At 38.7% G+C, this 72,089-nt stretch overlaps 1 protein-coding gene across 4 annotated transcripts; it reads left to right on the forward strand.

Annotated features, from left to right (window-relative positions):
- Positions 1–1,269: 1,269 nt before the first annotated feature.
- On the forward strand, positions 1,270–33,530 carry POSTN (periostin). Of its 4 annotated transcripts, XM_023588614.3 has the most exons (23): positions 1,392–1,776; positions 3,007–3,105; positions 5,943–6,007; positions 7,610–7,767; positions 9,626–9,790; positions 10,636–10,782; positions 11,275–11,416; positions 12,478–12,690; positions 13,230–13,364; positions 14,496–14,644; positions 15,862–15,998; positions 16,569–16,699; positions 17,196–17,326; positions 17,428–17,530; positions 17,640–17,707; positions 18,401–18,446; positions 21,098–21,178; positions 24,130–24,213; positions 24,924–25,013; positions 27,102–27,179; positions 27,555–27,638; positions 31,292–31,333; positions 32,755–33,530. In XM_023588614.3, exons 1-23 carry the CDS (start codon positions 1,433–1,435, stop codon positions 32,790–32,792), a joined length of 2,730 nt encoding a protein of 909 aa, XP_023444382.2. In that variant the 5' UTR covers positions 1,392–1,432; the 3' UTR covers positions 32,793–33,530. The 4 variants fall into 4 exon arrangements, with proteins under 4 accessions (XP_004458076.2, XP_023444382.2, XP_023444383.2 ...); XM_023588615.3 differs by lacking the exon at positions 27,555–27,638 and having other exon boundaries at positions 1,394–1,776; XM_004458018.5 differs by lacking the exon at positions 21,098–21,178 and having other exon boundaries at positions 1,395–1,776.
- The last annotated feature ends 38,559 nt before the right edge of the window (positions 33,531–72,089 follow it).

Consider the following 72,089-nt stretch of genomic DNA (forward strand, 5'->3'; position numbering starts at 1 on the left):
ATATTATGTTTTAGAGGGTAATTAATCTCTGTTATGATGTCTAACTGGTCAGGACTGAAGACGTTTATTTATATAGCTGCGATATCAAGTATGTTCTAACAACTGGTTACTGACATGAAATAGTTCCTCAGTCATACTCAATTAGCAGTTACTGGCCGCATACCATTTGCCTAACATAAAAGTAATAGGAACCTTCTAGATACAGCAAATCAGAGACATATGGGCAAAGCTAGAATAAGTCCGTGCAGAGCAGACGTGGCAGATGACTGCTTATTCTCCCGGGGGCCGATGGAAGGCATGTAATTCATTCACCTTCAAGGTATCTTCCCCCGCTCCCCTCTGAGCATGTTCATTTTCTGTAACTTGATACCAAGATTTACAAGCTGAATAACTGACCATCTTGGAATCAGATTTCAGACTTTGTTTTGTTGTACGCTTTCTTCATAAACCAGCGGCAAGCTGCAGGCTTATTTTCCTGCTCCAAGGCAAAACCCCGCAGCACCTGCCAGGTGGACTCCGTTCTGACGCCATCCAGCTACCCTAAAAGCCCTTCCCAGCACACAGCACGGAGCATCCACACAGTGTCTCCCCACCAGCGGCCGGGAGGCAACCATCGCCCAGGGAGCTTCTTGCCACGAGACAGGGGCGCGGCAGGCTTCCCCAGGACGGCTCTTGATGACTCGAGAAGTCTGACTGTAGCTCTCCTTTCTGCTGGTTGCTTACTCCTGGCATTCAGAGCTGGCTTACCCAAAGCATTCTGGACATTGTGACGTGTGATGTGTGGGGTGGTGAGGGTACATGTCCCTTAAGTCTGGGATTGCGGAGGGTGACATCTGGGATGGCATCAGAACCAGCCTGGCACTGCCCAGCTCTCAGTCACCTGTCCTCTGGGAGCAGCGACGCTGCTTTCCAACAGGGGCTGCCCTCGCTGGCGGCTCACAGAAACGTGTTGCCTGGAGATTTCCATTATGGAAAGATGCAACGACAAAACAATAAAGCACAAATGTTTCTCTTTTCTGCTTCATTTCAAATGTTAGGGAAGCTTGCCAGGAGTGACTTGTTAACTCTATTTCTTGATATCTGGAAAGAGAAGTGAAATGGGAGGTGTGTCCCTAGTTCAGGAGGATTCCAAGCAAAATATATGAGTTTTGTCAGCGAGTCAGAATTTATAGTTTCATATTCAGTGCACATTTAAAATGCACTGAAATTTATTTTGAATCAAGAGCCACTCCTTCCTTGTGATTTCTAGTGTAAACTAAAAGCATTTCCGTTCTGATGTGAACCGAGTGTGCTGAGAAGGGATGGGGTCAAATAACGACAGTCTCTTCAGCACAGGGACGTGGACTCCGAGAGGACTAGATTGCAAAATACTCCTTAACCTACTTGCAAACTTACTTTCCAGCAAAGAAAACCAACTGTAAATCACAAAAGAATGCAACCAACTGCCATATGGACATGCAAAGAGCCAGTTACTCATGGGATTAAAAGTCAGTATCGGCCTGATGAGAAGAGCCTCCGGAGGCTCCCGGGCCGCTGGCTGGGGCGCTGCGCCGCCCCCGAGGGGCTCAGCCCCGCGCGCCCGGCCCGCCCACAGCCCCGCGGATATAAGGCCGCGCGCCCCGGCCCGCGCTCCGCGGCTGCAGCGAGGGAGCTCGCCATGGCCCAGCTCCTGCCCGGCGTCTCGCTGCTCCTGCTGTTTGCTTTTAACCCTGCGGATGCCAACGGGTACTACGACAAGATCTTGGCTCACAGCCGCATCAGGGGCCGGGAGCAGGGGTAAGTCAGCGCTCTCGTCTCCCTTCTCGTGCGCAGAAGCGCACGGGGCGCCCCTGTGCGCACCTGCCGGGGTGCACCCAGGTGTACCTCAGCGCCTTTCTCCTTACAAAGGATGACGGAAAAGCCTTTTCTGACTTATAAAAAATAAGGAGGAAAAGGAAAAAGGGAGCTGTCTGTGGTTTATATAAACACTTGGCACTTTAAGAATTACTGTCAGGATAAGTTATGATTGCCTTTTACGAAATATTTTATCATTTTGCTCTGATTAACAAAATGCAAAGGACATTCCTTTTGAGTCAGCTTCTTGGTGTTTTTCAAAATTTAAGAATCTAGGGTTAGAGGTTGTGATTAGGTAAGTGGTTTGTGAATATCTCACATTGTGCTGCAGCAGATTTGCATATAGTCTCATTTAAATTACTATGAAAAGTACGTTCTGCATTCTTTAGACACTTGTCCTAGTTTTCAATTCTGCCTCTGGAATTTGCAAAAAAAATTCATATTTTGTTGAATAAATTCAGCGACAACCTAGCATTTTTTAAGTTAACAAACGACATTTGGTGGCTTCACCTGCGCTCCACGTGTATTTTTGGAGTGCACCTTGGCATGTCTACCTCAGGCTCGGAGGGATTTCCTTAACGCTCAAAAGATGATCAGGACTTGGGGTCCTGATCGACAACTTCAGTTCAACAAATTCAGCGCTCCTGCGCGCGCTCCGGGCTTGCCAGCCCACCTGAGCACGCAGGTACTTCTGGGATCCGTGCTGGCCTCCCAGGGCAGCTGCAGAGGAGAGGGTCTTTGGACCTAGGAAAACCCTGGCTTCTTTTGCCCTGTGACCTCTCATGGTCCCAGGAAGCCCCAAAGCCACCCCCACCCCCTAAATAAGAATGTGTTTGGTTTAAAAAGCAAGGTCTGTGGATTAGTGCCTATTAGCTATCATAAAAAGCCTGATAAAAATTCCACTTGGATGCTGTTTGGGAATTCTTATCAGGCTAATTCTTTAAAACATTGGAGTTTGACTCTCAGGAATATAAACTTTCTCTCTCTCTCTTTCCCATCGACTTTAGTTTTTGCAGGGAGTCAGTACAATGGGGCTGTCTGTGGAAGGCTCAAATCGCAGCTCTGAAAATCAAATCCCCACGGCCACATTTTTTAAACCACCGGCCCTACAGAAAGGAAGAACTGATTGCCTTTGGGATGCTGAACCCTCTTCTCTTTCTCTCTGCTCCGCAGGCCAAATGTCTGTGCCCTTCAACAGATTTTGGGCACCAAAAAGAAATACTTCAGCACTTGCAGGAACTGGTATCAAGGTGCCATCTGCGGAAAGAAAACGTAAGTCTTCCCATCTTCATGCTGTCCAGTTTCAAAGGCATCCCTGGGAGATACAGGCCCTTTCTTGGACACCCACACTTTCCCTCTTGAAAATGCTCCCCCAAATCGAGAGCATCAGGAAATTCTCCCTAAATGCCTCCCCTGGGCCCACGTGTCCTCAGAAGGGAGCAGAGCCACGGGCGCATGGCTGGTGCGGCCAGAGTAGGGCAGTGAGGTGTCCACGGCCTCCTGTGCCGACCCTGTGCCTCGGTTCCCTGTGTCTTCAAGGGCCAGGAGGACGGCCTAATCTACAGTATCGGGTTCACGATTGCCCCCAGTGATTTGGAAATTCTCTCACTATTCCAGGGGACTGAGTTTTTATCAGTCCTGGGTGGAAAGGTGTTGAGGTCCATGTCTTTCCGACCTCTTGGTTTTGCACTGAGCCACCAAGCCACCGGGAGGCTACCTTAGGAAACCAGAAAGGGTAGATGCCACCCCAGGCAAGGAAACGGGGGAGACGGCGCCTCCTGCCCCCTTCATTTTGCCCCACCCACAGCGACGGATACCTGGAGGCTAAGGGGGTCTGAGGCTGCCTGCTGGCATGGAGGTAAATGCCACTCACCCTAAGCAGCGTGGGAGCGACGGCGGGGGAGGGGGGTGCTTTTAGAAAATATTTCTGGTGTAATCATATTAGCCCAGCTCCTCTAGGTGGAAGTCCTTCTCTGGGAGGCTGGGTTGCTGTGTCCATGAAACACACACTTAATGCCTATACTGCGAAGGTCAAAGGAAGGACGAAGGTGAAAAAGACCAACCATAACTCCCAGCCCCAAGGGTCCGAAATGAAGCTGATTAGAACAAATGTGCACCTGAAAATGAGAGGAGCCCTACAGCACACAAGCATCTGCTCCTCCCCTGGAGAATCTGCACGCCAGGCCCCTGCCGTCACCTGCCCTGTGGCCGCCCCCCGCTGCACACCTGTGTGGAGTCTCACCTGGGCCCCCCTCCTCCCAGCCTGCAGAAGGCTAGAGCTCGGGGCCGGTTGCTTGGCGACCTTGGCAGAGCTACAGGCCGGCCCCCTTCCACCCCACACCCCGGGCCCTCGGCTCCCCTCTTTAGAGTTCTCTTTAGAGTTCCTGGGATACCTGAGGGGAATCTGAAGGGCACCCCGACTAGTAAGAATGGTTTCGGGGGAAGCTTGACGGCATCCTGCTGGAGCTCAGGGAGGTGTGGTGATGGCTGTGCAGCCACCGCGCCAAGCCCTGGGCAAAGCACCCGCCCGGGCTCCCTCCTGCCTTCTAGGGAAGGAAAAACCAGCGTCCAAGCTGGCGTTTTACCAGAAAGAAACAGTGCGCCTTTGTTCACTTTCACTTAGCCCGTGTTTCCCAAGTAGCTTCGTTTTCACACACATACTTACATCCCTGCTCTGACATGGATGCAGGTGCTAGCTTCTAATTACAGAGAAATCAATAACGGTGACAGGAAGAATGTTCCCATCTGCCCCCAGCCGCTCAAATGGCCACGCATCTCTAGGCCTTTACGTGTCGGTTTGACAGAAACATTTGATTGCTGGCTAAGCAGGTGCTCTGGGGACGTGGGGGAGGCGGGGAGTCAACTGGGCAGGTCCAGTGAAAACCACGAAGCCTCCCAAAGCTGAAGATGTTTAGGATACCGCCTACATCATCTTGTTGGTCTTACTGGTCCTGCAATGCGGTGTTCAGAGAATGTCAACGACATCTCAACTGGCATGTTCATGAGATTTTAGATACTCTTCCAAAAAAAAGACAAATTTCCCATTTTCAGAGAAAGAGTAGTGTGTAGCAATGATTGTCTTTTTTTATGGAAACATTGCATTTTGTGCAGCTTAGATGATCTCCTGAAAAAACTACTTTTTTTTGTCTTTAAAATGTTCAACTAGGAGCTGAAATCACAAGCAACTGTCATAGAATTTTATACCGTTTGGTGCATTAATCTTTATATTAAAGCTGGTTGTTCATTTACATTAGCATATTTTATAGAAAATTTTCTTCCTATTTTCACTATTTTACTTTAAGTATTAGTCTCTGGGCTAAAACATCTGTATCCAATTTTTAAATTGCATATAATATATACTAAGCTAACATATACACAATTCTTAATTGCTTGGCATCCAAATATATAGTTTCAAATTTATTTATTTGGAATCCCATGTAAATAATATGGTTTGGGGACCTTATTAAGAATTGCATAAGGCTTTCATTAGTTTGTATATGCTTCTAGTATCAACTAGTCAAAACTTTAAAGTATATTAGTATTAAAGAATAATTTGAAATTGACATTTCTCATTTTTGTTCTGTTTATATCTTTTCATTTATCTCTGTCTTTAAGCCTTTATTCCACACCAGAAATTTTTCATTAAGAAACTAGAGAAATTCCAGAAATGTTATATTGAATTTGATAAAATGAAAATCAGGATTATGTTATTTGAATTAAGTGAGAAAGGGAAGCAATCATACAGGAAATGTAGATTACAATATTTCCTTAAAAATGTAGTAAGATAGCAAAGTTATTCTGGAGATACTTTTGCTTTATCAGATTTTCTCGTCCGTGCCTTGATTAATTATTGTCTGTATAACTTTGTTAACTTAACAATTAAGCATTTTCTTCACTTTAGTAAATTGAAACAAACATAACTAATATAATGTAAAGTTGAGATAATATTATTATGGCATAATATAATATAGCTAGTATGAACACTCTGGTGCCTGATTTCTAGACTCCCAATAAATCATGGCAATAAAACCATATGTCTTTCCAAGTTTATGTCAAAATGTATCCTCCTTGCTTCCTCATTTTAACATTACTTTTCGTCCACTGTTCAGGACGGTGTTATATGAATGCTGCCCTGGGTACATGAGAATGGAAGGAATGAAAGGCTGCCCTGCAGGTAAAATCTCAATTGCTTAGTTCCGTGGAGATCTTGTCTTCTGGGAGGCGGGAGCTGAGGAAGCTTGCAGAGAAGCCAGTTCTGTGTGTGTGTATCTGTTATTTAGCACCATGGTAAATCCAAGATATAGCCCCTATGTGACATGTTAGTCACCAGTCGTGAAGATAATTCAAACACATTCCTGCACCCTGGATGTTCGGTGATACAAATGGAATAATCATGGAAGCTTAGCCAGACAGTTAAATTAGTTCAATTTCTCTTTAAGAACAAAAATCTGGGCTCTACAAAATAATTTTCTTTAAAAAAGTCTAAACACAGGGAGCTGCCTGCTTGGCAAAGCATCAAAGCATCATCTTCTCTGATTGAACAACCCTGCTTTTGCAATGTTCCTCATATGGAAATTTGGTTTCCTATAATTCTGCCAACTAGAGAAAAAAATAGTTCATCCGTTTCCTCTTTGAAAGGACAACTATTCAAATATTACTGCAATCATCACAGCCTCCCCACACCTACCCTCTTCTCTTCGGTGGGCTGGTCATCTCCAGGTTTTCCAACGACACCTGGACATCAAGAGCCCCACCATAGAGTCTCGACTTTGTTCTGGAAGCGAGCCCAGCCTGCTTACCATCCTGCGGGTGCCACCAGCGAGGGAACGTTTAGACAAGCCTCTCACTTGGGGCTAATGTCAGTGGTGATAAGGCCACATCATTGGCCACATGAGGCTTCCAATTAAATGAAACTGGTCCCAGGCCTTCTCTCTAGACTTTTTTCCCATTTGCTTAAATATAGGATATACACCAAACTGTTACATTTTCACTTTGTTAATATCATCTAGTTTTCCCATCCTTTTGGGATCTTGTTAATCCTGATTTTATAACTTATTGTTTGCCTCATTTAGTCTTGGAATATTCACAAAAGTGATAATTTTCCATTCTGTGATGTTGGTCAAATCATACTAATTTTCAAATCACATAGTGTCAGAGACAAAAGAGGTTGTGCACCATCCTATGGAAATCCCTTTGGATTGACTTCAATGCATTAATCTCTCTTCTGAAATGCAGAGGAGGTATTCTGAAAGTGTTAGATGCTTTGATCAATTTCCTTCTGAAATTATGATGAAAAGAAAGCAGACATACATATTCCTTTTAGGGACTAAAAGCTGCAAAAAATATATATATATCCCTATACCTAAAAATAGGATACTATTTAGGAGCTTCAAGCCATCGTAATAGAATTTATTATCTTTGCCATTTTCAGTGAGAAATGAAAAGCATCTTAATTTTCTCAACTGAAGTAATTGGATACTGATTGTTTTTTATTACTACTGATAATTATAATTCAACTATTATTGACATGTCAGGATTGAGACCTAAGTGGACTAAATGTTAAACCAGAATGACAGTTTACAATGCATTTTCCCTCAACACAACAGATAGATAATACGTGTGAAATAATAGTTTTTAATTGTATTTTATTGTTCAGTACTCAAAAGGCAGGTTTAATGTAAGATTGCTGATTCCTAGAACTTGCTTGCCTAAGTTGTCAGCTAAACGCGCTGGGGTCCAGGGTGGCGCCCCTGAGCTCCTGCTGTCTGCTTTGCAGTGCTGCCCATCGACCACGTCTACGGCACGCTGGGCATCGTGGGAGCCACCACCACGCAGCACTACTCCGACGTCTCGAGACTGCGGGAGGAGATCGAAGGGAAGGGCTCCTTCACCTACTTCGCACCAAGCAACGAGGCGTGGGACAACTTGGACCCTGTAAGCCACTGTTTTCATGACTGCCTTATGCCTGGTGTTGCTGCTATTTCATTCTGACTAATTTTTGGCTTGGAAATTAATAGAAGTTTTATATCTTTCTATTGCACATATATGAGTAGACATAAAGGTACCTTGTTGGGGGAAATAAAGCACGTAGGAGCCCAGCAGGTTCAAAGACTAATTGAAATCAAGGCAAATCAAGAGTGGACCTAAAGGACACTTATTATTACTTATTATTATTCTATTTACTCCTTTCCTTTTTTTGTTTTGGTTGTGAGGAAATATATGAATTTTTAGATGATATATATATATGTATATTAGAAAGATCAGTTAAGGAGTCTAGCAGATTTTAAAGCCTGTTTTAGCTGTATTATACAGATATATTTAATTATGCATTTTATTTATAGGAAAATATATATGGATGTTTAGAGATGGATTGATTTGTAAGCTTGAGGGGTTAGGTTTAAATGAGCTGTTGTAAGCAATACATTTGATTTTCAGACTTTTTATACACTGGCTGATTTATAACATACGAAATTGATAGCTCAATTTCCAAATCTGTAAAACTGAGACAGAAATATATTCTTACCTTCCCCTGGCATGAAGGTGAATTGATCGTTCCTGCCAGAGTCAAATAATAAGGAAACCGTGGGCAGATCCCTTGGCTCTTCTTGCTCCTCCAGCTGCTGGCTGACAGCTGCGTGGCGGAGCCCTCCTCTGCCTTCCTCTTTGGCTGCTCTTGCTCACACGTCTTCTCCTGCCTCAGGAAAGTCCCTTCCAGGAACTCTTCCCTGCTCTTCATATACCTGCCTGGTGATTTCAACTACGACTTCGGTGCTTGTAACTATGAAATCCGTGTTTCTTGAACTTGTTTCTCCTTGGAACCCCAAGGAGAATGTTCGTAATATCCATTTCATTCTGTCTCCTTGCTACACGGTCTCTACCGTTAATGCAAGTTATCTGAGACACATGCCATCTTCTTTGCTGGGTAAGGAACTGCTTTTTGCTAACAGATAGGATCAGTCGCTCCCTGCTCAGCCTTGCCAAGGGCCTGTCGTCTTTACCTCCCATTCTCCAAGCCGTACACACGACTGCTGGTCAGCCAGGCTCGCGTTTCATCTGCACTGCTAGGAGCGGTTCTCAGGTATACCCCCCTCCTGTACGTTAGGTCCAGCTCAACCCCCCAAAGTCAAGTTCTAGCCGTACATTCAAATGTCACAAGAGCGCCAGGCCTCCCTTGCTGTTTGTTGTCTCCCTGTTCAGCTCTCAGGGCTCCGTGTAAGGCATGTGCGAGTCAAACTAGACAAATTTGCACCACAAACTTCATCCCGTGTCAGCATCTGGACTTGGAGCAATCACCATCCCATTCCCACCTGTTTAAATCCTGCTCCTTGAGGCCGAGCTCCAAACCTACTTCAAGAAGAGCAGGCCTTCCTCAGTTGACACTTCAAAGTGTTTTCTTCTTCTTTTGACCATTTTAAAGATCAAATATTGTATGCAAATATGTCTTTTTAAAAAATATTTACTCCTCAAAAGTATTTAAAAAATCTGATGACTTCATACCTCTAGAAACTTCTACTTACATCAAGATTGTCTCATCAACACAGTCTTTTCATACTTTGCTGTGCCCCTATTAATGCCCAAGCACTCTATCAGATTTGATACTCTTTACTGAATATTTAAACTTACAAAATTCCTTAATCAATTGGAATAATATAATTTTGTTATTTGTGCTAATTTTATTTGAGCATTTGGATAATGCAAGGAGAAAGTAACAAGAAAGTAGAAAAGTATGATTCTAAGGATTTTAATCATTAATCACAGTAAAATAAACTTGTATCACTTGCTTTTTCCCTAGGAGATCCGCAGAGGGTTGGAGAGCAACGTGAATGTCGAGTTACTGAACGCTTTGCATAGCCACATGGTGAACAAGCGGATGTTGACCAAGGACCTGAAAAACGGCCTCATCATTCCTTCAATGTACAACAATTTAGGACTGTTCATCAACCACTATCCTAATGGGGTGAGTTTCTTTAATATAAAATACATTTCTGAACAGTAGACATTAATGCTTCTGTATCTGTCATATAATATTCATAGAAATGAAAAGAAAATGTTAGAATAATATAAGCACCAAATCCTGACTTTTCCCAAAATCTAGGGCATTTACATTTCCAACTGAGCAACTGCTTTTTACCAAAGAAAAATTAAATTGACGGTTCACTGACGGTAGACTTAGATGTTCCTAAAAAGAGAAGTTTAGTAGCTAATGGGTTTCAATAATTTTTTCTGGACAGCAAAAAGAGCAGTCAGCAAATATGTAGCATCTGGTTGCTCTGCCGATTGGGGCTCCTGTGTGTTTGGATAAGAGGCTGTGAGAAACTGCCAAGATGGTCACTGGGCTCTTTCAAAAGTCAAATTTCCAAGGAGAAAAAGAAGCAGTGATGAGGCAATATTTAAAGATGAATAGAACTGATCATGTTGTGCAACACTTGTTTGTTTTTCTCTCTCAGAATTTATTTTAGACTAATTAGACTACTTTATGTAATGCACTGACCCACCTTAGGAATAGCCTGCCTTTCTCTCTAAAAGAAAGGGAAGAATAAAATTAGAAAATGCTTTTGCCTTAAGCTTCCAGATTTGTTAAGTGTATCTGAACTTGGGTTCTGAATGGTTCTGATTTCTCTTCCAGTTTCCTCTATTGACATGGTTAAGGTGTGCCTTCTCCTTGAGCATTTGCGTCCAGAATGTCAGCTCCTGCATGACGCATTTCCTAGTGTCAGTGAACAGCTGGGGAGGAGCCTGCAGTCTCAGTGGTCCATGGCCAGCTCTGGTTTCTGCTCTTTGACTTTCTCCCACTGGTTGCAGGTTGTCACTGTTAACTGTGCTCGAATCATCCACGGGAACCAGATCGCAACCAACGGTGTCGTGCACGTCATTGATCGTGTTCTCACACAAATTGGCACCTCGATTCAAGACTTCATCGAAGCTGAAGACGACCTCTCGTCGTTCAGGGTAAGTCCAAGGAACGGTGGACTGCCTTTGACACTGAAATCCCTCCTCTTTCCCTGTCACAATCTAAGAGAATGCTAAACAAAACAAATCTGGCAACAAAAAAAAGCTGGAAAAACTTTTCATTTTACAAAGATAAAATAAGTTCCTCATATAAAACAATATTTATATGGACATGATAGATAAAGAATAATTATATGATGATACTGTATTTAGTGCATTTAGAGTGAGTCCATTTCAGGGATTGAATATACTGTTGGCTATTGCTATAGTGACACAAACACTGGCGGAATTCCCATTCTTGAAAACACAGTAAAAGGAAAGTTGGAAAAGACACAGTTGGTTGTGCCAAGAAAGAATGTTTTAAAGATCTCACAAGAACAAACTTCTAGGCTGAATAAACCAACTCCCTGATGTCAGTCCAGGCTAAGTGTGCTATAATTTTCTCCCGAATTTGCAATACTTATGCCTCTAAAAAGCACGTTTGCTTTTCAGGCAGCTGCGCTCACATCTGATCTGTTGGAGTCCCTTGGAAGAGACGGTCACTTCACACTTTTTGCTCCTACCAACGAAGCTTTTGAGAAGCTACCACGAGGTGTCTTGGAAAGGATCATGGGAGATAAAGTGGCTTCTGAAGGTACTGAAATGCCTTTCTCCTGAGAAGTCTCTCACAATTTCAGGAAGGAAAGGAAATAGAAAAGAATTGTATGCATACCAGTATTATCAGCTTTAATAAACACTGGGAGATGGACCAAAAAATCTTCAAAAACAAATTCTTAGGAGTAGGCAGAATGTAATTTCAAATCATAAGAATATCCTGAAGATCGCGTTCTTTGTACTGCTTTCAAATGAATAAGTAGCAGACATTAAAAAAGATTAGCAAAAGTACAAAAAGAATATTAGGTCATCAGATTTTCAGATTCTAAGCATGATATGCAATGCTTTCAATTCTAAATTTATGCTAAAAGATACACTTGAGTTGAGAAGACCACATGGTTCTCTTGGGTTCTTACCTATAGCCTCACAGGAAAATGTGGCTTCCTTCCAATCTCCCTTTCTGCATCGAGCAGATTTTCCACTGTGTCTAGCACATTCCACTTACTCAGCCTATCCCAGTTGCAGATGAGCACATCTGAAGGTGCAGCTGTAGATAATCATGTCGTTTAGGCAAAGATCCCTCCCGGCGTCTTTCTAGAAACCATCTCCGTTCTGACTTCTTTTAGATGCTGTCGTTAGGGGATTATTTTATTTGTCTGACTCTCAGCCTCTATCAATCTCATCACAAATTATGTACAGACATTGCTACAAGCAGTTCCTGCAAACACTGCCTGAGTATTTGGGAGTAGGTATCACTGACAAATAAATTCTTAGGACTCTGTGGGGGGCACTCCTTCTTGCCTTCACACCAGGAATGACTTTTCATGGGAGCTGAAACTAGATCTACTGCCTTCCAGTACTGCACAAATAGTTTCCAGAAGCTGATCTCTTCCTCTCACTTCCTACTGGGCTGAGCTCTTTCCATCGTGTAGTTGTTGGGAAAAAAAAAAACAACCTCAGTAGTTAGGATTGGAGAGCCTCCAATCAAATCCTCGGGTCTTAGGTACTTATTAGATTTCTTAGGAATACCTCGTTGCACAATGAACCATACCTCTGAAGGGCCAAGCGTCGTTCTCCTTGCTCCTTCTCTCTTGCCCCCAGCTCTCCTGAAGTACCACATCTTGAACACTCTCCAGTGTTCCGAGTCCATCATGAGTGGAGCAGTGTTTGAAACCCTGGAAGGAAACACAGTTGAGATAGGGTGCGATGGCGACAGCATAACTGTAAATGGAATCAAAATGGTGAACAAAAAGGACATTGTGACAAATAACGGCGTCATCCATCTGATCGACCAGGTCCTCATTCCCGATTCCGGTGAGTAGCAACGTCGTGTTCTCCTCCTTACGACCATTCACCAGTGACGGCCCCTGCCAGGGAGTCCCAGGAAGCCCGTGCAGGGTGACGGGTGTGAAGCGTGCCACGAGACAAGCCACGAGCCAAGCGCTCACCAGTGGCCCGTGACACCAGGGGCATCCCACACACGGAGCTTCAGCTTTCAGGGTTCCTGATGCCAAACATTTATGAAGCTTTTCACCGTGGCCACAGGTTTTCTTTGGAAACAGAGGGAAAGTTTTAGCCAAATAGTCAGTTTTGGGTAACTGAAAGGACTCCGGCACTCACAGAGGTAGAGAGAGATGAGAGTTGAGCAACAGAGAAGTAAAGAAACTTCGGAGCAGGGAGACAAGATATTTTCTTTCTGGAATTCCCTGTGGTCCTCATCTCCCCAAAAGGGAAGCTAGAACTGTTTTCCTGGGAAAGGGCAAAATGTCTTACCACGTTGACATTGCTTACAATATTAGAAAACAGCCAAGAATTGATTTCCTAATCTATGGTGATCATGGCTTGTTTTGTAGCCAAACAAGTTATCGAGCTGGCGGGACACCAGCAGACCACTTTCACAGACCTCGTAGCTCAGCTGGGCTTGGCATCGGCTCTGAGGCCGGATGGCGAGTACACGCTGCTGGCGCCTACGAACAATGCGTTTTCTGGTACGTACCAGACACCATGCTCCCGCTCACCCCTGTCCCTCAGAACTTATTTTCTTCACCATGACTGTTTGCAATAAGAAATAATAGACGTTTTCCAAGGCATTGATCAGGCTCTGCATAGGCTAAGTGTCCAATATGCCTCTGTGTAGGCCATGTGTCCAGTATGCATAAAACTTTATCTCCACTAAAATGACCATCATTTGCAAATATGTAATTATATGAGTACAGGTCTTTGGGGAGTGAAAGTTTGTGATAAGGATTCAGCTATTCTGTGACTCTAACTGGATTTCCAGCACACATAGAAATGAATTAGTAGACCTTAAGAAAAATAAATGTAATTTGTTTATTTGACACCAACATAACAATATTTAGGAGTAAAGAGGTATATTATGCAATTAAGAATTTGGAAGAGAGTCAAACTATACATAAATAAAAATGAGAGACTGTTATACCTTTCCATTCTATAATGTGAATTATTATTTTAAACATTTCATCTAGTAGCTTCTTTTCACAGACAGCACTTAGATTCATGCAACCTGCCACTTTTTCCAGAAAATTATTTCACAAAGATGTTTAGATTGTTAGGAAAATTCAGTAATTAAAAAATAAATTTCATATTTTGTACATTTTTCCAAATACTAAATTTTGAAATATAACATTATTTGTAAGTAAACCCTCAAATTCCTAGAAATGTAGCCTTTTCTCTTTGTTTTAAGGAAACACATGTTTCAGAGGTATGTGCTCTGATTCTTTTTCCAGGAAAAAGACGAATTTACAAATGGCCCATCTGTAGTCTTGCACGTGCCTGACGGGCATCTAATTGTCAGAGAAACCTTGTCCAGCGTTTGGCCCAGCTTTTGTCAGACCCTGATAAAACCCTGAGCCCTTGCGTCATTCAGGCCATCACTCGGATGGAGTTCTGGTCGTTGGGCACCAAAGGTCACAGAGTCCCAGTTGGTGACTAAGTGCTAGCCTCAGGCCTCTAGTGGCTCATCCATGCCCTGAGTGTAGGACTCGTAATACATATACTACCCAGGGATCCTCAGTTTCCATAATTTTCTCTTGCCAGGTGAAACTTGATTGTTTTCTATATAAAAATAATGCTCTTATTTTAAATGAACTTATTTATAGATGATACTCTGAGCATGGATCAGCGCCTTCTTAAATTAATTCTGCAGAATCACATATTGAAAGTAAAAGTTGGCCTTAATGAGCTTTACAATGGACAAAAACTGGAGACCATGGGAGGCAAACAGCTCAGAGTCTTTGTGTATCGCACGGTAAGTGAAGCAGAGCAAAATAGAAGGCCCACGTTGCCCTAACAGGCAAATGGCACGCCCATGCCAAAGGATGTCGTCACAGCAAATGGTTCCTCAGATTTTATAAATGTGATTTTAATAGTAAATATTGATAGGAAGTTCAGGGAAATGGGCAACTGGGAGAAAAAACTATTAGGAAAGTGCACAAAAAGTACAATGTATTAAAAATTCAGAGAATTTGTATTTTTCATTTTAAATTCTTTTACGTTATAAAGCATTACTTATCTTTAATAGGGTTCCACAACAACCCCTCTAAAATAAGCCTTTTATTTGTAAAACCCTTTACTGTTTATAAGGAATTTTATAGAGAATCAAATATGTTGGATGATCTTTGAATGTAAGATGGCTTTATAATAAGCTCTATTCAGAGTTGAATCTTCTTGGGTGACTTTCAAGCAAACTTATATAGACAGAGATTTCCAGAATCTATAAAATGGTTCTAATGAACTTTGATCTGGGAGTAGATTTCTAGGCAATATTATTTATCAAAAATACTGTGCTTCTGTTGAGCTTCCGTCTACGTAACACACGCGACTTCATCTAAAAGGTTTCTTAGGAAGTTAAGCAATATCTAGAATTGGATATTCTAGCTGTTCGTTATAGTTTCACAATTCCAAGACATGCATTTTTAATATAGGAAAATTGGCTGTACTTCAACTTATACACATAAAAATACATTACGTTTGTTCAAAAAGCTGTAACTAAATCTATCATTTTGACTGACAGTGGATAGGGCCTAGCAGTCAAGAAAGTAGAGTAAATACTTGTTTAATTGGATGAAAAGGAGAGGAGGAGTCCACGTGGCTCTGAGGCCGGGAAGTTTTATGGTGAATATTGACCTGAAAGGCCGGGAAGAATAATTGGAACCTGGAACGGAATAGAGGAGAAAGAACGGACAATAGAGAAGAGGGACGCTATGGCATGCTCGTAATTAACTGGCAGAACTACCTGCCTGAAGCACAGGAGGGTTCGACTAGAAGTAGAACTTCTGGATGGATTCCAAGGGTGGGGTCAGGCTGTGCACGACCTTGAGAAGGGGGAGGGGCTACTTCCTCTGGTGTCAAAGGTCAAAGGGGCCCCCCAGAAGGGCCAGCCTTGGAAATTCAGTTACCCAGTTACGGGTTCCAGGGAATTCCTGGTATGCCGATGGCAGCACCCACCTTGCTTTTCCTTGCCAGGCTGTCTGCGTTGAGAACGCGTGCATGCTGAGAGGAAGCAAGCAAGGAAGGAACGGCGCTATTCACGTATTTCAAGAGATCATCAAACCTGCCGAGAAATCCCTGCATGAAAAGCTAAAACAGGACAAGCGTTTTAGGTAAGCACGTTAGCCTCACCTCCACACAGGAAGGAGAGCAACGGGAGTTTTTGTTGCTTTCAGTGCCCCTAAGCCATGGAGTTTTCTGTTTCTCCGAGTAGTCCATTCAAATGTTTTCAAAACTGAAATAGTTTCTAACACTATTTCCTTTGCTGGTTGGTGCAACTTAATGTGATTTAAGTGAGTGAACATTAAACCCAATAGGCTGGAATGCTTCTTGCAATTTGTTTTATAATTACATTTTTTAAAATGACAGGATATACTTGCAAAGATTATTTTGTGGAATAGTAGATGAAACACACAACACACTTCTCTTTTGTTTCAAACCGTGACCTTGTCAAATGTTAGGGGATCAAAATAGAGTTTAGGAAAAGTATCAACACCACAGTTTACTTAACTAATTCCCAGGTGATAAAAACTTTCTTAATAAGTAAATTGCCTTTGAAACATACAAGTGTCACAGGCAGTTTTCTCATGCTTTCTGCAATATACAGGTTCTTTGGAAGTGCTTGGTGGGTGAGCAAATTTAAATCTAAATTTAATAAAATAAACACACTCTTTCCTTCTTAGCACCTTCCTCAGCCTACTTGAAGCTGCAGACCTGAAAGATTTGCTGAGTCAACCTGGGGATTGGACCTTATTTGTGCCAACCAATGATGCCTTTAAGGGGATGACTAATGAAGAAAAGGAAATTCTGATGCGTAAGTAGACGTAATGCCGGACCTTGCCCCATGATTTCAGGATCTCATGTTCTCCTCAGTCTTTCCTGGCCAGATGCTAGCCTCGGAAAATCTCCTCTTTCATATCTATGGCTAGTTTTAGTTTCTTTTATTCTGCTTGGAAGGGACACTCAGAAATGTTTTTAATGAACTGTTTACCATTGTGCTGTTGGGATGCCTGTCCCCTCGTGTTTTCTGTATTAAAGACCACACAATTAGGCGAAGATGGCAACAGTCACAATTTCACAAGTCATGAGATTGTCTTCTCCCAGTGAGATGGTACTATTTTGATTAGACTGAGTGCATGTTTTGACATGGTCTTGATATGAACTTGAGAAAACACTGACATTATTGGAATAATGGAGTGTGGAAAAATAGTTAAAGCAATGAAATAATTTCCTCCTTTGGTAGAACCAAAGCATAAGAAAAGATGCCATCGTATTAAATATATATATATATATATATTTTTTTCCCCTAGGGGACAGAAATGCTCTTCAAAACATCATTCTTTATCACCTGACACCTGGAGTTTTCATTGGAAAGGGATTTGAGCCTGGCGTCACTAACATTCTAAAGACTGCCCAAGGAAGCAAGGTCTACGTGAAAGGAGTAAGTTCCCTGGGATTTATGATAGCGTTCACTGGTCACTGAGGTATCTTAATGTTCAATCTTCTTTGCATTTCCCATTGACATTACCCCTGTCTTGACAGGTAAATGATACACTTCTGATCAATGAATTGAAATCCAAAGAATCTGACATCATGACAACAAACGGCGTCATTCATGTTGTAGATAAGCTACTCTACCCTGCAGGTTGGTAATCGCTGAACCCATTAACAAACAAAATGTCTTTCAATTAGAATCAAGGTCTTTATTTTTTTAAACCAATATTGATTTAGTCATTGAATATCCCTCTTCACAGACACTCCTGTTGGAAATGATCGGCTGATGGAAATACTTAATAAACTGATCAAATACATCCGAATTAAGGTACAGAAGGCTATGGGATTTATTTGTCATATGTTGAATAGGTATTAAAAGTTCAATATGATAGACTAACAATGCATGCATTAAGAAATAGGTGCACACTGGACTTGGATTGTATATGTTTGCTTGTGCATCATTGGCCTAATATTTCTTCATGGTGTTATTCAACAAATGCCTACTTAACAGGTCCTTGGGGCCAGGCAATATAAATTGTAATGAGACATGGCCCTTTCCTCAAAAAGACTATAGCCCAGGTGGGAAGGTAAGAGGTGTACATAAATATCCATAATCTTTCAATTATCAAATACTTTTGCTCACAAATGTGAGAGAAAGATAAAATATTTGCTGATAAAAAAAATTTTCACTCATCACAGTAATTTAAGGCAAAGGAGCATTTTGTTCCTTAGTCCTTGCAGAAACTAATTGTCAGAAAATATAAGAAAACTATGTAATAAACATATATTTTAATTACAATTGCTTATTCTATACTTTTATTAAAACTTCAAATTGGAAATCTGATGAATTTTATATCATCTGACCAGGAGAGCAGGGAATTGAAAGATGATTTCTATGGGAATTTCATTTTATTTCTAGTACATTAATGATAGCATCACTGTTCTTGTTAATAAAAGGGCATTATGGCTGTTAATACAACTGCTACATACCATGTTACTAAACCTAAGCATTTATTTTCAGTTTGTTCGTGGTAGCACCTTCAAAGAAATACCTGTGACAGTCTACAGTAAGTACAACAGGAATATTTGTCCCGTGGACGTGGCAGGATGTAAAAAAGAAAACAGTGATTTATATTCACAGACAGAGATCATTGATAATCTGGTATTTAGAACCCCAAGAATGGCAAATCTCATCCCACTTGACCTGGTCTTAAGGTCTATATGGAGAAATGCCTCTTGGCTTTGACCAAGTCTGCAGCTCCAATGTACCTCTTGCTCCCCATCTAAAGCTGGAGATAGAACCAAAGATCTGCCAGATGATAAACCCAAAGTTTCCAGATACCAGGATTCCTGACACTACCAGATTATCAAAATTAAACCTTTACCTACTTAATGAAACAGCCGTAAAAGGTGTTTTAGTCTCATAAATGTATCTTGTGGGATTTCTTTTTCGGTGTGGCTTTTTGTTTCTTTGCTTTGTTTCTTTCTTTCATTGTACCTTTCAAAAGCAGAAACTCTTTCCATTTTGTTTTGGCTCTACAATTAAACACCCAAAATTTATCAGTGGCTAAAACATTAGTTCAACTTGCACCTTTATTCTAGCTACAGAATGATTCTATTTTATACCACGAGCTCTTATTTTATGAAGATTTTCTTTCCCTTAAAATTTACACCAGGGATGGTAAAATAATAGATCCAATACAAGGAGCAAAACAAAATGTCTGCTGCTCTTATTGATTTCAAGTATGTAAAAAACACAATTCCAACCAGGCCAGCTCAGCACTGTTAAAAAATTCAGTTTAACTGTTATGATTCAAAATGTCCATATTCCAGGCTGGAAGTATACAATCATACTGAAGATATATTTTATTCCAAATTAAAGAATTCTTATGGGCTCTATTCATCAGAAATGTTACATCATCTTTTACCACCACCAATATATGTCTTCACTACTTCTATAAAATTTCTCTCCTTTATCCAAGCTAGTTCCTCCACTTTCAATACATGTCAATGCAATATTTTGCAGACAGTGAGCCAAAAGTGTTACTCCAATTCCTTTATATCCCTCAAGTAAAACTGAGCCCTCACTTACTGAACATAAGCTGGACTTTATTAGATTCTGCAAAGTTTAATGAGTATTAGCTATCTGCTAGAGCTCTTGAAACAGCTCTCAGAAGTGCGGATGGCTGATGTTTTTTTGCCCCTCCAGGACGAGAATATCGTTATTCAGAAGCATTGGTCAAATGGAGACCAATTAACCCACAATCTGTATTTTCATGTTCCTTTGTTGATTTGTCTTAAGCTTTCTTTAACTTTCAGGATATGCATTAATCTTGTCACCAAATTATCATGACTTTTAAATTGTATGGGAATATGTGTGACTTGAGGTGGAGGCAGATAAAATCAGTATTTATTCCTTGGCTCCTGACCAGCCCCCCAAAACGATTTAAGTCCTCAGAAAAGCAAAACCGAAACAATCCCACCGACTAATTAAACATGCTGAACCTCAAGTTCTTAAGCATGACGTGAAGAGTCAGATAACAGTAAGGCGCCCACGAGGAGCCCGCAGAAGAGACCTCGGTGGAGCTGGTTTTCTTGGGCAGCTGCCTCTACAGCAAGACCCTCCGTGGAAGAAAAATCAAGAACTGAGCACAGGCTGGGTGGGCTTTAGAGCTTCATAATTGAAGAACTCAAGATAAAACATCTGATATGACTGAAACATAGTCTCAATTAAGGTTACGTTAATTCAGTAATTATACATTAACTTAAAAAGCTGACACAGCTATCTCTCTCAGAAGCCTGATGTGAGATGGATGGAAACCCCGGCTGGGCCAGCATCTCACCTCCGACCTGTCAGTGCAGGCGGTTATGATTGTGCAAGGAGTTTTAATGTCCATGAAATGGATTTATGTTTTAAGGCTTAAGATCAGAAAGGACCAAAACCAGGGGCTCAGACTGTATCGCACAAGAGACATGTTTCCAGTTAATACAAACAACCAAAAGTCAGCCCAACAGTGGCTACTATTTTAAATAGGTTTTGCGCATTATTCACTTATTTGGGTAGAAGACACACATTTAAAATACATACCTTTAAATTTAAAGCAATTTGATGATGCTAAAGCTGAAAATTAAAAACATTTTAGCCTGGAACTTAAAATGCAGATCATATCATATATTTGTTGCATAGAATTCACATCTGGCTGGCTGAAATTTATTTTTTAAGTATTCTGTTAAACTGTGTTTCATATTTCCCTTTCTTTATCACTGTTATCGAATGCATGAAAAAACATTTTTGAGTCCTTTTCTTTCATTTTTCTTCTACTTAAGAAATAATCCAACAATGCAATTTAAGATATTATGAATTGCATAAAATTAATTATGTTTGTTTGTCTTCTGTTGCTATGCAGCCAGTATTTTCAAGAAGTTCAAAAGAAGGTAAAGAGCTTTAGTGGCACAGTCAAAACGATAAATTTCTAGAGAGAATTCCTCACTTAGTGAGAATGTATTTCACTGGAACAAATCCAAGTCACTGGACTTCAGAGTTCAACAGCTGGACATGAGAAAAGATACTAAATAATGAATATTGCCTGTTTCTAACTGCCTGAACATATTACCATATCTGATACCTCAGACCTGTCAGAGACTTTTAAAGAAGGACAGTTTTGTCCTGGTCATTTTTATACAAAAAACATTCATGTTCCACTTTCTATACTTTCAGCAACTAAAATTATAACCAAAATTGTGGAACCAAAAATTAAAGTGATTGAAGGCAGTCTTCAGCCTATTACCAAAACTGAAGGTAAAAGTCAATGTTATACCTGGTTCCTCCTGTTGTGGAAAAATATCCATATAATAGACTGATTTCTATGAATGTATCTACATTCTTTTTTAAACTAACATGCTAAATATTTCTGAACCAAAGGCATGCTAACGCAATTGCAGAATGCGGAGAGCAAATTTCTCAGTAGAGTAGATGGTGCATTCCTAATACTTTCAGTACATTTGCTTGTACTTGACTTAATTTGAACTTAATTGACCATTGTATTAACACTAGTACCCAGATATTCATAAACGAATAAATCCTGGGCATCTTTGCTGCAATTAGTCTCCTCAGGGGAATGTGTAGTTTTGTTTCCAGTCTGCCCTCAAGGATCTCTCTTGTACTGTTGAAGGAAGGAAGTTCTTCCACAAAAGAAACCTGAAAACATAGAAGCTGTACACTGATTTAAGAGCTCTTAAAATCACCACCACACGTTATCCAGATTAAAAGCATATCTCCATAAACACAAGAGAAAATAAGTAGCTGGTGCAGTGGAGTCGAGCCATAGAAGCCATAAATCCAGCCCTGAATTTATAAATACTTCTCACTGATGTTTCAGACTGGAACATGAAATTAGTGGGCTCTTTTCCTCTCTACCCCACTGTCCGTGTTAGCCATCTCCAACGTGCTTGATGGTGCCCTCCTTTCACGTGTTTTCACTGTCTCCAAGGATCAGATGTTAAGGCTTTCTCATTTTTGTGTTTAAACACTGAGTGTGGTGACTTGTCACAAAGGATCTGGCTATCATCTTTAGTCTCTAAGGACAGACATATTCTTTCAAAAAATGAATAGATTCAGTCCTTGATTGACTCTCAGGCTGACTGTTGTAATTATCTTTGACTCTGAAAGTTCTTTTCTTCTGTGAAATGAGATGGCAACTTTTCTAATATTTTCACCTATTCTTTTTTAAATCAAGCCGTGACTTAAAATGTGTGCATTGAAGACACATGGGTCAATGTTGCCTTCATTGATAATTAGTCATCTATATTTTTAGTCATTCTCAAGACCTAAAATTGAGTTATTCTTTAAAATCTGTACTTACTTTTTAAAAATTATATCTGTGGTCATTTCATTGTTTTTAATATACTGATAAAGAGAAATTGGTGTTTTAAGAGGAAATCTAACTTGCAGAAATTTTTTGTTGAGAAAATGTCTCTTGATCATTTTGATAAAAAATGGCCAAATGAGCTTTGCTCATACACTTGCTTTTAAAATTCTTGTACTGTTTTTAAAAACCAAATTCCTAAAAAAATTGTATTATCATTTGAAAACAGATCCTTTACTCATTCACATGTGCCATTGTTCTTATTTTCAAAGATTCCTCTCTCTTCTTTCAACTTCTTCATCAACTCATTTACTTTCCCAATCTTCTCCAGTGGGATTCTACCCATATCAATCTTTCTGCCATGAAACTCTATTTGGGTTTTCCTTAAAGGCAACTTGGATTAATAATGGGATCATGTAACTTATACATTAAAACTCAGTTCAAAACTTCAGAAGTTTTGCTTTTGTCTAATTTGAGAAAAGAAATACTTACCTTGGCAGCCATTTATAATTGTCCACCATCTAAATTGCTATTGCCATTTCCTTCTCAGTATTTAACTGCTTGCAGATTCATTGATGACTCTTGATTTCTTTATTGAATAAATGAAACTCCAAGACACAATCCTAAGGTGTCTCTTATTAAAGGCACTTAACCATATTTTATACTTAAAAATATTAATAAATCTACCAAAATGAAATTCAACGAATACTTTTTAAGCATCTTCTGTGCTGGGTACCCTGTTATGTGTCAGGAATAAATATGAAAAAAAAAAAGATAAAAAATCTCTGCCTTCATAGAGCTTACACTCCAGGGGACGTTTCCGAAACTTCAGTTTCACTAAAGCAATAGCAATCTAGATATTTTATTAACTCATTTCTTGTCCTTAACTTCCTTTGGTATACCTTCTTTTAGAAGTTCTTTCACCTTAAGAACCTACTCTTATGTTTGATAGTCAATATCCCTTGGCCCCATAAATCAAATAGTATTGTTAGGAATGTTTATGATTTTAAAGAACTGCACTATTGCTTTTGTTATTTAGATAGTTTTAGATTAGTTCTGGGTAATGGTGTACATTGACAATTTTTGGACAAGCAAAAAAATCCTCTCAAAAATAAGCAATTATACTTATATTCAACTATTGAAGGGAATTAAGTATGAGTTGAATGTACTGAACCTTATTTTTCTTCACCTCTTTGAAATAGTCTTGATTAACTAATGTAGTAATTAGCTTCCTAACATTCAAAATGATTTTCTCTGGGAGCAAAATCATTTTGCAAGTGATATACAACTTGTTTAACTCTTGCATTTGAAGGACTGGTCAACTATTAATTAAATTTTTCACCATTCCCACATTGAAGGTAAGTACTCAAATTTAATTTCCTCCTAAAACCTGAAAATCAGCATCTTGAAGACAGGTGTAAAGTTGGGATTTTCTTATGTTCAATCCAAAGCTCATTAGGTCAAAAATGTAAGATGCTGACAGATTAAAAAAATTAAAGGCTCTTGATAAGGAAAGAGTAGTAGATGCTATCAGTCTATAAGGTAGGTTCTACACAAGTTATAATGGGAGAAACTCAAATTTGAGCATACTGTGTGATTCGAAAGGGTGGCCACATATAATATTTTGTGTGCTTATACTTTACCACTGTCAGTGGCTGTATTTGTCCCCCAACTTAAAGGCAGATGGAAGTAATTTTAGTAGCCCACCAGCAGACCGAGTCATCTGCGCACACAGATTTTGCCAGATTTGAAGACAGTGGGAAATGGTTAAAACTGAAACTGCTTTTATGTTTGGGTAACACTATGTGTTGAAATGAATTTCCTGATCTGGGAAGTTTAAGGAACTGCTTTTAACATGGTCATTTGTCTCCTAAAATGATCTCAGGACCCACGAAGTTCAGACTTGAAGGTGAACCTGACTTCAGCCTGGTTAAAGAGGGCGAGAGGATGACTGAAGTGATTCACGGAGGTGCGTCTGTCTCTCCGGGCCCCGGGCTGGGGCTGCAGTGGTCGTTTTGAACTAGTGCTCCCTTAAAATTATCGAATATCAGTTGTTTTCTCTTGGTTTTTATTTTTCACAACTTATGGGGATGGTTCTCTCAATTATGTATGGATTCTTATTAGTAGGTAGAAATAAAATGTGTTTTGCCTTTTAATGACAAATAACTCACTAGATCCAAATGCCATTACTTCTGCATGTGTAAGTGATGATTATCAAAAGTAGTAACAATCGCATAGATACAAAGGGAGCACTGGACTCTGAAACAGAGGCCTAGAGGCCCGTGGATAAGACCCAACTAATAAGCTACCGCTCGGACTTTTTAGGCTTCCCTTTCTAATGATGTGTAACTCCCTGGATTCTCAAGAAATTTTCATTCCACAGTCGGGAAGCAAGAAATGGAGAGGTAGCTCCCCCATTGGCCCTCTCCCTCACCATGATTCAAGACGTAGCTATTTCCTTTCAAACCACCACTGATCTTAATTTATTCAAGATACGCTCCAAAAATGGTTCTGATTGACTTATTTTTAATTTTATTATTTTTTTAAAGATACATAGATCACACAAAATCCTGCATTAAAAAATATAAGAGGTTTCCCTGAATCGTTAAAATGTCTACTTTATGGCAGTTTCGACACCATATAGGGATAAATCAAATGCATTTTTTCCCCTTCTTTCAGAGCCAATTATTAAAAAGTACACCAAAATCATCGATGGGGTGCCTGTGGAAATAACTGAAAAAGAGACCCGGGAAGAACGAATCATTAAAGGTAACGGGCCTGTGCCTGGTGAATAGATGTCGAAGCAGTGGTTAATTCTAAATGCCCCCCAAAAAGCATTAGGGAAATTGACTAAATCATTTCCATGGGGTCTTCTGAGTTACTTTGTTTCTATTTGGCAGAAATAATATGATTCTGCATATATAAGCTATCATTTACTTTGAATTGGAAACTTGCTGGATGAATCTGTAAGCATGGATTTTTCTAAAGTTGTGTGTGTGCATAATATAGAATCAAGTAGCTTCTATTTGCTTTTTATTAATCAGTTACTGAATCCGAGAAGAAAATCCATTCCTTCCTTTTGATTTTCCGTGAATTTTAAAGTCTGTACAGCTATATAACAAAATATATGCAAGTTTGTCTAAAGCAATTAATACTTTTTTTTTCTTCTTTATTCTCTTTTAAATGTTACATTAAAAAAATATGAGGTCCCCATTTACTCCCCACCCCCCTCACCCCACTCCTCCCACATCAACACCCTCTTCCATCATCGCGGCACATCCACTGCACGTGGTGAATACATCTTGGAGCACTGCTGTGCCGCATGGACAGTGGTCTACATTGTAGTTTACACTCTCCCCCAGTCCACCCAGTGGCCCATGGTAGGACACACACCTCAGGTTCAGTCTCCCACCCATGAATTAGCCTAAAATAACTTTAATTCAGCTATCCTATAAGTAGTTTTTTAGATCAACTAACAGCGAAGTATGGCTGTGGCACCCGCTTCTGTAAATAACGTTTTAACAGGGCGTGGTCATGTCCATTCCTTTACATGCCGGCCATGGGTCTTTCATGCTGACAGCAGAGTTGACGCGTTGACGCTGAAGCCACATGTTCCAGACTGCCTAACACAATCCCTCTACAGACAAATTTGCCCACCCCTGCTTTACACCATCTTTTGTGCCAGTTAGGAAACATTTTTTTTTAATTAGAGAAGTTGTAGATTCACAGAAAAACTACCCCCAAAATACAGATCTCCCGTATACCCACCACCTTTATTAACAGCTTGAATTAGTGTAGTACATTTGTTACAGCTGATGAAACAAAGCTACACTTCTGTTAGCCACAGCCCATAGTTTCCATTAGGGTTCACTATATGTTTTGTACAGTCCATTTTTATTCTAGTAACATATATACAACCTAAAATTTCCTCTTTGGAAATGTTAATCTATAATTATATAAGGCAAATATATAAGTCAGTGCTACTAATTACATTCACAATCTTGTACTCTCACCACCACCATCCCTAACCAAAACTTTTCTATCATCCCAAATAGAGACCGTGAACATCTTAAGCCTTAGCTGCCTCTTCCCTTTCCCATCCCATCCCCTGGTAGCCTCTATTCTAGATGCTGACTATGAGTTTACTTATTCTAATTATTTCATGTCCAAGAGATCATACAATATTTGTCCTTTTGTTTCTGGCTTATTTCACTCGACATGCTGTCTTCAAGCTTCACCCGCGGTGTGGCATGCCCTAGAACCCCAGTCCTTCTTATGGCTCAGGGATATTCCACTGTATGTATATATTAAGTTTTGTTTCTCCACTTCTCAGTGATGGGCACTTGGGTTGCTTCTTCTGTCTTTTGGAAATTGTGAGCAGTGCCACTATGGACATCAGTGTGCAAATACCCGTGCGAGTCCCTGCTTTAAATTTTTTGTATACACCTAGAAGAGGGATTACTGTGTCATGTGGTAATGCTATACTAAACGTTTTGAAGAACTGCCAAACTTCTTCCACAGCAGCTGCACCATTCCATGGCTTTGTAACACGTCTTAAAAGCAGGAAGTGAGTCATCCAACTTCAGGCTTCTTTTTCGAGATGGCTTTGGCTATTCAGCGACCTTTCCCCTTCCATATAAACTTGACGATCGGCTTTTCCATTTCTTCAGAGAAGGCTGTTGTGAATGCACAGCAGTTAGGAGCACGGACGCTGGAGCCAGACTTGCTGGATTCACACCCCAGTTCGGCCACTTACAGGCTTGGTGGCCTTTTGCTTTGCTGCACCTCTGCTTGTAAAGGTCTACTTGTAACGAGTGGGTGATATTAGACCTTTCTTTAAAACGGTCTTTCTTTTAGGTCCTGAAATAAAATACACCCGGATTTCTGCTGGTGGTGGAGAAACAGAAGAAACTCTGAAGAAACTGCTGCAAGAAGGTGAGCATGTCTGCAACGATGGGAACAGGGCTTCACGTCAGCTGCCTCTGTTATAGTCAAAAACCACCTTTGAGGTCTTTAATATTTTTCTACTTTATCTCATTCCTTTGTATAAGTTTCTACCAACATAAGAGACAAGTCAGAAATAATATGGACTGAAACACAAACTGGCAGTCGTAGCAATTTTATTTTTGATATGTATGTTCAACCACTTTTTAAAGAAACCTGTTTTATAAAACACGGTGCTAAAATCTGAGGAAGAGCTGAGTGTGGGTCTGGAATTCATCATTGGGCAGATGCCATTATTAGCCACGTCAAGCCGTCTGTCTTTCCATGATATAAACCAGTTTCTGCTGTAAACATGTGTCCTCTCAGAGGTCAGCAAGGTCACCCGGTTCATTGACGGTGGCGAGGAGCAATTGTTTGAAGATGAAGAAATTAAAAGACTGCTTCAGGGAGGTTAGTAAAAGGACAACTAACCCTGTAACAGGTTCCAGGGATGGAGTTCAACTTTTTAAAGACTGGACATTTGAGGTTTATTTGTTTTTAAAAAATTAGGTTAAAAAGACAACACGGTGTGTTGTCATATGAGAAATTGGCCCAATGTTAGTTTAAGTAATAGTTGTGCTGAAATGATTACTGCTTTAACAGTCTTTAAAAAGTTCATGGTATGAAGCTCGGGGAGCAATGAATATTTTTTTTCTTCGATACAGGTAATTATAAGGATATTTTAAATAAGTGAAAGGGAAATTATTTTTAAATTGCTGGCACTTTAAGCAAGCCCAAATTGACATACCTTTTATATTTCTTAAAAAGATATTCACTGCCCCCACAACAACAAGAAAAGGCATGTTTATGAATCCTTAAGAATATAGATACAGCAAAAACCATGCATTAGCAACTTTCTTTCCAAAACTACCTTCTTGGGAATGGCAGCTCTTTCTTCTAACTGATTGAATGATAATCTATACCTGGGGAGGTAAAACATTTTTGCATATAAAATTAATCTTAAACTTTAAAGTATGGAATGTTCTCTGTCTATGGCATTAAATGCATCTACTTTTAAAAGCAAAGGAGAAAAAAAAAGAATTCAAAATCTTACACAAACTCTAAAAAAATAACTATTCCAAGAAATAATAAATGTTCATAATGTATAATTTGAATAATTGGAACGCAAATAAATGCATTTCCAGTTCATCTTATTAACAAAGTATTAAACCAACAAATTGTTTTAGAGAGGCATGTATTTAAATTAGAAAATATAAATATTTTCTTTGAAATATGTATAAATTGTGAAACACATCTGAAGTTTGGTAATTATACAAAACACGGCCTGTTTATAATATTAAAAACTGAATCAGCATGACCAAGAAGGTACATATTCTCTTGGGACCTAGTGTATTTTTGACAATTGACATCTTTTTATTTTTATTTTAATATAGGTAACAGTCTCATATGTAGTGTTTAGAGACTGTTCAGTGGAAATAAAGTTTTTATTCACCAATTATTCAATGAATATGTTTTATTCACCAATGATTGAATTTCCCCAACATAGAAGTATATGTGTCTGAAAAATACCAGATTTCCCATCAGATGATAGGAAGTATATGGCAAACTCAAAATTATCATGGAATAAAGGATCCTGTAGCATCTAATGCCAAAATCACTGATCTGTCCCCACATGCTGAATTTTCAGCTGGGGAAACATCCAGGAATTTGAGGGAAGAGGCTAACACATTATGAAAATTGATTTGAATTCTTTTTTTAAAAAATCCTTGCCATGTAAGCTTTGTAGAATGGCAGTACTTTTTAGAGAATGAATCGATTAGTAGCGCTGCCTGTTTATATTGATTTAATTCATTTAGGCTTAAACTCCAGGTAAGTATGTTTTGCGAAGTTCTCATTAATAAGCCCATTATAAACAATAGAACTGAGTATTTAAAAATTACTTCAGCCAAGAGAAAAAACATATTTGCTGTCAGGAATACCATAGTCTATTTTTCCCTAGTTAGTGTATTCTTCTCTTAACTCTGTGTCTCTTCATCCCAGAGATTAGTTCTTGTCTCCAGTATTTGGGGACAAATCAAATTAGCAGCTACAACTTGGTTGAAATTTGTGATTTCTGTAGCTGATGGGGATCAGGGTGCAGGCTCAAATTCCAGTCTGGGCTCCAACTCCAACTCAAGCCCGTCACCTCTTTTCTACCTTGGCTTCTTCATCTGAAGAGTGGGAATGTTACCTAAAGCTGAAGGAGTCAGTGGAGGAAAAGCGCTTGGAATAGTGCTGTGTGTTTAGTGACCGCTCAGTGAATATTAGTAACGACGGGTGTCATCTTCCGTTAACGCCGACATGACCATTAACATAATATTTAAAGCGCTTACCTTAAATGTCCAAAGTCTAGCCGTGTAAAGACGTGGGGACAGACAAGTGGGCTGGAGCGCTGCATGTTTTAGGAATCACGTACGCAGCGGGAGTGTCGTGCCAGTCATTCAGGTGACTGCTGTGTCTCCCCTTACTTTGCTTCTCTAAATACGACCTAATTCCACAGACATTCATTTTGAAACAGCAGAGCGCCAAGGGCAGCAATCCTAATTTTCAGCACACCAGTCACGTTTTTCTTTTAAAAATGATGTTTGACTGCCGTGTTGAACACTTCTTTTTCCAATATTGTCATGGCAAAATAGTAATAAATTTTAAAATTAGCAAAACCTCTTTAATGGGATGCTCACAAATTATGAAAGGAGATCTAAGTACACTTGCTGGTTTTGAAAAGGAATATTGTGAATACTTTTATGGTCCTGTTTAACTTGTATGGTAAGCTGCTACTTTGAATTGAAAACAAACAACACTCTTATTCACTTGGATCCACTTCTTCTTGACAATATTTTATAAGTTATTTTGTTACCAAATAAACCTGAAATTAAGGAAACTCTTTTTGCAGATATTCCATCATTGAGACTTTCCTATCTCCACAGAGAGCTTCTCTTTAGTTCTGGGTTTTGCTTATTAATGTGGGGGGGGGGGGGGTGAACATTTATACAGCTTCTATTCTAGGGGAAGAGAAGACAAGACATGAATGAAATGTATTCTCTGAGCAGGAATGGAATTCATCAAAAGTTTCAAAGAATTGTTTTTAATTCACTGATGTCATACAGGCAAAATTACTCTTGGAAATAATTTTATGCTTTTTATGGGATTTCGGAGAATTGAAAAAATACACATAATAGCAAAGTGTTGATTTCATAGCTAAGCACAGATGATATATAAAATACAAGAAGTCAGAATTTGGAGAAAAATAAAGGTAAGCAGAGAAAGGAAGTCACATCTTGATTCTGATCTCCAATGCCCACAAGCAGAGAGAAAATGTGAACTTAGACCTGTCAGGTAGTCTTGCTGGTAAGTTAGAAGAAAAACACGGGAACTGAGAAATATTTTTACAACTATAGCAATAAAAAAGCTGCATACTTAATGAAACACTTAGCTCTCTTAAATATGTAGGCTCTATTTTTAATTAGTTAATGCTTAAAAATGGTCTTGTAGGATCGGAATTATATTTGGGGAGATAGTGGCACACATTACCTGAATTGCTTGTTATTCTGTTCCTAGAGTTATTAGGTCAGTGCTAATTTGTTGTATTCAAATACTATATATGAGGTGATCACATCTGGACATACAACATTGATGTACAGTAAATAGGGACGACTGGCAAGACAGGCAGATCTCTCTGGAAAGATACTTCTGCTAAACTTTATATAATGTTAAATATCCCTTCAACAAGAATTAAGGCTTTTTAGGTTTTTTATAAAAAGGGTGAAAAAGTCATGTAAATCATTTAATCTATGGAAGAATGGCACATTATGTGGTGCTCCAAGCACCATCATGAAAAATGTGTTTTCCAGATAATGAACATTCATTATGATATGTGGAAAACAAATGTCTGCTTGTCCATTGCCAATGGAAAATTCCCATGATAGTAAAATTTCCTGCTCTGAAAGAAACCTTTCTACATGTTTGAATAATGCTTGTTTAGAACTTTTCAGCCTAATGATGGTCTCCCATTTGATTTAAGTCATAATTTCAAGGCATTTCTAACTACAGCTCTTTAATTTTAGACACACCTGTGCGGAAGACACCAGCCAATAAAAAGGTTACAGGTAAGTGCAGTACCAGCGTCAAGCGCCTTTGTGACCTGTGATTTGTTGTGTCAGAAGAAACCAGAGAAAAGGAGAGGGTTTTAAGTGTATTTTATTAACCTGGCTGTCTGCCAAGGAGAAAATTTAGCCTATTTTGGGCAAAGTATTTTGATGATAAGATCAGAAAATAAATAGCTCCTGTTCCACATGACTAACAGAATCCAAGAATAGCAATTAACAAAAGCAGGGCAACTGCAGAGTAAACCACTGAGTTAGTTTCAAGTATAGCTAAGTCAAAAAGAAATGCTTAAAAACCAAAGCAGAGCAAAAGTAGGTTGCATGTGGACCTGAGCTCTGTAAAGATATTATTTGAGATGAGGCTGCAGTTTGAGATATCAGTAGGTTATAACTGAACCGATACAGAAAATTGTTAATATAACTACAGTATTCTTGATATAATGTGTAAATTATATACAGATATATCTGATACATGTATTACAGTTTTCTTCATATCTATACTTATGTGCATTTTCTAATGTCTTCACTTGTTGTCTTACATTTTTATACATTCCAAGATCAAAGACTTTCTTCGTGTAACTTAAGCTTGAAATTACAAGTTTGGAATTTCTTTTTTTTTTAATTTTAATTTTAATTTTATTTATTTCTCTCCCCTTCTCCGGCCCCGTCCCCCAGTTGTCTGCTCTCTGTGTCCATTTGTTGTGCTGTTCTCCTGTGTCTCCTTGCATTCTTGTCAGTGACACCGGGAATCTGTGTCTCTTTTTGTTGCCTCATCCTGGGTAGGCTGCATTTTTTTCACACTGGGTGGCTCTCCTTATGGGGCGCACTCTTTGCGTGTGGGGCTCCCCTATGTGGGGACACCCCTGCATGGCACAGCACTCCTTGTGCACATCAGCACTTCATGTAGGCAAGTTCATCACATAGGGTCAGGAGGCCCTGGGTTTGAACCCTGGACCTCCCATGTGGTAGGTGGATGCTCTATCCGTTGAGCCAAATCTGCTTCCCTGGAATTTCTACGATAAAATACATTTCAAAGTCAAAAGGAGTTTCAAGACTTATAAATCCATTGTAGGCCTATCTGATTTTAAGCTAACCAAATGTATAGACATTTGAACTTAAAGAATGAATTACACAAATATTTTAACTGAAGGATTTATTAGGGATTTCTTCTAAACATCCAAAATCAAACAAATGTTTAAATAACTAAAATTGTCAAATTTCAAGTTAATATTTTCATGTACTTTTAATCAAAAGGTAACCTTGGTTTTATCACCATAACCGACGGCAATACTAAGAAAACATAATTTATGTTTCTTTCAATAATAAATGTTGTCATGGCATATATATATGCATAAAATAGCATTATTAAACCTAAAATTTTCATCACATTTAAAATTTATATGTTCTCCCGTCTTCTTAACCAGGATTCAGAAGACGGTCAAGAGAAGGTCGTTCTCAGTGAAAATCCAGAAACCAGACGACAAAGTTTATATAATCCTAAATCAGTAACTTGGCCTTAAAGGAAAGCTATGAGAGCTGCTTTAACTTCAGAAACTGAACCATCAGCACAAGATTGCAATCATGGAACTACTCTGAATGCAAATTCTGCACTTTTTCTGCATGAGAAACCTGAGGAAAATTGTAGGTTAGCCTCCTGTGGATTAGGAACTGAAGGAATAGAGCGTCTGACAGGTTTTACCTCTTGACATGAGAAGTGCTGACAATCTTTGGAGTCCATAAAAGAGAACGCATATCACCAGATTCATTGACATCTCAGAATGGTGAGCTCTAACCCATTGAGAAGATGGAGGCTTGGATTATATTTAATGGATAAATAAAGTGCATGCAAGCACATACCTCTCCAGGCATGGGGAGCTAAGTCATAAAAATGGGTGCTCAGTATAAAAGAAATCTTTCCATCAACAGGCTTTGCACATCTCTAATACAATGTGGGTTGACTAGTAAATTATCTTATTTTTACCACTAATTTTGTACTCTTAAAATATTTGCCATACGCTTCTTGCAATACGTATTTTTATCCCAAACATTTCAATAAAACCATTTTCAGGTATAAAGAGAATTACTTCAAATTGGGTAATTCAGACAACTCAAGGTTAAGTTAATATGTGGTTTGTACTTGGGAACAAGACTTTATACCTCTGTTTTTGTAACAAATACTCATTAAAGGAAATTGAATGAATTTAATGTTTCTTGAATTTATAAAACTACTGCTATAGAAAGAACGTAAGTGAATGAAGCAATTGCTAAGCATCAACTGAGCACTTCACATGACCCCAGACTGTGAAGGTTCAAAGGTGAATCAGACACAATTCTGGTCCTCAGAGGGTAAGGGGGCAAATTGTCAATTGTTCACGAGTCACCTTGGGCTATGGTGGAAGCTTAACCAGCATGACATCACCACAAAATGGTGCATCAGTTAACCCTACCTGGGCATAGAAGGAGCCGGAGAGGCACCCCTTGACCCGAAGTGTAATGTAAGAGTCCACAGCTTGGCAAAGGAGAGGAAGAAAAACAGTTGCTTTCTGGGAATGAAAAAGAGATTGGCTTGATCAACTCAGATCTCAGCAAGTGTATCATCCTTTCCTTGGACTGGCTGAAATAAGGACATTCAGGGAATAGGATCCATATCCAAAGAGAAATCCTGCCACGAGGAGGGGGGCAGCCACTGGAGGCTATAAAACAGAGGTCATGCTGAAGAGGGCAGCTTGGATTAGAGATCCTTAGGCTCAGTTCTCCCATGCCACTAATGGACTCGGAAAGCTTCTCCGGTACCTGAAAGTAGTGGTCCTTTGAGAAGCACCTGGGATGAGGAAGTGAGGTAGAAAGTTCTGAAAGCTCCCCATACTAAAGAAATGTTGACTAGGTTTGGTTTTCCAGAATGCTTTCTAGTCCCACCCAGTGGAGGGTTTTATGTCTAGCACTTGGAGCCCCTGAAAGGAAACAATCTGTTGTACCAACTAAAAACCCATGTAGATGACCTTGGACTTGAATCTCAGAGGGAGGAAATGGTGCCGTAATCTTCCGAAGATGATTCAGAGTTGGTGCTTGCATGTGGTGAGAGTGGCAGAATAGACGAAGACATCAACAGACAGCTCTTCCAAACAGGCAGCGTGTTGCTGGTGATTCTCTAGAAAACCTCGAGTTACTGGCACAAGTTAATTTATTTAGCCCCCGTCAGGGTTTACACTCTGTATTAGCCAGGGTTCTCCAGGTATCAGAACCGACACAAGATATATATGTATATATATCATGCAAATATTACGAGATTTATTCTAGAAATTGGCTCACATGACCATGGGATGGGCAAGTCTGAATTCCATAGGGCAGGCAGTGTGCTGGGAACTCTGATGAAAGTTTTTGATGAATTTCCCAGGAGCAGCTGGCTGGCTGAAGGAGAGATGGAAATTCTCCCTTCTCACTGCTGAAACCCTCAGTTTCCCTTTCAGGCCTTCAAGTGATGGGAAGAAGCTCCTCTCTTAGCTGAAGGCCATCTCCTCAGTTGGTTGTAGATGCCATCAGCCATAGATGCCATCAGCTCACTGATGATTTAAATCCACAAGATATCATCACAATAACAATTAGGCCAGTGCTTGTTTGACCAACAACTGGGCACCGTCATGCGGCCAAGGTGACCCACGAACTTCGTCATCACACACTGAATGATGAGCCAGGTGTCCCAGAGTTGGACTTTGAATGTGGGGATCTGGGGCAAGAAGTATGATGTGAAAGCTTTTTAAACACTGAGGACTTTAAGGTCCTGCTTTTTACCATAAGAAAAAAAGAGAAATCAGTATCAGCTAGAACACACATAAATACAGTGTATCTTTCTGGTAAAGGATAGAGTCTTTTGAGTTGCACATATAAATATGTTTAAAAATAAAGTTTAGCAGGAACTTATCGATAAAATAGAATTGAGTTAAACAACAATGCAAATATAAATAAGATTAATACATAAAAAAATAAAATGTAACAGTTTAAAATCTTAAAATTAGAAATAAAAAAATAAAGATAGAGACCTCATCAGAGAAATAAAGAGCAGGCATTTTATTAGTTGACAAATTGGTCAGGGATCGGCAACCTGGTAACTTGGGAACATAAAAGAAAGTGGAGTTATATGTGTCCCCTATCTATGCATCTGGCAATATAGCATGTGCTTTTACAAACAATATTTTTATTTCATTAATTTTTACTATATTTTTATAAGAGAAGTTGTGCACTTACAAAACAATCATGAGTAGTGTGCAGGATTCCCATACGTCACTCCTCCACCAACACCTTACATTGTTGTGAACATTATTTGCTACAGATTATGAAAGAACATCATCAGACTACTACCACTAATAACAACTATGTTCCTTAGCTTACATTTAGTATATTTTTTCCATACCTTCCCATTATTAACACCATATAGTCTATTGTACATTTGTTATAGTTCATGAGAGACCACTCTCATATTTATACTCTTAACCACTGTCCATCTTCCACAACCCTGGTTCACTGTGTTATACAGTTCCATGCCTTGTACAATCCATCCAAAACGTACACTCAGTGACTTCCACATGCATCAGAGTTGTGCAGTCATGACTTCAGTAAATTTTTGAAAGTTTTCCTTCATCCAAAAGAAAAATTCCCATTTCCCCAGTTATTGACCCTTAGCATTAATATAGTACCTTCTTTGACAATGATGCAAGAATATTACAGTATTATTACTGTTAATTATAGATCATCAGTTACATTAATTGAATTTTCCCCATGCATCACCATTTTCTTACCAACTTGTAATAGTGATGGACATTTGTTCTAGTTCATGGAAGAACATTCTTATATTTATACTATTAACCACAATCCTCATCCACCTCTGGGTTTACTGTTATTCAGTCTCTAAATTATTCTCTAGCTTTCTTTCAATTGATATTTACATCCCTCGACTGCCCCTTTCAGGCACAATCCCATTCATAAACCAGCCGTGTTAGCTATACTCACTGTAAGGTGTTACCATCGACTCTATCCATCTCCACACTTACACAGTCAAGCTAATTGAAAATTCTACATACACTAAGCATCAGTTCCCCTTCTCGGCCCTCAACCTATCTTCTAGTAACCCGTGCTCTAGGTTTTAATTGTATATGTTTATTCTCTGTACTCAGTTCATATTAGCATCCTTTGGTGTCCGGCTTATTTCATTCTGCATACTGTTCTCAAGGTTCATCCATGTTATCATGTATCCCAATTTCATTTCTTCTTACAAAAGTATAGTATTCTATCATATGAATATACCACGTTTTGTTTATTCAGTCATTGGTTGATGGACACTTGGGTTGTTTCCATCTTTTGGCAATTGTTACTAATGCACTATGAGCATCAGTATGCAAATATCTGTTTACATCACTTTTTAAAAAAGATATTTAGAACACATAAATGTTACATAAAAAATGTAGGGGATTCCCATATGTCTCACTCCCTACCCCTCCCACATTTTCACACATTAACAACATCCTTCATTAGTGTGGTACATTTGTACACTTGGTGAACACATATTGGAGCATTGCCACTAAGTATGGATTATAGTTTATATAGTAGTTCACACTCTCTCCCACCCAATTCTGTAGATTATGACAAGATATATAATGGCCTGTATCTGCCATTGCAATGTCATTCAGGACAGTTCCCAAGTCCTGAAAATGCCCCTGTATTACTCCTGTTTATCACTCTCTCTTCCCTCAGAACCTCCAGTGGCCCCTGATCGATGATATAATTATCTCCATCGCTAGAATCACAATATGTCTATAGTAGAACAGTAAGTCTACTTTAGTCCATAGTTCATTCCCCAATCCCGAGGATTCTGGGATGGTGATGTCCACTCCACCTCTAATTGAGAGGGGCTGCGATCCAGGACCCATGGATAGGACTCTCTTGCTTGCAGCTGTAGACTCTCTAGGTTCTTTGGGATGGTCATTATCCATCCTCATCTCCTTGTTATTTGTCCCAAGTGAGTCCAATGAACTGGAGAGTAGGTGTTGCAACTCCATTGAGATTCAGAACCCAGCTGGCACATGGAGAGCCCAAAGATTTAAGTCTCTTGGACGTACACCTACCAACTCTAGTACTAATTACAGTTTCAAATAGAAGAACAGAAGAGCCATGTGTAGGGAAACCCCAACTGAGTCCACTCTGTCACGCGGGGAGCATAAATTCCAAAGTAGGGTCCACTGGCAAGGCACCAAACACCTGAGCTAGCTGCCTTGACCATAGCATCTGGGTGTCTCCAGAGCCCTCAGGAACCCCACTGTTCGTGGTAGTATCTTTGTTAGCATTCAACGAGATCCTGCTGGGATGTGCATAAGCATAACCACTGGAATGACCTCCCAACTCACTTTGAAGCCTCACAGCCATATAAATGCATTTGTCTTTACCTTTTCTCCCCTTTTTCAAGGTCTTTTTCCAGTTGCATTACTAATTGGTACTTAGTAGTAATCCCTTGGTGCCAGGGAGCCTCATTCCTGGGGCTCAAGTCCCAAGCTGAGGGAAAGGTAATTAATTGTATTAGTCAGCCAAAGGGGTGTTGATGCAAAATACCAAAATTGGTTGGTTTTTATAAAGGGTATCTATTTGGGGTAGGAGCTTATAGGTACCAGACCCTAAGCATATGTTACTTCCCTCACCAAAGTCTGTTTTCACATGTTGGAGCAAGATGGCTGCCAACGTCTGCGAGGGTTCAGGCTTCCTGGGTTCCTCTCTTCCAGGGTCTTGCTTCTCTCTGGATTCAGGGTTCCTCTCTTCCCAGGGCTTGCTTTTTCCTGGCATCAGTGTTTCTCTCTTCCTGGGTCTTGCTTCTATTTCTTCTCTGAGCTTACTTCCTGGGGCTCCAGCTTAAGGCTTCAGCATCAAACTCCAACATCAAAATTCCAACATCAAAAACCCTCAACTCTGTGATGGGTAGGTAGGACTCAATGACCTAATGATGTGGCCCAATCAAAGCCCTAATCATAATCTCACCCAGTTACAGACCAGATTACAAACATAACCCAATATCTATTTTTGGAATTTATAACCATATCAAACTGCTATAGTAATTTATTTATATGCTGAGTTTGGCTTAGAGAGAGGCCACATTTGAACAACAAGGAGGGTCCCAAGTAGCAACTCTGAGGCACTCTACAAAATTAGGCTAAGTTTCCATTTCAGGAATAAAGGTTGATAAGCACAGTCATCAATACCAAGAGTCTGTCAATTGACCATCCTCCTTCACCAGTCATTGTCCCTGTACTGGGGAAATTCTTGCTGATCCATTAAGAGAACATGGCAGAGCTCCCCAAGATGGGAATTTGATATTCCTTCAGTTATTATATGAATCTCCACCCACCATGACAATGCCCCATGAACATCTGAACACATTTATATGCTTAATATGTATGCCTAGGTGAGCTTCCTCCCATGTATCCCCCATCACTGACACCCCACACCAATGGTCCTCCCCTGCCACAGTTGTAACTATTCTGTGATCCAAAACTTCTTGAAGAATGAAGCCAATAAAAATAGCCAAATACAATTAATAAGAATATGAAATAATAATGATAGTTCTTAGAATAAGAAATGAAATTAATTTTTAAAAATTTGGGATAATAGAAACTAATGAAAAATATTTTTTAAAAATTGTGGATAATAGAAACTAATGAAAAAGTATTAAAAAAATTTTTTTTTACATTTTGCCTTTCATCACTGTAGGATCTGTTGTCCTATATGTACAGTGTTCACATCACTCTTTTCAGTTTTTCTGGATACATTCTTGTAGAGGGTTTATTGGCTCATACTGCAGTTCTATATTTACCTTCCTGAGGAACCACCAAACTGTCTTCCACAAAGGCAGCACCATTCCACTTTTCCACCAACAGAGGAATGTTCCTTTTTCTCCACACTTCACCAGTACTTGTTTTCTCTTACATTTTTTTTTTAAATTAATGGTCATTCTATGAAATATGAGATAATATCTCATTGTCATTTTGACTATCATTTCCTTAATAGCTAGTGATATTGAATATTTTTTCATGTGCTTTTTCATCATTTGTATTTCCACTTTGGAGAGTGTCTAAGCCTTTTGCCTATTTTTCAATTGAATTGCATGTTCTTTTATTGTTGTGTTTTATGATGCCTTTATAAAGCATGGAAATCAAACCCTTATTGGATTTGTGATCTCCAAATATTTTCTCCAATTGAGTGGGCTGCCATTTCACCTTGAGAAAGTCCTTTGAAACAAAAAGTGCTCAATTTTGTTATCCATTCTTTCTTTCACTGCTTATGCTTTTGGTGTAAGGTTTAAGAAACCCCCACCTATCATTAGGTCTTGAAGATATTGTCCTGCATTTTATTCTAAGAGTTTTATGATTCTGGCATTTATATTTTCATCTTTGATCCATTTTGAGTTAATTTTTATATATGGAGTGAGGTAGGGGTACTCTTTCTTTCTCTTGGATATGGATGTCAAGTTCTCCCAGCACCATTCATTGAATAGATTGTTCTACCCCAGCTCGGTGGGTTTGACAGCCTTGTCAAAAATCACTTGACCATAGATATGAGGGTCTTTTTCTGAACCATTAATTTGATTCCATTGGTCTATATATTTATCTTTCTCCTAGTATGATGCTATTTTCACAACTGTAGATAGGTAATGATTTAAAGTCCAGAACTGTGAGTCCCCCAACTTAGTTCTTCCTTTCAAAGATGTTTCTGGCTATTTGGGGTCCCTTACCCTTCCAAATAAATTTGGTAATTGTGTTTTCCATTTCTTTAAAAAGGCTGATAAAATATTTATTGGGATTACATTGAATCTGTTTATCACTTTGGGAGGAATTGATATCTTAGTGATATTTGTTCTTCCAATCCATGAACACAGAATGTTCTTCCATTTATTTAGGTCTTTCAAAATTTTCTTTTAGCAATGCATTATAGTTTTCTGAATACAAGTACTTTATGTCGTAGGTTAAATTTATTCCTAAATATTTGATCCTTTTAGTTGCTATCTGAGATGGAATTTTTCCTGACTTCTTCCTCAGAATGCTCATTACTAGTGTATAGAAACACTACTGCTTTTTGTATATTAATCTTGTATCATGCCATCTGCTGAAATCATTTATTTGCTCTAATAGCTCTGATATAGACTGTTTCAGTATAGGATTATATCACCTGTGAATAGTAAGAGTTTTATTTCTTTATTTCCAATTTGACATGTTTTATTTCTTTATCTTGCCTGATCACTCTAGCTAGGACTTCTAGCACTATATTGAACAACAGTGGAGAGAGTGGGCATCTTTGTCTTATTCCTGATCCCCACAGGAAAACTTTCAGTCTTTCACCATTGAGTACAATGTTAGCTATGGGTTTTTTCATATATGCCCTTTTCTTTCCAGGCAGTAGCACTCCCTTTAATATTTCTTGCAAAGCCTGTCTCTTGGTTATAAACTCTCTGTTTCTCCTTATCTGTGAATAGTCTAAACTCATCCTCATTTCTGAACCACAGTCTTGTCAGATATAAGGTGCTAGGCTGACAGTTTTCTCTTTCAGTATCCTAAACATGTCATACCACTGTCTTCTTGCCTCTATGGTTTCTGATGAGAAATCAGCATTTAATCATATTTAACATCCCTTATATGTGATACATAGCTTTTCTCTTGTGCTCTTAGGATTCTCCCTGTATCTTTGGCATTTGACATTCTGATTAGTATGTATCTCAGAGTAGGTCTATTCAGATGAGGATATGTTGTGCTTTTTGGACACATATCTATGTCCTTCAACAGAGTTGGGAAATTTTCTACCATTATTTCCTAAAATATTCCTTCTGCCTCTTTTCCCTTCTCTTCTCCTTCTGGTATGCCCATGACATATATGTTTGCACATCTCCTGCTATCATTTAGTTCCCTAAGGCCCTGTTCAATTTTTTCCATTCTTTTCTTTATCTGTTATTTTGTATGTCCAATTTTGGAGGCCCTGTCTTCAAGCTCACTCATTATTTTTTCTGCCTCTTGAAATCTGCTGTTATATGTTTCCAGTGTATTTTTTATTGTATTTGTGCTCATGCAATGTCTTCTTAATATCTTTAATCTCTTTAGTCATCTTATTAAATTTATTAAGATATGTTTTAACATCTATGATTAGTAGTCTCAAATCCTTTATGTCATTTGGAGGCTTAGGTTGTTCCTTTGACTGAGCCATATCTTTCTGTTTCTTGGTATGGATTATACTTTTTTGTTAGTGCCTTGGCATCTGATTTACTAGATGTATTTATTCTGGGATCACTTTCTCTCTTTAATCTCAGACTTCCTATTTGACTGGCTTTCTGCTGCAGTCCCTCTTTAATACTTGCCTCAACTTTATTTGGAACTTTATTATGGCTCATGTTTAGCCAATCTGAATTTTTTCATCTCTTTTTAACCTGTTTCTTGCCAATTCTCCCTTGCTGCTTGTGAAGTAGGATCTGCAGATACTGTTGGTACTGTCAGCTGTGGAGGCTGAAGCTGCCCACATTGCCCAGGAATCTTCTTCTACCTTTCTCTCCTGCCAGGAGCTGCAGCCATGTGCAGTAATCCAAGTGGTTCTGGCCAAGACCATCTGCAGTTGCCCAGAAAGACCATATCTTTATTCATAAGAGAAATAGGTCTGTACATTTCTTTTCTTGTAGTATCTTTATCTGGGTTTGGTAGTATGGTGATGTTGGCATCATAGAATGAGTTAGGTAGCATTCCTTCCTGTTCAATTTTTTGGAAGAGATTGAGTAAGATTAGTACAAATCCTTGAATGTTTGGTAGAATTACCTATGAAGCTATCTGGTCCTGGGATTTTATTTTGGGAAGGTTTTTGATAATTGATTCAATCTCTTTGCCTGTAATTGGTCTACTGAGATGAATTTCTTGTAGAGTTAGAGTAGGTTGTTCATGCATTTATAGGAATTTTTCCATTGCATCTAGGTTGTCTAATTTGTTGGCATACAATTTTTCATAGTAGCCTTCAATGATGGTTTTCGTTTCTGTGGAGTCAATAATAATGTACCCCCTCTTCTTTCTGATTTTAATTTTTGGTATCTTCTCTCTTTTTCTCTTTATCAGTCTAACTAAGATTTTCTCAATTTTATTGATGTTTTTGAAGAACCAACTTATGATTTTGTTAATTTGTTTTCTATTTTTACTCTCAATTTCATTATTTTTTGTTCTAATCTCTACTTCTTTTCTTCTGCTAGCTTTGGGGTTAGTTTTCTTCTGTTCTTTTTCTAGTTCCCCCAGATGTGCAGTTAGATCTTTTGTCTTAGCTCTTTCTTCTTTCCTAATGTAAGCATTTAAGGCTATACATTCCCCTTAATATTGCCTTTGCTACATCCCATAAGTTTTGATATGGTGTGTTCTCATTCTCATTTTTCTCAACATATTTACTGGTATAGCTTGTAATTGTTTCTATGACCCACTGATTGTTCAAGAGAGTGTTATTTAGCATCCATACATTCATGCATTTTCCACTTCTCCACCTGTTCTTGATTTCTTCATTCCATTATGATTAGAGAAGATGTTTTGTGTGATTTCTATCTTTCTAAATTTGTTGAGACATTTTCTTTGACCCAATATGTGGTCCATCCTGGGGAATGATCCATGTGCACTTGTGAAGAATGTACATCCTGCTGTTTTGGAGTCAATGTTCTATATACATCTGTTAAGTTTAGTTCATTTATCATATTATTCAACTTCTTGTTTCCTTATTGATCTTCTATGTGTTATATGTATTGATGAGAGTGTGTATTGAAGTCCCCAACTATTAGTGTTGAGGTGTCTGTCTCTTCCCTAGTTTTGTCAGTGTTTGCCTAATACATTTTGCAGCACTGTGATAGGTGCATGAATATTTGATTGTTATTTCTTCTTGGAGGATTGCTCCATTTTATTAATATATAGTTTCCTTCTTTGTCTTGTATAACAGCTCTTGACTTACAGTCTATTTTCTCCAATTTTAGTACAGCCACTCCTGCTCATTTTTATTACTATTTGCATGGAATCTATTTCTTCATCCTTTCACTTTCAAGTATTTATGTTTTTGGTTTCAGGTGAGTCTCTTGTAAACAAGATATAGTTAGATCATGCATTTTTATCCATTCTGTGAACCTGTGTCTTTTGGCTGGGGAGTTTAATCCATTAACATTCAGTTTTATTATTGTAAAGGCAGTACTTACTTCAGCCATTTTGTCCTCTGGTTTTTATATATCATATATTTTGTCTATCTTTTCCTTTATTGCAACTTCCTTTTCTGTATAGTTGATCTTTTGTGATGTATCTGACTCATCACTTTTTTATTTCTCTTTCTGTATATTTTAAAAATATTTTCTTTGTGCTTACCCAGGTGTTTATATTACATAATCTATATCTATAACCTAATTTGAGAAGATACCAGTTTAGCTACAATATATACATGTTCTCTTCTCCCATAGCCTTATATATTATATATAATGTATAAATCCTTCTGTTATCCCTATTTATGTTTTTTGTCACTTTACCACTTTTATTTCCAAGTACGTTATCAGGAAATATGCCTTTTCCTTGTTCAATTATATTGTAATTCTTATAGGAATAAAAGGTAGAGTTGTATATTGAGGATACAGTGCTACTGGGTTTTGCATTTGCCCTTTTAGTCACACTTACTGATGATCTTCATTTTTTCACCCTGCTCCAGCCACTCTCTCCTGTCTTTTCCTTTCTACCTGCAAAACTCCCTTTAGTAATTCTTGTAGAGCAAGTCTTTTTTTGATGACCTTTCTCAGTTCCTGTTTATCTGTGATTATTTTTAACTCTCCCTCATTTTTGAAGGACAGTTTTGCCAGAAAAAGAAATTTTAACTGGCAGTTTTCTCTTTCAGTACCTTAGATATATCATACCACTGCCTTCTTGCCTCAATAGGTTCTGATGAGAAATCAGCACTTAGTCTTATTTTTTTAATATTTATTTTTAATTGCCTTTTTAAAAAAAAGACACACAGATCACAAAAAATGTTACATTAAAAAATATAAGAGGTTCCCATATACCCCACCCCCTACCACATCCCCACTCCTCCCACATCAACAACATCTTTCATCATTGTGGCACTTTCATTGCATTTGGTGAATATATTTTAGAACACTGCTGCACTGCATGGATTAGAGTTTACATTTTAGCTTACACTCTCCCCCAATCCTTTCAGTGGATTATGGCAGGGTATATAATGTCCAGCATCTTATGCTGCAATATCATTTAGGACAACTCCAAGTCCTGAAAATGCCCCACATCACATCTCTTCTTCCCTCTCCCTGCCCTCAGCAACTACCATGGCCACTGTCTCCACATCAATGATACAATTTCTTCCATTGCTAAAGTCACATTCGTTCTATAGTAGAATACCAGTAAGTCCACTCTAATCCATATTTTATTCCTCCATGTGGACCCTGGAATAGTGATGCCCACTCCACCTCTAAATCAAAAGGGGGCTTAGATCCCACATGGCTGATGGATGGGATTCTCCTGCTTCTGGCTGTAGGCACTATCAGTTCTCTGTTGTGGTGGTTGACCATCTTCACCTTCCTGTTAGCTGACTGTGAGCAAGCACTCCTTTTGTCGCACTCTTTCCAGATCGATGTCCAGAAACCTCCTGCTTTGTGGAGTCACAAAACAGCTTATTCGGGCAGGATTCTGTCCCCATTTGGCCAGTTTTTTTACCCAGTCTTCCTCAGCACTTTGTCTTATTGCAGATCCTTTGTATATGATGCGTCAGTTTTGTCTAGCAGCTTTTAGAATTCTCTCTTTATCTTGGCATCTGAACTTCTGATTAGTATGTGTCTCAGGTCTACTAGGATTTATTCTGTTTGGTGTATATTTCACTTCTTCTACATGTAAATTTATGCCTTTAATAGGAGTTGGGAAGTTTTGGGCCATTATTTCTTCAAATATTCTTTCTTCCCTTTTCCCTGCTCTTCTTCTCGCACACCCAGGGCATGCATGTTTGTTTGTTTTTGTGTTGTCCCTCAAACTCCTGACACACTGCTCAATTTTTTCTGTTCTTTTTCTATCTGTTTTTCTGTCTGTATGATTTTTATTGCCTTGTCTTCTAATTTGCTGATTCTTTCTTCTGCATGCCCAGATCTGCTGTTGCATGCCTCTTGTGTATTTTTAATATCTCCTATAGTGCTTTTCATCCCCATAATTTGTTATGTTTCTTTTTATACTTCCAAATTCTTCTTTTTTACTCACATATTGTTTCTTAATAATCCTTTTTCTCTTTACACATATTTCCTTTAATCTCCTTGAACTGATTTAAGAGAAATGTTTGAAAATCTTTGATTAGTTGTTCCAACTTCTGAGTCTCCTCTGAAATTTGACTTTGTTCCCATAGCTTCCTGTTTCTTAGTATGGCTTGTAATTTTTTGCTTATGTTTAATATTAATTATCTTTTAAAGATATTGAAATAATAAGAAAAATTTTACATATCTACACATATGGTTACCATTTCTAAAGACATTGAAATAATAAGAAAAATATTACATATTTACACATATGGTTACCATTTCTAGTTTTCCTTGTTGCTTTTTGAAGCTCCTTATTTTCATCTGACATCAATTTTCTTTCCCTTAATATTTCTTTTAGTGCTGTTGATGAATTATTTGAGCTTTTCTATGTATGGGAAAATGATTATTATACCTTCATCAAAATAGTTTGATGGATATTCAATTCTAGGTTGAAAATGTTTAAAAATATGTAGTATTGTAAAATTGCTGCTTCACTGTCTTCTTACTTGTGTCATTTCCAATAAGAAATCTTGCTGTTGACATTATCTTTGCTCCTCTCTATATAATGTCTTTTTCTCCCTTCTGGCTGTTTTTCTCTTTATTACTGCTTTGGAAAAAATCAATTATGATGCTACTTGGTCTGTTTTTTCCTAATTTTCTTATTCCTAAGGGTGTGTTTAATTTCTTGAATCTGTGGTTTTAGAGTTCAAATCAAATTTGGAAAATTTTAAGTCATTATGCCATTAATGTATGTTCTGTCCTCCCCACACACTCTTTCTGGGATTCCAATTACATATCTACTAGGCTGCTCTTAAGTTGTAGCATAGCTCACTGTTGCTCATTTCATTTTTTATTCTTTTTTTTCCTCTGTGTTTCATTTTCAAGATTTACTATTTTTGTTTTCAGGTTCACTAACCCTTTATTCTGTAATGTATAACCTTATGATAATACCATCCATTGATTTTTCATTTTGGGCATTGTAGCTTTCATTTTGAAAAGTTTGATTTGGCATTTTTTATATGTATCTTGCATATCTCTACTTAATTTTTTAAACATACAGCATGTATTTATAATAAGTGTTTCAGTGTCCTTCTTGGACACTGCTAATGATTATATTGTTTCTGGGTCAGTTTCAACTCCATGATTTTTCTCCTCATTAGACATTACATTTGGTTCTTCTTTGCATGTCTGGTAATCTGATTGGATGCCAGACATTGTAAATTTTGCCCTGCTGGGTGCTGGATATTTTTGTATCCCTAAAATATTCTTGAACTTTGTTCAAGAATCTAGTCAAGCTACTTGGAAAGACTTTGATCCTTTGGAGTCTTGCTTTTAGGATTTGATAAGCAGGATGAAATTTATGTATAGTCTAAGACTAATTAACCTCTGCCATTTAGGAAAGACCCTTCAAAATACTCTTCCAAATTCTCTGTTAATTATGGGGTCTTTCAGTTTGGCTGGTGGGAACTTATGAATGTTATGAATGAGGCACTCCGTACTCTGCTTAATATTCAAGAAGGATTTTCTGCAGATAATGGAAATCCTCTGTGCTGCTCTGTCTTCTCTGCTACTCTGTCCTGTGAACTCTAGCCCAATCACTCTCTCTGTATACTCATCACAGATGCCTGCCCATTTCTAACATGTACTGCAGCCAGGAAAGTGTCTTAGGACAACAAATTGGGGTGATCACAATGCTCGCCTCACTTGTTTCCTGTCTTTTAAGGACTGACATTCTTCATTGCTTTGTGCCCAGTCTCTTGACAAACATCGTTTTGTATATTTTGTCCTTTGGTTTTTGTTATTTCAGACAAGAGAGTAAATCCTGTACCTACTTCCCCATTTTCTCCATAAGTACAATATTCTCTGTCATATCATTTAGTACATTAACTCTACTTCATAACCATTAGCTGCACCTTTAAATATGAGCAGCCAATTGGAAAATGCTAATCATAAGAGGAACCATGTGGGAAAATGTTGATGGGGTACACACATATCTATCATAAATAACAGACAAGGAATTCAAAATGAGGTATCCGACAACCAGTACCATTGTCACATAATGTACACACACACACACACACACAGCAAAAATAAATTTGTCAAAGGAAAATGTGAGCTAATTTTATTATTGTTAATCCTTTTTACTTTCATCTGAACAGTTATTTCTTTTAATCTATTGATATTGGAAAATAACATTTCTTAAAATTTGTCTTATATTTCTTGAAAATAGGAGCATTGCATTCACTTCTGTGGGTCTCTGTAAGGTCTTACATAACATGTAATAAATATTCATTGATGAGATTTCTACAATATGATAGGGGAAAAGGGTGCTTCTCTAACCAAACAAGGTTCCAAAAACAACACTTAGACAACTAAACCATATATGAATAAGGCTGTTAGACTACCCTCATTTTTAAGCAATGAAGCAATTAACAATGTATTTCTGAAAGTTTTGTGAAATTTCACAAAGAGTTATGGAGACACAGACAAATACGAAAGAGAAAAGTTAACTAAGGAAATTCATGCAAGATAAATCAATGAGTTCCATGATTACATTCTTCAAATGGTTGACAATGACAATTAGCCTGAAAATATAAGAAACTTTTCATGAGAATTAAAAAATAATACTGGAAGAGAAACAAGATCAATAAGCAATGTATAAATTAAGGCTCCAGCTCAGTGGAAGAAATATTATTAAGTGCTTCCTGAATGAATTATTCCTGAAAACTAGACCCAATTTAATCAGGTAGAAATTTAGGAACTATTTATTAGGCAAAGTTTATTATAGTAATCAATACTAAGTCAATGGATATTTGACAAAAGAATAAAGGCAATTCAATAAAATAAAGGATAGTCTTTTCAAAAAATGGTGGTGGAACATCTGGACATCTACATACCCACTTGGAAGAAAAAATATATAATCCAGACACAAACCTTAAACTTTTCATGAAAATTAACTCAAAAATGGATGATAGATTTAATTTAAAAGTAAAACTTCTAGAGGATAATGTAGGAGAAAATTTGTGTGACCTTGAGTGTGGTGAGTGCTTTAGATACAACATCCAAAGCACAATTCATAAAAGAAAAAATTGATGTTGGACTTCATTAAAATTAAAAACTGCTTCGTTAAGAACACTGTTAAGAGAATGAAAAGATAAGTTACAGACTGCAAGAAAATATTTGAAAAACACATATCTTACAAAGGAGTTGTATCCAAAATATACAGAGAACTCTTAAAAGTCAATTTAGCAACTTAATTTAAAAATGGGCAAAAGATCTGACAGGCAGCTCACCAAGAAAGATTTGGATATGGCAAATAAGCATCTTTAAAGACACTCAATAGCATTTGTCATTAGGGAATTGCAAATTAAAGCAGTGAGTTACCATTACAAAACTATGGGATGGTTGAAAGCTGAAGCACTGACAACACTAAACGCTGGTGCGAATGTGGGGCTACAGGAACTCTCACTGACTGCTGGTGGGAACACAAAATGGTGCAGTCACTTTGGAAGACAATTTGACCATTTCTTACAAACCTAAACATTGACTTACCATACAACCCAAAAATCACACTCCTGGGTATTTTTCCTGAGTTGTATATGGATACCCATACAAAAGCCTGCACACAATTGTTTCATTGTCCTTTGATAAATGAATGGAAAAATAAGATGTGGTATATTATTCAATGATAAAAAGAAGTGAGTTATCAAGTTATGAAAATACATGGAGAAACCTTAAATGCTAATTGCTAAGTGAAAGAAGCCAGTCTGTAAAGTCTACCATTGCATGATTCGAAGTATGTGGCCTTCTGGAAAAGGCAAAATATAGAGACAGTAAAAAAAGATCTCTGGTTGCCAGGGAAAGAAGAAGAAAGGGGATAAAAAGGTGGAGTACAGGGCATTTTTTAAGGACAGTGAAATAATCTGTATGATACTGAAATGGTAAATACATAACATTATGCTTTTTCCAAAACTATAAAACGGTGCAATCAAGGAATATACCCTGACTTCCAGTTGACCAAGATGGTGTAAGACACTCCGCGGTTCTGTTCCCCAACAGAATTTTTGAGCAATAGGCCCAAAGAACTCTGGAAAACAGTTAAAGAGTTGCAGTAATTGAGAAAGCACCCAATCAAGAACAATCCAACTGAAAATGGTAGAGAAAGCTTGCAGCACCCTTGCAGGGCCCTCCCCCAGTGCCGCCTAACGTAGTGTGAGCCAGCCCATGGTCTCAGCGGGGGTCCCTGGCTCCATTCTGGAGGGAGCAGTGTAATCTCCAGGGGCATATTGGGGTGCATGTGTGTCTATGCTAGTCTGCCTGGTGGAGCCTGAAACATGGAACCAGGACGCTTATTTCTGTGTCGCCATCCCAGCACTTGCCCTGCACACTCAAGCCACTGGCTCACAGGTCATCAGTATAAGGAACAATCAAATTGAACTGGCCTGGGACAAAGGATCACCAGCTTTAAGATATACAATAGAGCATTCAGAACGGGGAGAGGACAAAAGGAGGGTATCCAGGTCCTATAAATGGGCATCCACATCACTAAGACTACAAACATACCCAGGACAAGAAGCATGCTCAGAAAAGGCCAGAGAGGACCCTGTGCTTTTGTCTCAGGCAGATCTCAGTTTCACGGTAAGAGGGTTAAGCTCAGAAATCGAGTACCAGACAGTACAGAACCAATTTGCAAAGGCCGTGACAGGAGTTTTCTGCATTGGTTTATTTGTTTTGGCTCCTGGCACTCCAGGAAACTTCTGTCAGATCACCAGCTGGATACAAACTTAAGGGACAGTCAGCTCAGAGACCAAATCCCAGTTAACACATTAAAATATTTAAATGTACAATGTGCAACAAAATATTACAAACAGGAAATGAAAACCTACATAAAAGATAAAAATCAGAAACCACCAGCAAAGAACACCAGAATTTGGACATACCAGCCACATGGATAATTACAAAGCCCATACTACTGTATTCTATTTTTGGTATGTACCTTCACATTTCACTTCTTACAGGTTTCAAAATACAAATGTATTAAAAGTAATAATAAATCTATGGCTCTGAACACACAATTTATAAAGATATAATTTGTGAAAAGAATAAAACAGTGTGGGGGGTAGAAGGTGTTAAAAAATACTATACAAGGTTGATTTCAACAAAGGGAATTTACTGGTTCATGGTTTTGAGGCCAGGAAAGTTCAAATCAAGACAGCGTCAAGGTGAAGGGGCCTCCTTGAGTCCCGCGGCACCCTGGGGCTGGCTCCCAGTGAGGTGCTGGGCTCCTCAAGGCTATTCACGGGATGCCTCTCCTGGCCAAGCCCTTCTCTCCTGGGTTCCATTGACTTCCACTTTTGGTCTCTCCGTGTCTGAATTTCATTCTGCTCATAAGGGACTCCAGCAATTAAGACCTCCTGAATGAGATGGGTCACACCTTCTCTGAAGCAACCTCACCGAAAAGTCCTACTTACACTGGGCTCACACCCCCGGGAATGAGTTAAGTTGAAGAACATGTTTTCCTGGGGCACAGAGTTCCAGACCACCACACCATCTTTCCTCCGAACTTTTAGGCTTTAGAAAAGCGCTACCTTTTTTTTTCATCTTTGTCCCCTCATGGCCCCTAATGAAGTATGCTCCATATAGATTATATTTCATGAATGTTGACTGAGATAAATACCTATGTTTTCAACATTTCCTTGAATTATTTTCAACAATTCCTCCTAAATCAAAATGGTATTGTTTCCACTTGTGAGTTGGTCCAATCTTCCTGTCTTTAATTGCCATCCCTAGACAATTAGGCTATAAACAAGACATTGTTTTACCAGCTGTTGTTCAGCTGTACACATCTGCTGGTGGTTATTAGATACAGGAAAACGTTTAAGAGTTTACAGTTTTATTCAAATTCTCTTTAAAAAACTCTCCATATTAGCCAAGAATCATAAACCCTGACTATGCTGGCCCCGTCCCACGTACAAGGACTTGGCTTCTTGCTCTGAGTTTTTCTGCTCATTTCGTTGGGAAAGTGAGAAAGCCTGTAATCAATATCAGGTTAAACGCAGTTCTGAGAAATCCAGATGCCCTTCTTCTTTTCTTCAGACAGAAATATTGCTTTGAAATTCCTACACATTTTATCATTTTGTAGTTCTGAGCCATTATATGACTCTTAATAGTGTCTTGTCAATGAACAATTGCACCTAGCAAGATGTTGGCCCGGTTATGAATCTGATTTTATTAACAGATCAAATCACAATACGAGCTTCTGAAAATTCATAGCTCTGTAGTTTTGTTCTTCAAATACTGCACTTTTATTTATTCTGAAGCAAAATAATACCTAGTTGTCAGTTCTGGTGCACAGAGCACCTACATATACATAGGCACAGAATTCAGAATACTAAATTTAATAGTGCATGCCATTTTTCTTGATTTTGAGAAGAATTGACAATAGGATATTAAAAAACAAGATTTATTTAAAATGCTATGCTCTCCCATTGTCTAATTGAACATGATTTTTATTTATTACTTTTTAATCATATATTCCCATTTTATATTCATGTGTTTATTAGTCAGGATTCATCTGTTAGCAAACAATATAAAACCAACTCATAATAAACTGAACAAAACAGCAAAATTATTAATTTATATACCAGTAAATATATTGGTACAGCTCACAAATTGGAATTGGAACTAGGGATTTCATGCAAATAGCTTTAATTTCTTTCTGGATTTTTTTTTCTGAGTGACCCCATGGTATAGTTGTGACTACTGATAGGCCCAAGAAGTGAAATTCCAGAAGAAAGGAAAGTTTATATTTCAATGCCTAGAAAGGAGACTAATTATTCTTTCATGAGCTTCTCTTTGGACCCATCACTGTGGGTAGTACAGATGGAACAGCAAGATGCACATAATGTATAATGCATGGGGTTTCTGGACCATGGCCAGCAGAGAAGGAGTGAGATAATCTAGGGAGTAAACAAGAGAGTTCGAGTTTCCTGCGGATAATGGGGTTTGGATGAGCCACATGAAAGCGTAATCTTGTGAAATTGTTGTAGCATAGATGGTAGGTCAGACTGAGTTCCTTGGCACCAACAGGTTAATCAAAGGTCCCATGTTTTCCACAGCAAGAGAAGAAATGGACTAGAGGTTTCTTTAGCTGCCTCCCCATCAGCTACTCCCATCCTATGCAAGGAGAGTTCCCTCACTTGATGCCCTTTGCAGCCTTCACAGCTTCTTCTCACAGTTTTCTTCATCTAGTTAGGGAAAATGCACACCATGAAAACTTTTCTTCTAGTTTCTGATTCTTATATCTTTTAGAGCAAAATTTAATATCTTAGAACAAAAATCACTCTGAAAACGTATAAGAAGACATATTAATTATGAAAAATCATCAAGGCCTTATTTAATCCTTTTCATATCTCTGTGTACTTTAGTTATACCTGGATAACCTCAAAAAATTACTGTCACATCTTTTTTCCTTCCAGGTATAAAATATTTGAATGGAGTATATCATATAATTCTAAGAAGAAATTACCTCTCCTATACTTGTTGGAATTTACTTTTCACAATCAATACCAAGCGCATGAGATTTAACTCCCCAGCAAAGGGAAAATTTCTAAAGTACAAAATCTATATTAAGGCACAACCTGAGACTTACTTAAGATAATGTCCGCTTAGTAGAATATTATTACTCATGTGCTCATACCCCTAATAATTAATTCGAAGACCTATGGACTTGTGGTTACCTCACACACCCTGTAACAGTTCAAAGCTGGTAATTGGGTATTAAGAGGAGAAAATGACCCAGTTACAGAAGTTCCAAAATATTTTATAATAACTTTAATTATGCTCTTTGCAAGATGTGATTTTGCTTGTTTGTTTTTCTCTTTTCCTGACACCTTCATAGCCTGGCGATAAAAACATAAATTGGGCCAGCTCTTCCAAAGGTCATTTTGAATGAGAAACATGGAACCCCTTTGGTTAAGGAAATAATCAGAGAAGCACACTATATGCTCGTAAAAAGTGTTTGGTGTAGGTTCATTTATAATAGAGGAGAATTGAAAACAACCTGTATGCCCAACTTTAAGAGAATGGCTGAATTATGACTGTTCTTAGAATAAGGCAAAAAACTTAATGTTTTTATTTAAAAATATGACAGAATGTTCAGAAGAATAAAATGTTTCACCACAGGCTGCTACCAAGAATATAAGTGTAGGTCCATTTCTGAAAAGTATGTATCCATATAAAAGAACAGGAAAAGCAACTTTTGGCAGAATTTTAAAAGTGATTATCTTTAGTGGTAGAATTATATTTTTTTAAGTTCCAAAATTAAAATTCATAACCATTAAAATAAAAAGAATTGTGTAAGCTACTTGTTAGTTATTTAATTTCTTGCTCTAACATATCTACATGTACTCCATCTAAGTAGGAAAGAATGTGCTTATGAAGGCAGAACTGAGTAAGGACAAATAGGGAAATTTTTCCTATTTAATAAGGGGTAGGTAAAGACAGGGACTATTTTCTGTTGACGAAGACAAGTAAAATAGTCTATAAAAGCATAAAGTAAAGGCAGGGTCTGTTTTCTATTTTCTTTGGATGGAGAAGATGTAGGGACACTTGGCATACTGTCCACTATAGAAGAGAGAGGAGAACCAACTAGAAGGCTATTGAGACAATCCAAGGTGAGAAATCTTGGTGGCAGCAACAAAGAAGATCATAAAATATTCAATATTCTATACGTCCACTTGAGATAAATATCTTGTTTCTATCCTCTTTTCTCCATCACCATTCTCATTATGCTAGTTTTCTCTACCACAATTTCTCAACTGGTTTACGGCATTAGCCTTCTCACAGCCTCTGGTGGCCTGGCTCCTCTATCAGTTATTTCTCAACAACACAAACATGATTATGTCTTGTCCTACTTTAAAGTCAACCTATTTCTTTCAGGATAAAGACCCAGTTCCTTACCTTAGCACATAAGACCCTTCATCTCCAGCGCCTACCCCCTGAACCTCTCCCACTTCATCCATCAGGCATCATTTGCCCAAACTACAATGACCTACTCAATAGGTCATTCTGACTCCCTCCTTTATGCTCTGGCATATGCTCTTATCTTTGGAATGTTCTCTTTAATAATCCCCAAACTCAATCGTATCCTTAAACACCAACAACCACACACAGCAGCCCCCCTTTAGATCTAGGTATCTTTCAACCACAGCCACAATATCACCTCCTCTAGTGAACTTTTCTTAACCCATCAGTATGTTGTGGATTCTGATCATATAGAGAATGTTTTAACCAACATAGCACACATCCTGCTGCATCACATAAATCAAAAGAAACTGAGAGGTCCTTGAAGGCAGGGACAATGTTCCTGAGCCTTGTAGTCTCCTGGCACGGCATCATGCCTGGCACACAGGAGTTATGCACCAAATGGAGTGATTTATCCCATGCTCCTTAACCTACATGAACAGAGACCACATTTCTGGACCAGGCTTGGATACTCTCCTAATCCAGGCAATTGTCCTCAAAACCGTGTATATGAGAATATCTGTGTGAAGCGGGGAAGGCTTCTGGGGGGAGGAAACAGGACTACGTACCCAAGTTTCCAAGTCAATCTCAGGTCTACTATGCCAACCTGGTTGAGAACTGTTGGTCTGAATGAATAACCACTCCTAGAAATCAAAAGGAAAAAATTACTTCATTGTTTTGTTTATGTATCTGAAATCATACCTAACTAAAAAGAACATTTTGTTTCTCCTAACAGAGCATATAGTAAGCATTGCAGATGACAAATTTTGGCACATTTACAATAAACTTAACAAACAAAAAAATTTAAAATCTGCTACTTGAACCAGATAGAAAATTGGAGGAAAATAAAAAGTAAGCATAATGATAACCATATTTTCATCAAAATAGGCCATACTTTTAAAAAAACCCGTTATTCCATATGGTTTGACTAATTCATGAGAAATAATCACTGAAAATTTTGATGTGGCAATTTTGGAGGTCTTACTTTTAAAACCAAAAAAGAAAGTCTAGAGGTTTCACCCATTAAATATTATGGCAAAATAACAACAAAAACATCCTTTGGCCCAGCCTTATGTATACATTTTCGAAACTGATTGGGCCTTCAAAATCTGCATTCTACTTACTTCTGCTTAGCAAAGTCTTTCCCTACTCAGGCTAACAACTCATATCTCCTTCTGTTTCCTTCAACCAAGCAATAGGTAACAGAACCATCTGCCTGCCGTACACCTTTCAAAATTTGTTTCTCAAACTCAGACTTCCAGGTAAGGAGGAGGGAAAAGAAAGAGTTTTCTCTGCCTCTGGTTCTGTTATCTTCTGTTGGGTTTATGGGCTCCAGACTTGCAGAACTTGTCATTTTTGAAAGTATTTATCATAAGAATATAAGTTTTGATGAATGGTTGGTTTATAAAAAGACACACCATCTTGCCATCTTGTGATAAGAAAAACTTAGAAAAAATCATCAAGGTCTCAAAAGTTCTCGTGCCTCCCAGAAGACACAACTCTACAGCAGTTCTTCAGGTGCAGTAAGTTGATTATTTCTCTTCCTTCCTGCTTCTGGAATGCTTGGATAAATTCATCTCAGACATTCACCTCATCCTGGGCCTTTCCTTACCCTCATCTAGGCCCTGTCCTCCCCGACCCCGACTGTAATAGCTACATCTTCCTGCCTGGCCACCCATTGCACATCACATACTTAATTCTCATCCTATTTCCAGGCTCACAGCAAATCGAGACAGGTAAGGAATTTGGGGAAGACTTGGGATCAGGGAGGTCTGATTTTCCTAGATACAGTCATTTCATATGTTATAGCCAAGACACAGAACTCCCAATGGACAATGTGATGGCATTGTAGCACTTCATAAACAACAAATAAAACCTCCTCCAAGCAGAAAGCTTGCATGTCAAGATACTTGGTAAATGTACGGAAAACAGTTTTCTCATTACTAGAAGGCAATTAAGAATTAAGGGAGGTTGATCATCCTCACCTCTCTGTTAGCTGACCTGGGTAAGTCCAACAAACCCACGAGTAGGTGTGACAACTCTGCTGAGGTTCAGGGCCCAGCTGGCACATAGACAGTCCTGAAATTCAAGTGTCCTGAGCATACACCAACCTCAGGTTGAGTAAAAGTGACAGAAGAGACATGCATAGAGAGGGCACACCTGAGTCCAACTCCATTACACTCAGGAGCACAAATTCCAAAGTAGGGCAAGGCACTGAACTCCAGAGCCATCTATTATGAGTGTAGGATGTGGGTGTCTCCATAGCCCTCAAGAACACCACTACTTGGGGTTTATCTACTTGGCTGTCTCTAAGATCCTGCTGAGATGTGATTAAGTGCAACCTCTCTGATAACTTCTGACTCATTTTGAAGCCTCTTAGCCATACAAACTCATTTGTCTTCACCATTTCCCCCTTTTATTCAAGGTCTTTTTCTAGTTGCCTCACCAGCTGGTGCTTGGTAGTAATCCCTCCATGCCAGGGAGGTTCATCCCTGGGAGTCATGTCCCATGCTGGGGTGAAAGTAATGCATTTACATGCTGAGTTTGGCTTAGAGAATGGTCACATTTGTGCAACATGGAGGCTCAAGAGGAGGTAACTGCTGTACCCTACAGCACTAGGTTAAGTTGCAATTTCAAGAGCAAAGGCTTATAAGCATAGTCATCAGTATCAAGGGCCCATCATTGGCCTATCCTTCTTCACTGGTCTTTGCCTTTGCACTTGGGGGATTGTTGCTGTTCCATTGGGGAATGCAACAGAGATCCCCAGGATGAGAACTCAGCACTCCCTCAGTTGTCTCTACCTGCTTTGTGGTCAGCCACCACATCAGGGAACTGAGAGTCTACAGCTGCAATCAGGAGAATTCCACCCATCAGCGATGTGGGTTCTAAGCCTCCTCACAATTTAGATGTGGAGTGGACATCACCATCCCAGGGTCCTCAGGATGGAGGAATGAAATACGGATTAGAATGGACTTACTGGGAGGTGGGGCAAGATGGCGTCTGAGTGAGTGCACCTTATAATCTCTCCTGCAAAGAAGCAGATGAGTAGGGTTGGAATCCTGCTGGACTGGGCTGTTTCGGGTGTTTGCAGGGCAGGAGGTGTCTGGATGTTGATTTAGTGGGACGGTGACAGAGAAAATTCTTGTAAAAGGTAGAGTTTTGGGTCTCTTTCATGGAGATTGGGGCTGTGCGCGGGACGCTTCCTCCTGGGGCTGGCAGCCCAGCGGCGGCAATTCCTGGAAGCTTTGCTGTGCAGGGGAGTTTCCCAAGCCCTGAGCGGGCTGCTTCGGGGGCTTGCAGGGTGGGAGGTGTCTGGAAGTCGATTTGGTGAGACAGTGACAAAGGAGAATCTTATGTCCACAGAGAAAATGTGGAATGGGTGTGGGAAGGGTAACCATGGTGGCTGCTGGGTTTGGGGAATGGGAGGAAGAGATGAGATGTGGAGGCATTTTCGGGACATGGAGTTGTCCTGGGTGGTGCTTCACAGACAATTACGGGACATTGTAGATCCCCCCAGGGCCCACTGGATGGAACGTGGGAGAGTGTGGGCTATGATGTGGACCATTGACTATGGGGTGCAGTGATGCTCAGAGTTGTACTTACCAGGTACAAAGGATGTGTCATGATGATGGGAGAGAGTGTTGCTGTGGGGGAAGTGGGGGGTGGGGGCGGTGGGGTTGAATGGGACCTCATATTTTTTTAATGTAATTTTAAAAAATAAATAAATAATTTAAAAAAAAAAAAAGGAGAATCTTGCGAGATGTGGAATTTTGGGTTTCTGACATGGAGGTCAGAGCTTCTGGCTGGAGCCCCTCCCCTAGGGCTGGACCCCCATCTGCGGCGGTCCCTGAATTGTTTGTAGTGCAGCGGCACCACCAGCATGCTGTTTTGGGGGCTTGCAGGGCGGGAGGTGTCTGGAAGACGATTTGGTGAGACAGTGACAGAAGAGACTCTTGTGAGAGGTGGAATTTTGGGTTTCTGACACAGAGATCAGAGTTTGCAGGCTTGACCCCTCCCCCTAGGGCTGGTGCCCAGCTGCGGGGATCCCTGAAGGCTGTGTTGCGCTGCTGTGCTCCCAGGCTCCCTGTTAACCAGATGCATGGTTCCCAGGTCTGTGTCCCCTAAACCCTGGTGGCCCACACTCCAGAGACTCACACCTCTTGAGTCTGCAATATCACAGACTTCCCATCCCTGAATCCACCACGCCCTGAGGTCCATCTGAGGTCCTTGATTGTCCTAGTCCTCAGTGTTTGTGGTTTGTTTTTTTTTTCTCTTTTTTCTTTTTTTTTATTGCCTTGGTTGCTAATATTGCATTTTCTCCTGGTCTTTTCTCCCATTGTATCCCCCAAGGTTCTTTTTTGTTTATTTAGGGTTTTTTTTCTTATTTTCTTTTTCTTGCTTGTTTCCCTCCCTTTTCTTTGCCACCCTCCTTTTTTTCTTCTCTTTTTTCTTCTCTTTTTTTCTTTTCTCTCTTTTTCTTCTTATTTTATTTTATTTTATTTATGCAATAGGTGCTGCAGGTTTCCTTATCCTCCAATTCCTCATTTCTGTGTGAACTGATTTTGGCCACCTACACTATCCCCTTTCCCCCACATCTTGCTATCTTCCATCATCTCCTGTCTCTCTTACATTCCACCTCCCTTTATTTGGTCCCCAAACTGTCTAACTTTAATTTCTAATACCTTTGTTCTGTTTTCTGTCTTTTATCCACTCTTGATATTACTGTCTTTCTTTTCTCTTTCCCTCTCTCATGAAAATACTGGCTTCTTAATTCATACTATATTCCTCCCCATATTCAGTTGACTATCTCTTTGTAGGTACTCTACTTACTGCTATAACTCTACACAACTTACATGAGTCTAATATCCATTCTCCCAGATCTCACATTGTTGCTCTGTTAACATTTATTACCAATACTACTTCACACATTTTCTTTTCTTACACAATTTCCTTTCCCTGGCCCTAATATTTTCCTTCAAAGTGAACTTAGCCAGCAACAAGAAATTAGAGTAAGAAGAACAAAGTGACAAAGAGAAGACATAACACTTATGCAAGAACAGCAACTAATTAATCCCCAAGACTAGACAAAGAAGCTAAGGAACTGATTAAACCCGTTAAGATAAAATGATGACCAGACAGCAACAAAAAACTACAAACCAAACCAATAATCAGGAAAACATGGCTGAATCCAATGAATGAACTAAAAACCAGGAGGGGGAGCAGAACATCAGACAAGTAATTAAAGATCTCAAAACATATATTAGAGATCAACTTACTGAAGTAAAGAAAGAGTTTAACAATATGAAGAAAACACTTGGAGAGGAAATTGCAGACATATGAAAAAAGATAACAGATAAGATGGGAATGAACACCACAGTTCAAGAAATCAAAAATACACTCTCAGCAAATAGCAGCAGATTAGAAGAGGCAGAGGGGAGAATTAGTGACTTGAAGACAGTACATCTGAAATCAAACAGGTAGTAGAATTGATCGATAAAAAATAGAAAAAATCCAGCTAGGACTTAGGGGCCTGAATGATAATGCAAAACGCATATATGTATTATAGGCATCCCAGAAGGAGAAGAGAAGGGAAAGGGGACAGAAGGGGTGTTGCAGGAAATAATGGCTGAAAACTTCCCAAATCTACTGAGAGAGACAGATGTACATATCCAGGAAGCACAATGCACCCCAAACATCATAAACCCCAACAGGCCCACCCCAAGACATATACTTGTCAAATTATCCAATGCTCAAGACAGAGAGAAAATTCTAAAAGCAGCAAGAGAAAAGAAAACCATCACATACAAGGGAGGCTCCATAAGATAAAGTGCTGATTTCTCATCTGAAACCATGGAGGCAAGAAGGCAGTGGTATGATATAGTCAAGGTACTAAAAGAAAAAAAATTTCCAACCAAGAATACTCTACCCAGCTAAACTAGCATTCAAAAATGATGGAGAGTTCAAAATATTCACAGATAAACAGAAATTGAAAGAGTATGCCAACAAGAAACCTCCCCTTCAAGAAATACTAAAGGGAGTTCTGCTGGAAGAAAGGAAAAAACAGGAGAGGCAGAGTTGGAGGAGAGTGTAAGAGCAACCAAAAAGACAAAAAAGAGAAGGAAACAAACAAACAAAATATGACAAACACAAGTCCAATCAAAATATGGGAATTAACATAAATAATTCCTTGAAAGTAATAACACTGAATGTCAATGGATTAAACTCACCTATCAAAAGACTCAGACTGGGACATTGGATAAGGAAATATGACCCATCTATATGCTGTCTACAAGAAACACATCTTAGACCCAGGGATTCATGGAGGCTGAAAGCGAATGGTTGGAAAACAATCTTACAAGCAAACAATAACCAAAAAAGTCAGGAGTAGCTATATTAATATCAGACAAAATAGACTTTAAATGTGAAATAATTGTGAGAGATAAAGAAGGATACTACATATTAGTGAAAGGGACAATCTCTCAAGAAGAATGAGCAATCATAAATATTTATGCTCCTAACAAGGGCGCCTCCAAATACGTGAGGCAAACACTGGAAAAACTAAGTGAAAGACTAGATGCCTCTACAATTATAGTGGGAGATTTTAATACACCACTATCAACTTTGGACAGAACATCTCAAAAGAGAATCACTAAAGAAACAAAATATTTGAACAGTACATTAGAGGAGCTGGATCTAATAGACATATACAGATCATTACACCTGAATACAGCAGGATATACATTTTTCTCAAGTGCACATGGATCATTTTCCAAGATAGACCATATGCTAGGCCACAAAGAAAGGCTTAATGAATTCATAAAGATCAATCATACAAAATAATATCTCTGACCACAGTGAAGTGAAGCTGGAAATCTGTAAGGGCCAGAGGACCAGATTTCACACCAACATATGGAAATTAAAAGCACACTCTTAGAAAAACAGTGGGTCAAAGAGGAAATCTCAAAAGAAACTAAAAAGTACCTTGAAACTAATAATAATGATAACACAACATACCAAAACTTATGGGATGCAGCAAAAGCAGTACTGAGAGGGAAATTTATAGCCATAAATTCATACATCAAAAAAGAAGAAAGAGCAAAAATTGAAGAACTAACATTTGGAGGAATTAGTAAAAAAACAACAAAGTAACCCCACAGGAAGAAGAAAGAAAGAAAGAACAGAGATAAGAGCAGAACTAAATGAAATAGAAAATAAAAAAGCACTTGAAATGATAAACAAAACCAAGAGCTGGTTCTTTGAGAAGATCAATAAAATTGACAAACCCTTAGAGAGACTAACAAAGAAAAAAAGAGAGAAGCTGCAAATACACAAAATAAGAAATGAGAAAGGAGATATCACCACTGACCCCACAGAAATAAAGACTATCATAAGAGGATACTTTGAAAAACTGTATTCCAACAAAAATGACAATTCAGAGGAAATGGACAAATTCCTAGAAACACATAAGCAGCCTATATTGATGAAAGAAAACATTGATGATCTCAACAAACCAATCACAAGTAAAGAAATAGAATCAGTCATTAAAAACCTCCCAACTAAGAAGAGCCCAGGGCTAGACGGCTTCACAGGTGAATTCTATAAAACATTCCAGAAAGAACTAATACCAATCCTGCTGAAACTCTTCCAAAAAATCGAAACAGAAGGAACATTACCGAACTCATTCTATGACACCAACATTACCCTAGTATCAAAGCCAAACAAAGACACCACAAGAAAGGAAAATTACAGATCAATTTCTCTAATGAACCTAGACACAAAAATCCTCACCAAAATAGTTGCTAACCGTATTCAACAACACATTAAACGAATTATACACCATGACCAAGTGGGATTCATTCCAGGTATGCAAGGATGGTTCAACATAAGAAAATCAATCAATGTAATACACCATATAAACAGATCAAAGGGAAAAAATCACATGATTATATCTATAGATGCAGAAAAAGCATTTGACAAAATACAGCACCCTTTCTTGATAAAAACACTCCAAAAGATTGGAATACAAGGAAATTTTTTGAACATGATAAAGAGTATATATGAAAATCCCACAGCCAACATCATTTACAATGGTGAAATCCTAAAATCCTTCCCTCTAAGATCAGGAACAAGACAAGGATGCCCACTCTCTCCCCTTCTATTTAACATTGTCTTAGAAGTACTTGCTCGAGCACTGAGGCAAGAACCAGATATAAAAGGCATTCAAATTGGAAAGGAAGAAGTCAAAATTTCATTATTTGTAGATGACATGATCCTATACATAGAAAACCCTGAGAGGTCTACAACAAAGCTTCTAGAACTCATAAATGTGTTTAGTAAATTCGCAGATTATAAGATCAATGCACAAAAATCAGTAGCATTTCTGTACACCAATAAAGAGTAAGCTCAGGAGGAAATCAAGAAACAAATACCATTCACAATAGTAAATTAAAAAATCTAATTCTGAGGAATAAATTTAACTAAAGATGTAAAAAACTTATACACAGAGAACTACACAAGACTGTTTAAGGAAATCAAAGAAGACCTAAATAAATGGAAGAATATTCCCTGTTCTTGGATAGGAAGACTAAATATTATTAAGATGTCTATCCTACCAAAACTGATCTACACATTCAATGCAAGCCCAATAAAAATCAACATAGCATTCTTTAAGGAACTAGAAAAACTAACTATGAAATTTATTTGGAAAGGAAAGAGGCCCCAAATAGCCAAAGACATATTGAAAAAGAAAAATGAAATTGGAGGAATCACACTACCTGACTTCAAAACATACTACAAAGCTACAGTAGTGAAAACAGCATGGTACTGGCACAAGGAGAGACACACAGACCGATGGAACTGAATTGAGAGTTCTGATATAGATCTTCATATATATAGCCATATAATATTTGATAAAGCCACCAAATTTTCTCAACTGGGAGAGAATGGCCTATTCAACAAATGGTGTCTGGAGAACAGGATATCCATATGTAAAAGAATGAAAGAGGATTACCATCTCACACCTTTTATAAAAATCAACTCTACATGGATCAAAGACCTAAATATGAGAGCCAAGACCACAAAGACTTTGGAAAGCAGTATAGGGAAGCATATACAAGACCTTGTAATAGGAAATGGCTTCATGAACTTCAACTGAAAGCAGGAGGATTGCATCCAGCATCCATGTGGAATCTAAGCCCCCTCTTGACATAGATGTGGAATGGACACAACCAATCCAAGGTTCACAGGATGGAGGAATAGAATATGGATTAGAGTGGATTTACTGATATTCTATTCATGAAATATTGTGATTAGTAATCAAAGAAAATGTGGCATTGGTGTGGAGAAAGTGGCCATGATGGCTGCTGGGTGTGGGGAATGGGAGGAAGAGATGAGATGTGGAGGCATTTTTGGGACTTGGAGTTGTCCTGGGTGGTGCTGCAGGGACAATTACTGGACATTGTAGGTCCTCCCATGGTCCACTGGATGGAATGTGGGAGAGTGTGGGCTATGATGTGGACCGTTGACCATGAGGTGCAGCGATGCTCAGAGATGTATTCACCAAGTGCAATGAATGTGTCATGATGATGGAGGAGGCTGTTGCTATGGGGGGAGGAGTGGGGTGAGGGGGGTGGGGGGTATATGGAGACCTCATATTTTTTAATGTAATATTTAAAAAATCAATAAAGACAAAAAAAAAGATATACAAATGATGAACAAGCACAGAAAGAAAGAAAAAAAGATATACAAATGATTAACAAACACAGAAGGAAAAAAAAGAAAGAATGGACTTACCGGCATTCTACTACAGAATTATTGTGACTCCAGCAATGGAAGAAATTATATCATTGATGTGGAGACAGTGGGCGTGGGAGTTGCTGAAGGCAGGGAGAGGGAAAAAGAGGTGTGATATTGGAGCATTTTTGCGACTTGGAGTTGTCCTGAATGATATTGCAGGGATAGATGCAGGACATTCTATATCCTGCTATAACCCACTGAATGGATTGGGAGAGAGTGTAAACTACAACATAAACTATAATCTATGCTGTGTAGCAATGCTCCAAAATGTACTCTTCAAATGCAAATGAATGTACTACACTAATAAAAGAAGTTGTTGATGTAGAAGGAGTGGGGTGTGTGGGGAGTAGGGTATATGGGAACCTCTTATATTTTTAATGTAACATTTTGTGTGATCTATTTATATTTTTAAAAAAGATTAAAAAATGAAAAAAATTAAAAAAGAATTAAAGGAAATGAAAACTGTAAAAATGCAAATCAAAAGCACAATTACATACCATTTCACACCCACTAGAACAGCTACTGTTAAAAATAAAACACAGAAAATTACAAGTGTTGAAAAAGATGTGAAGAACTAGGAGCACTAAATAGAGAATTACCAAATAACACATCAGAACTGAAAGCAGAGACTCAGATAATTGGACACTAATATACATACATCAGTATTCACAATTGCCGAGAGGTGGCACCAACCAAAATGTCCATCCACAGGTGAGTCGATAAACACAATGTGGTATAGCCATACAATGGAATAATATCCCCCCATAAAAATCAATGAAGTTCTGATACATGCAGCAACATGGAAGAACCGTGAAGACATCATGTTGAGAGAAATAAGCCAAACAAAAGAACAAATATTATGTATAATAATTAAAATATGGAAATTCATAGAGTCAGAAACTAAAATACAGTTACCAGAGGCCGTGAGGCTAGGAAATGGGGAGTTACTGCTGTGTAGGTATGGAGTTTCTGTTTGCAGTGGTGGAAAAATTTTGGTGATGGATGGTAGTGGTGGTAACACAACCTTGTGACAGTAATTAACACCACGGAATTGTACATTTGAAAGTGGTTAAAATGGGAAATTTTAGGTCGCACATATGTTACCAGAATAAAAATCTTAAAAAAAAACATCTGAAAAAATAGAACCGTACAACAGGAAGAATGAAACCTGATGTAAACCATGGACTATAATTAATGGTATAAATATGATAATTTTGTTTCATCAGTTGTAACAAAAGTAGCACAGTAATGCAAAGGGTTAAACATAAGGAAATTGTGTATGTAAGTATGAGTATATGGGAACAATAAAGAAGTTTATCAGTATGTGAAGAGTATATGGAAACTCTTTGGACTATTTTAGCAACTTTTTTGTAAGTCTGAAACTATTTCAAAATAAAAAGTTAAAAATATTAAATTCAGAAAATATTTTTCTCTAAAACAATATTCTCTGGTAATGCATGCATTTTCGAAATATTTATTTTAGACATGTGGTAGTCCTTTCTTTCCCCTTTCGTGTGCTAAATATTTATTTTTTAGCATTACTTCATTTATGGTCATTGGATCTGTCCATGTCTTCATGTGGACAACTCAGACACATGGAAGTTTTGAAGCTAAGTTACCCAAACTTCCTGGCTTAAGAAAAAATAACTTTTTTCCTCATCAAAATTGTGCTAAGTTATCTTTATCTCTGGCATTTAATGTAATTAAGTAAAATGGAGAATTGGAATAATTATACCAAAAAGTCAAGACTAAATCCAGTGTTTTGTCTCATTGGCATTAAAAGAGCAAGAAGGAAGAAGGGGGAAAACACAGGACAACGCAGTGGAGAGCGGCTTGCTGGCCTCCACGTGACTGTCCTGGTAGGCTCTGAAAAGTGTTTTCACATTGTGATTTCTCTATTCGACATGCAGAGACAACTACTGGATTCCTTTATCAGGATCCGTTTCCAGTTCTTTAAAACAGCGACAACGCTTTTGCTCATCCTTGCATCTTCTGAGCCATCACCCGGTCACGGCTGAGCTCTTCCTTGGAGAGCAAGGCAAGCTGAACCTGCCTCGCAGCACCCCTGCAGGCTACGGAAGCGCCTCGACTAGCCAACCCTGAGGATGGGGAAAGGCTGTATCCACACCCACCAGTGCTCTGGTAACACACAGACAGGAAAAACAAACCAAAGTGAAAGGTCTAGAGACTGCATCAAGAAAGCCAACACCAGTTTGGTGAAGGTCTGTCTTTCATGTGGTGGAAACAATCATCCGGCTAAGAGTTTGCAGTGCAGAGGTGCATCCTGAATTGCTCCACGATGAAGAATGGAGCTCTCCTGCACTTCATTTCTGAAGAAAAGAGACCTTAACAGCCTGTAATTCGATTGTGAATAATAGCCAAAGTGAAAAAACCGAATATTCTTTATGACTAGAAAGTAAGTTCGTTTACTGGGGTGGATTTAAGGGGGAAGGCTTGAAGAGGCGTTTGGAGGAGAAGAGTCACAGAGATGATGATGGAGGAAATTGCCAGTTCCTGGAAATTGCTGAAGTCTCAGGACCTTTTCTACTTACCTCTCCTCTGGCCTTTTGCCTGTTAGTTGTCAGGCATTTCGTAAAAGGACACTAGATAGTAATTCAAAGCCTGTATATTTCATAAAATTCTGTATTACTGAATTTTTGGTTTCTGCCTGCTTCCACCACCACCCCCCCCCAGGTAAATGTGGAAAATAACATTTTAAATCCATGTTAAAGGTCAGTCAATGTAGCCAATAACACTACAAAGAGGAAGGAATAGCTGTATACAGGAGGAGAGAGTTTGTGGACTATGGAAACTAGGGCAGTACTTGTTGAACTAGGTTGCTATTCATTATAATCTTATATCTTAAAAGGGTTTCATGTCCATAACATATAAAGGACTCCTACGACTCAACAACAAAAGACAAACCCACTTAAAAAGTGGCCAAGGATTTGAAGACAGTACTCCAAAGAAGATATTCAAGTGGTCAGAGAGCACGTGGGTCCTCCACCAGGCTCGCCACGGTGACGGGCGGCAGGACGGGGTCCCTGAGCGGGAGGAGTCAGGGCTGTTCCAGTGGGGCGCAGGGCAGAGCGGCGACTGAGATTTGGGAGGGTGCAGCGCTGACAAAAGCCTACGGCAAAGCTATGGCTTCATTTAAGCGTGCTCTAAAGAATGGTGGCATTTCAGAATTTTCAGAAAGCCAAAAGGCACACCTGAAAGAAAACCCGTTAAGAAGAATAAAAGCCAAAAAAGAGCATCACGACTCCACTGAAACAGTGGAAAGTTGGTGATGAATGTCCTGCCATTGGTCAGATGGACGGCTACATTTACCCAGCCACCGTTGCTTCAGTTGATTGTAAGAGAGATACCATTCCATTACAAGGAATAAAGGAACAAGTTAAATGACACCACAAAAGAAAGGGCAAGATAGCCAGGATATGGAGTGTTATAGAAAATAACTGACCTCATTTCTTCAAAAAATCAATGTGATAAAAGAAAAAAAGGAGGTAGAGTAGATGATGTTCTAGATTAAAAGAGGCTTAAAAGACCTAATGGCTAAATGCAATGTGGCATCCTGGATTGGACTCAGGTTTGAAAAGCCATGTAGAAAAGATGGGGGACACTGAGGAAATTTGGACTGGGTTTTAAATGAGGTAATTCTTGGTAATTTTATGAGTGATGATAAGTGTATTGTAGTTTATAGGAAAATGTCTTCTTTAAAAAATTTGCATGCTGAGAGTATTTAGAAGAGAAATGTTAAAATGTCTCTAGTATAGTTTAAAATGGTTTAGCAAAATGTGGATGCCTGTGTGTCCATGAAGCATATATGGCAGGATATAAATTGTTGAATCTTTGTCCATTGTACTTTTTTTCCTATTTTCTGTATGTTTGAAAAGTACATAATAAAAACGTCTACTATTTTAAACTAATTTTTTAAAAAAGTATATGAAAACATGTTCAACATTAGCCATTAAAGAAATACAAGCTAAAACTACAACGAGACACCACTTCACATGCCCCTGGAAGGTTATTACTTTTTAAAAATTGAAAATAACAAGTGTTGATGAGGATGCATTTATGGTAGGAATGCATTTACAGAAAACAGTTACCTGGATCCTCAGAAAGTTAACAGAACATCATTTGACCCAGCAATTCCACTCCCAGGTGTATACCCCTAAGAACTGAAAGCAGGCACTTGGACAGACATTAGTCCAAGGACATTCAGAGCAGCATTATTCACAATGGCCAAAGCGTGGAAATGCCCCAAGTGCCCATCAACAGATGAATGGATAACTAAAGTGTGGTCTATAACATGACAGAATGTTACTCAGCCATAAATGAAGTGAAGTTCTGGTACGTGCTACGATTTGGGTGAAACTTGAAGACATTGTGTTGAGTGAAATAAGCCAGACACAGAAGGACAAATATTTAAAGATTTCTCTTACATAAAGTACTTAGAACCAGCCAACAGGCAGAAAGCAGAGTAATTGTTATCAGGGGTAAGAGAGCGAGGAATCGGGGGTCATTGCTAAATGATCACACGTTTTTGTCTGGGACAATTAAATAACATGAAAATGTGGTAAAAGTTACACAGTATTGTCAATGTACTTAATGTCAAAGAATTGCCCACTTAGAATGGTTAAAATGATTTTTATGTTATATATATTTTGCCATGATTAAAATAAATAAATAATTTCAAAAATACAATGTTAATTGAATAATTGAGAACAAAAACTACAGGGCATGAAAATACCATGCCTTTCTGCAATATAGTGTACGTGGAAATTACTATAAACTGATTAGGCGATTGATTTATTGACCTTTGTATGTAGGTTCTGGTATCAATTGTGCAAACAAAAACTCGTGAGCACCAGAGTACCGCCGTTGACGTGTTCCACTGCCGTTCTGTGTCCTCGGTTCTGTCGCCCCTGCAGTGTGAGCAAGGGGTCTGACCCTGATAATGTATCTAAAGGAAAACAGGAGGGAAGAAACCAAAAACAGCAGTAGACAAAGGACCTGGGTGGCAGTGCGAGGTAATGGAAAGAAGACAATTTCATCAAGAAGCAAGGTTTAAATATTTGAATTAAAAGACTGTGTATTTTGTGTTGCTGAGGTCCTCATTTGTACAGTACAGAGTATTCTGTTTTCCTTTTTTCAAAATGTTTTTGGAGATAATGAACATACGTGATAAAAAGTACAACAGTACAGATGTCTCCACAGTTAAAAAGTGAGTGTGCTTCCTGGCCTTTCTTCCCAGGGTCCCGCACTTTGAGAAGCACACTGTGCGGATACGAGCTCATCTACCATCCACCTACCACCCCATCTATCCAGTCTGTACATCAAAAGTGGCACATTGCACTCCTTTCCTCCGCCACTCTTATTTGTGTGCTAATAATTGATTGTGAAGACCTTCCCTGCCAGCGCACACAGAGCGACTTCCTGCTTATTAAGCTCTCCAACTCTCTTCACTGGCAGAATCTGGCTCTGTAGTTGGTCAGTTGAGAAGCATTTTTTTGTTTAAAGAGGGAAATGAAGACTGTAACACACTTGCTTTACTCTTGGTCAATATTTGAAATCTTCCCATAACTATTTCTTTTAGTTTACAATTTTTAATAATTTAATGTTTTTTCACTATTAGCATAATTCACTTTAGTTGTCCTCTATTAATTCAATGTTTGAGAACCATGATTTCAAATGATGTGCAGCTATCTTCCAGTTTTGCAAACACTCTGTTGTTTAAGGGATTGGGAGAAAGCCAGAGAAACAATCACTGGGTTAAAACTGACATCCACCCAGAAGGCTGGCTCCGCATTAACTCGGAAGGTCTTTACAGAGATTATTTGCATGTGTGCACACTATCATGGGGACTTGGCTCCATACATGTTTTTTTAATGGAAAAGCATCCAAACCAAATTGTATTCCTTCCAGGCTAGTCCTCTACTTAGACAAAAACACCCAGTGTCTGGTCCCTGTGTTGAAACAGGAAAAGGCCATCATATGACGAGCCTCATTGGCTCAGGGTGAGCCAGTGAGCAACGGAGGTCGTGCAAAATATGTATCAGTTAATTTTAAAAGAAAGAAAGAAAATCATCAGCAAAGTCACTGAATGGTCTTTGTGCACCAGGTCACAGAAGTTTAAAATAATACCAGCATTCACAGAAGTATTATAAGTTTGCAAAGTACACTTACAAGTACTGATTCAGTTAAACATTTGGAACTTTGTGTGCTCCACATGTATGATAATAACCACAAAGAGAACTTAGTACATTAATATACCAATAGTACATTAATGTAATTTCATATCGGTACACAAGCTTCCTACCCAAAACTGACATTAATACTTTTAAGAAAATAATTGCAGGTTAGTGAATGGAAGGGGCCAGGGAGGACTTGTTTCTGAGGTGATGATGACGGTCTCTTTCCTGATTTGGGTACCAGGTACATTGTCATATTCAATTTAGGAAAAGCCACCAAGCTGTACACTTATGACATGTGAATTTTTGTATATGCATATTTTACTTCAAAACAATTTTTTAATTGGTAAAGAAAGAAATTACAGAAGTAAAACATGGTCTAAAACTTAGAAAAAAAAATTTTTAATCAACCATAAATTCATCCAGCTACTTAGAGCTATCACATCTTTGGTCTACATATTTTCAGTCTTTTCTGATGATAAGTATATACAAATATTTTAACAAAATATGCAATCATAATGTGGCACTCATAAGTCTTTCACTTAATAACGTATTGTGAACAAACCTCTTCCTCTGATAATAATTATACGTCTAAAATAACATTTTAATGACCTTATATGATGACACCACCATTTGTTTTGACAAATTCTTAACTAACGATTTTTTTTTATTTTTTTTATTTTTTATTGACTTTGTAATAATATTACATTAAAAATATATATGTGAGGTCCCATTCAACCCCACCCCCCCACCCCCCCTCTCACCCCCCCCAACAACACTCGTTCCCATCATCATGACACATCCATTGGATTTGGTAAGTACATCTTTGGGCACCTCTGCACCTCATATACATTGGTTCACATCATGGCCCATACTCTCCTCTATTCCATCATGTAGGCCCTGTGAGGATTTACAATGTCCGGTGATTACCTCTGAAGCACCATCCAGGGCTTAACTAACGATTTTTGCCAGTATGTTCCTTACAGAACATAAAATACGTCACGAATAAATGGGCACCCTTGTCGTTCTCTCAGCGCCTCGTGCCCTTTCTCTGGAAGACTATTTTTGTTGCTATTCTTCTGAGCCCACTAACCAATTTTTTCTAAAATGTTGTCCAAACATTGAGTCTCCTAGCAACTGTATGGCTCCACCAAGGATTTCTTCTCTCTAAAAAGAGCTCTGGAAGGAGCAGAGGCCCTGATGCCTGAAAGGTTGCAATGATGCTGGTGGAGGAGCAGGTGCTGCCGCCGGCACACGGAGGCGCTGGATGGAACCTGTCCGGCCATCGCCGTCCCCTCTTGCAATGACTGACCTTGTTCCTCCAAAAGGCCAAAGGTGACCCTTTCCCGAGCAGCCTGTGAGACCTTTACGCCTTTGCACACAGTGTGTCCCTTTCCTTGTGTGTTTAACACTTAGAACAGTACCCGGCAGGCGGCAAGGGCTC

Source organism: Dasypus novemcinctus, chromosome 15, assembly GCF_030445035.2.
Source record: "Dasypus novemcinctus isolate mDasNov1 chromosome 15, mDasNov1.1.hap2, whole genome shotgun sequence".
In the NCBI taxonomy this organism is placed as follows: domain Eukaryota; kingdom Metazoa; phylum Chordata; class Mammalia; order Cingulata; family Dasypodidae; genus Dasypus; species Dasypus novemcinctus.

Bases quoted from the DNA above. Each gene is read 5' to 3' on its own strand.
- POSTN (XM_023588614.3), top strand. From the start codon at position 1,433: ATGCAACCAACTGCCATATGGACATGCAAAGAGCCAGTTACTCATGGG. The intron at 10,783-11,274 runs GTAAGTCCAAGG...TTTGCTTTTCAG, and splicing joins ACGACCTCTCGTCGTTCAGG to GCAGCTGCGCTCACATCTGA. The intron at 11,417-12,477 runs GTACTGAAATGC...TCTTGCCCCCAG, and splicing joins AGATAAAGTGGCTTCTGAAG to CTCTCCTGAAGTACCACATC.